Source organism: Zingiber officinale, chromosome 9B (assembly GCF_018446385.1).
Source record: "Zingiber officinale cultivar Zhangliang chromosome 9B, Zo_v1.1, whole genome shotgun sequence".
Lineage (NCBI taxonomy): Eukaryota > Viridiplantae > Streptophyta > Magnoliopsida > Zingiberales > Zingiberaceae > Zingiber > Zingiber officinale.
In genome coordinates, this window is record NC_056003.1 from 43,502,250 (window position 1) to 43,574,338 (window position 72,089).

The following is a 72,089-nucleotide window of genomic DNA, read 5'->3' on the forward strand; positions in this document are numbered from 1 at the left end:
AATGCTCTGCTAAAAAAGATCAACACATGCTCTGATAAGCAAGCACTTCGCATACTGTTAGCAAACCTGAAGAATATCACGGACAGAAAAGTTAATGCATATAACTTTCTGAATACAGACCAACAACGTTACAATCTGCGATCTTACTGAAAGCTCAATGACACTCTAGTTTTATATATATATATATATATATATATATATATATATATATATATATATATATATATCCCATGCAGAGGTGGGTACTGAATTAGAAATTAAAGCATCAGTCAATGGAGAAACAAATCATAGGAATCAGGGGAGGGGGAAAATTGATGCAGTATGAATCCGGCAAAATGGCTAGTTCGGAAAATAATCAAAAATAAACAAAATCTTATTCTAGAGGGATGGAAGAAATTTTACCTTTCTTTCTTCCGTTCCTCCTACTCTCGAATCTGCTCTGCGAGGAAGGAACTAAGATCGAAGGGTTCAGAGGAGTTGAGGAGCCGTGAGAAGATTAGGAAGGGTAAGCTGACTTTGATTGAGGAGATGGGGAAATGCGAGATTAGGGATCTCGACTTGGAGGAGTTGGGCCGGCGTGAGGAGTTTTGCGTGAGGAGTTTGGGTCGAGATTAGGGTTCAGAGGAGATCACGCGGCAAGGAGAAGAGAAGGCGCTCGTGGAGAGGAGAAGGCGCTCGTGGAGAGGAGTGGAGAGGAGAAGGCGCTCGTGGAGAGGAGAAGGCACTCGTGGAGAGGAGAAGGAGAGGAGAAGGCACTCGTGGAGAGGAGTGGAGAGGAGAACTCGTGGAGAGGAGTGGTGAGGAGAAGGCGCGCGCGCGTTGAGGGTTTAGAGTTTAGCAAAGCGAGGGCTGCGAATTTATTTTAAGTGAGTTTAGGGGAAACATACACAACACTTTAAAAAACGTTTTTTAAAAAAATGTTGTCTTTGACCATAAACAACAACACTAAAGACAACACTTCATTAAAAACCGTTGTCTTTAGTAAAAAGTAAATACCATAGACAACGCTTTTCACTAAAAGCGTTGTAAAACAAAGAACGACAACGTTTTTATTAAAAATCGTTGTCTATTGGGTGTTGTTGAATGTAAAAATTCTTGTAGTGAACGATTATAAAAGAGAGGGTAGGGGTGTCTTCATAGCTAACAACTCTATTCTATTTTCCTCCCTCTCTTCCTTGGTGGTGGCCGGCCCTTGCTTCTTGCTCTTCTCCTTTTCTCTTCCTCTTTTGTGGCCGGGGGCATCAACACAAGAGGAGTCTTTGGTGGCCGGTTCTAGCTAGGAGAAGAAGGAGAAAAAGGAGGCTTTGTTTCTAGCATCCCTTGGAGCTTGGTGGTGGTGGCCGAACCTCACATCTCTTGGAGTGTTTGTGGTGGCCGAAACTAACTTGGAGAAGAAGGAGCTTGGGTGGTTCTCATCTCGGTAGATCGTCGCCCACACGACGTCCGAGATAAGAAGAGGAATACGGTAGAAGATGAAGAGGTCGTTGCATACAAAGAAAGGTATAACTAGTAATTATTTTATGCATCATGCTAGTTTTTCTTTGTATGAATTCCAAACACAAGAGACATACGATTCTAGATTTTCGGATTAGATATTCGAAGTTGTGTTTTTTATTTTATTTTTTCAATCTTGTGATTTGATTGTTCTTTTTTGTTAAACCTAATATTATTTTAGGAAATTAAATATTGAATTTCGTTAAGAGGCTTTGTCGAGGTAGTGGTGGATGCTCCCATACCCAAGAAGATCATGTGCCTTGCCATGTTTGACCTAGGAGCTAATTTTTGAAATAAATATTTAATTGAATTTATAACATAGGTGGATTTGGATCAATAATGTTAAGTATTATTTGTGATCCAAATCTAAACCATTAAGAACAGATAAGTTAAATTTGGAATCAATAATGTTAAGTTCCGTTTGTAATTCCTAATTTAATTTCTAAAGAACACAATAGGTTGTTTAGGAAATGTTCGACACTTGTACAAAATTTTTGTACAGTGGAACCGGTATGATCTTCCTAGGACCAACTAACAGAGCGTACCTCTTAGGAGAGTTTAGGAATTACTTATCAGAGACTAGGATTCAATCTCAATTATCGACACCTGGTACACCCCAACAGAATGGTGTGGCGGAATGAATGAATAGGACTCTTATGGAAATGGTTATAAGATCAATAATGAGTTATTCAAAATTACCAAATTTATTTTGGGGGTATGCTCTGGAAACAGCGACGTACATTCTGAACTTAGTACCATCTAAGTCAGTACCCTCTACTCCCACAGAATTATGGAATGAGAGTAAGCCTAGTCTAAGATACATTCGGATTTGGGGTATTCTAGCACATGTGCTGAAGGGAGATGCTGATAAGTTGGAATCACGTAGAGAAGTTCGCTTGTTTGTGGGTTATCCTAAAGGAACGAAAGGTGGTTTATTTTATAGTCCCAAAGATCAGAAAGTCATTATTAGCACCAATGCTCGATTTTTAGAAGAGGATTATGTAATGAACCATAAGCTTATGAGTAAAATTATTCTTGAGGAAATAAGAGAGGACACGTCTAATTTAGTACCAACAGTACAAGATGAGATACCACAAGAAACTGCAACACGTGTCACAAATGATGCACAATTACAGGTAGTGCCTCGTCGTAGTGGGAGGGTTGTTTGGTAACCTGATAGATTCATGTTTTTGGGAGAGTCTTCGGACTTGATCCCTGGTGAACATGAACCTGATCTCTGGACATATGATGAAGCACTCCAAGATAAAGATGCAATATCTTGGCAAAGTGCAATGAACTCTGAAATAGAATCTATGTATTCTAATCAAGTCTAGGAGCTTGTAGAACCATCAAATGGTGTAAAAGCCATTGGATGTAAATGAGTCTACAAAAGGAAAAGAGGGGCAGACGCGAAGGTGGAAACCTTTAAAGAGAGGCTTGTTGCGAAGGGGTATACTCAGAAAGAGGGAATCGATTATGAGGAAACTTTTTCGCCGGTAGCCATGCTTAAGTCTATCCGAATTCTTTTATCTATTGCTGCTCATACGGATTATGAGATTTGACAAATGGATGTCAAGACAACTTTCCTTAATGGAAGTCTTGAAGAAAACATCTATATGAAGCAACAAGAAGGATTCATTGTGAAGGGTAAAGAGCATCTTATATGGAAGTTCAATCGGTCCGTTTATGGACTGAAGCAAGCTTCGAGATCTTGGAACATCTGGTTTGATGAAGTGATCTAGTCTTATGGATTCATTCAGTATTCGGATGAGTCTTGTGCATATAAGAAAAGTGACGAAAACGTGGTGGTATTTCTTGTACTATACGTAGATGACATTTTGCTCATTGGCAACAATGTCAAAGTGTTGTCAAACATAAGGGTATGGTTGTCCAAGGAGTTTGATATGAAGAACTTGGGAGAATGTGGACATATTCTTGGGATCAAAGTAATAAGGGATCGTAAGAAAAGGATGTTGTGCTTATCCCAAGCTTCATACATCAATACTATCCTAGCTCGTTTTAGCATGCAAAACTCCAAGAAAGATTTTCTACCTTTTCAGCATGAAGTACCTTTATCTAAAGAGATGTGTCCTAAAACATCAAAGGAGATAAAGGAGATGAAGGCAATTCCTTATGCTTCAGCTGTAGGAAGTCTAATGTATGCGATACTATGTACGAGACAAGAAATCTGTTTTGCCGTGGGCATGGTCAGCAGATATCAAAGTAACCCAGGACAGGGACATTGGACTGCCGTAAAGCATATATTAAAGTACTTGAAAAGGACTAGAAATTATATACTGGTTTACCAGGCAGATGATTTGCTCTCTGTAGGTTACACAGATTCTGACTTCCAAACAGATAGGGATAATAGTAAGTTAACCTCAGGGTATGTGTTTACTTTGGGAGGTGGAGTCATAACATGGAGGAGTGTTAAGCAGAAATGCGTTTTGGACTCCACCATGGAAGCTGAGTATGTGGCAGCCTCTGAGGTAACCAAAGAAGTTGTATGACTTAGAAACTTCTTGATGGACTTAGATGTGATTCCTGGTTTGCCCAAAATTATTACAATTTATTGTGATAATAGTGGTGCAGTAGCAAACTCGAAGGAACCACGAGCCCATAAGGCAAGTAAACACATTGAGCGTAATTACCACCTGATACGAGACATCGTAAAGCGAGGAGAAGTTGTTGTCGCCAAGATTGCATCAGCAGATAACCTAGCAGATCCTTTCACTAAGGCCCTTACGACGAGAGCTTTTGATGGGCATGTTGAGAGGATGGGAATCAGATGTATCGCAGCATATATGGCAACATAGTCTTTTAGTATAAGTAGAAGATTGTTGGGATGTATACTATAAGCCTAGCTTTTGTATGAACATCTATTTTTGAGATATTTGAAATGAGAATCACTTTGGTCAAATGTATGTATTTTATATTTATATATATGTCGATGCAGTTGTCCATTTAATTTATATTGTAGATAACATGGTGTGTGGTGCCACATAGAAGATTATGTTATCGGTTCCTTATAAATTATAAATAGTAGCTCACAACCAAGATGGATAGGGACAAACCATTGGAACGGTTGTAGTGTAATTTGGTATTAGTTTATCTTGACTATATAATTACATTAGTACACTATGTGTGTATTGAGTAGGACCATTTGAGGTTGTTCGATTTATATTGACTATATAAAAGAACAGAACCTCTATTATTATGGATGTGTGTACTCTTAATCCCGATATAATAACAAACACATATACTTAGTATTTATTTCTTTAACTTATCAATGAGTGAGATTTATTCGTTAAATCAATAGGCCTGATAAGTTGGGAGATAGTACCATTTATATGGTGTGTTGTTGATTATAAAGGGAAACTGTATCCTATTTATTTAGGTTGATGATGTCCCCTTGAGGAGCTCATAAGGATTATCATATAAACCCTGCAGGTGGACTTAGTCCGATATGATAATAAAGTTGAGTGGTACTACTCTTGGAGTCAGATGTTAATTAAATGAGTTGTCAGTAACTTATTTAATTAACGGACTTATGATATCTTAAACACAAGGAGATTAACACACTCATGATAAGTAGAAGCCCATATTGTAATATGGGATTGATGCAGTAGTTCAATAATGACCCTTTAGTGGTATGAGTTATTATTGATGAACTTGAGTTGAGTGTTCGGGTCGAACACAGGAAGCTCAAGTCCATCAGGAGGTCAAAATCAATTCCTCCTCTTAGTCTCTGTTGTAGCCTCTATATATATAAAGCCTCATATCCATCCAAACCTTGCTTCTTACCCAAGCAAGGGGTCGGCCAAGCCTTGCTTGTTGTCCAACCATAGGGTCGGCCAAGCCTTGCTTGGAGCCCAAGATAAGGGTTGGCCAAGCCTTGCTTGGTGCCCAAGCAAGGGGTCGACCACAATAGGAATAAAAGGGAGATTTTATTTAAAACAGAATTTTGTTAAAAATTTTCCTTTTATAGCTATTTACAATGGTTTAAAAGAGAGATTTTAATTTTGTTAAAATCTTTCCTTTTTTGTAACCATCCACAATAGAAATAAAAGGGAAATTTTATATAAAACAGAATTTTGTTAAAATCTTTCCTTTTTAGCCGCCAGCAAAGATTATAAAAGAAGAGAAGGTGGTGCCCAAAAACTAACCTAAGAATCCTCTTCTATTCTCTTGTGGTAGGCGCCCCTCCTCTCTTATTTTCCCCTTGCTTCTTTCCCTAGGGCCGGCGGCATCTTTCCCTTCCTCTTCATTAGGGTCGGCGCCCCTTTGGAGAAGAGTTTACTTTGTGGCCAGTTGCTTGGAGGAGAAGAAGAAGAGAAGGAGGCATCCTATTCTAGCATCTCTTGGTTGCCAAAAGATTGGAAACAAGAAGAAGAAGTCGGGTGGTTTTGTCTTGGTAGATCGTCGCCCACATGATGTCCAAGAGGAGGAGAGGAATACAACAGAAGATCAAGAGGTCTTAGCATACGAGGAAAGGTACAACTAATTCTTATTCCGCAACGCAATTAGTTTGTTTTTTTTCGTATGGATCCTGAACACCAACACAAGAGGTCAGCGATCTTGTGCTTCGATCAAGGTGCGCTTTGATCAATCAAGAACTTGCTTGATTGATCAAACACATGTTTGATCGAGCATGTGGGTTGCTAGGAAAGGCTCTATGCTCGTACAAATTTTTGTACAGGGGATTTACACAGAACGGAACTCCCAGTGCCAACATGGATGGCCCCTGGGAGGAGGAGGCTCCCCTAGAAATCTTGAGCTTCTTCAGCTCCTCCTCCACAAAGGACAGGCGGTTGTACATCACCACGCTCTCCACCCAGTACTGCCGCCGAGCTGAAAAACGTTAGTACCGAATGGAGGTAAAAACACGAAGTGATCATTGCATACATACTCTAGTGGACATTTGCAGGTGGCTGTTGGCAAGCAGCCCGGGCGGTATTGTTGCGGCATGTGCTCTAGCCTCCTCTAAAACCTTAGCGAGCGGCCCACGGATGAGTATATGATGTTCGGGAGTCTGTGGTTGATCGTCGGCCGCCAAGAACTCCTCCGTTGGGAGGTGGAGAATGGTCGTCACGGATCGGCGGCCGCTCAGGGCCGATTGAGCTGATGCTGCAGGGCCAGAAGACTGATCGACTGAAGCCGGAAGAATGCCGGATCGCAGAATCCTGCACCGAGCTGGAGGAAGAGATGTGATTAGCTGGGCTGCGATCGGATCCAAAGGCAGATCGGCCAGTGAGGGGGTCCAATCGGAAGAAATGACCTCAACTGTCTCGGGAACGACCGGAGAAGAGGTGCCACCCCGCTCGGGCGAACGCACTACCGAAGTAGCCGAAGGGGTCATGCGACGTCTCTTTCGCATAGATAGAGGAACCTCACTAGAGGACCCCGAGCCTTCGACTTGGGTGGCAGGCTGCGACTCAGGAGGGAGTGGGTCCACAGTCGGTTCAGTGTGGGGCGTCCGATCGGTAGTGCCTTCTACTTCAGTTGGCATCGCCTCGCTCTTGCCTTCATGAGAGCCGACCGGAGTCAGGCCGAGGCTCACCATCTCTTTTGCCGCAGCCGCCTCGATCTCAGCTTACTTGAGCTTCATCAGACCGATCGTCCGAGCGCGCATCATGGTGTCGGCTGCAAAAGAAGGAAAGAATCAGTTAAACTCAAGGGAAGAATGTCGAGAAATTTCATACCTAGGCTGCTCGGGAGCTTCGTTCGGATCGGGCTTAGCCTGAACATATACATGACACCCTCCGGCGGTAGCTTGTTGATGTCAAATTTTTCGCTGGACGGCATGTTCGCCATATGGAGGTATTCCGGTCGGGTCTTGTACTTCTTCAAATCTGGCTGAGATGGAAGCCTGACCTGCCAGGTTGTGCGAAATCTCGGCCGCTCGAGAAGTCTCAGGAAAAAGAAGTACTCCTTCCAGTATTTATTAGAAGTAGGCATTTTGTCAAAAAAGACCAGGTTGACCCGAGACTGGAAGATGTAGGTGCCCAGTTCAAACTGCTTGGGATAATAGAAATAATGAAACACTTGTGGAGTAAGCGGGATGTCGTGCAGCCGGAACAGCACGACGACACCACACAGAAGACGAAAGGAGTTAGGGACGAGCTGGGGGAGCGGGACACGAAAATAATTACAAACTTCTGTTATGAATGGGTGGATCGAAAATCAGAGACCGACCACGAATTGGTCTCTGAATAGGCAGATCGTGCCGAGCGGCAGGTCGTTCGGTCGATCGGACGGAGAAGCCAAGATAATTTCGTGGTCAGAGGGAATGTCGAAGGCATTTATGAAGCTCACAGTATCGCCCGCATCAAACCGGGTCTCCATGGTGGTGTACCACAAGCCGAGAACAGGGTCCGATGGCTGCGATGAACTAGCCATCGCCGGAGAACAAGATAATAGGGAGTTGGACAGAAAAGGGGACGGGAAAACACCAAAGCAGAAGCGGGAAAGTAGCGGAAGGAAAAGAACCAAGCGAGGGCAAGATCGAAGAGCTTACAGAAAGGGATCGCTGAGGGGAGAAGCCGAGGTTCGCCGAAGCACTGAACACGAGCAGTATCACCGGAGCACACGAAGAAGACGCCAGCGATAGAACAGAAGCCGACACTACGACTTTATAAAGATGGGGTTCGGCCGACCGGAGCCGTCCGAACTAGGGCATAGGATCCAAAGTACAGATCCAGCCGTTGAATTTGAACCGCCGAACGTCACATCACCCTTGTCGCTTCGATCGTGTGGTGACGGCGGTAGTGCCACGTGGCATTCACTTACAGGAAGGCATTTAATGAGCACCCTTACCGGGCACGACTGCGTGCTCGGCCTTAATGGGGATGATTTGCCTGAATTTCGAGATGATTCGGGCGACGTCAGCATTGATCGCCCGGCTCGCGGCCCGCCGAGAACACTGAGGGAAAAATCTCAAAGTACAAATGCTCAGAGCGCTGATTGACACAGGAAGATCAATTCTACACGGGCCGATCGGGATCCAACCAGTATACTAGCCAGTCAGACACCAAACTACTTGTCCAATCAGTCGGACTTGCAACCTCCTTCAACTAGACTTGAGGGGAAGACACGTAATCCGGTGGTAAAGTAGGGCCCGCCCGGGATAAGGTCATGGCCACGTGGAAGGTCAAGATCAAGGCAGTCAATGTTCCTGGATCATCGTCTGACCAGACGCCCTACTCGTCCGGTCAGATCAAGGAATTGTCGGACCAACATCACTACGACTCGGCCAGGTACCGAGCTTCTGACGCTCAGAGAAGTCCATCGCCGAAGCGTGTGCCGAGCGACCATCCCGCTTGGACTCTCACCAGGTAAACGCATAAACACGGCTCCCTCGTTCGGCAACAGGGGTCAGATCAGGCGAATAGCAGTCGAGCGGTGAAGCGGTCTTCCCGCTAGGCCCTAGAGGCGGGGTGGTTAGCCAAGTGGCTCTTCCACTCGGCCCCCATGAAGAGTAGTCATCTGACGGACACGGATCGGCTGAGCAGCTCTCCCGCTCGGCACTCTCCCGTTTGGACCAGTAACAGACAAAGGGAGTAGCTGAGAATATCTTCCTAAGAACAAGTGTCGCCGACAGGCGGCATGGCTGTCGACATGGTCAGACAGAGAATCGTACGGTGGAAGCTTCCACTGTCACGTTAGGAATATGCTCGGGCTGTTAAGGTATAGCGCCAGACATGTTTTTTTGACATGTCCTTTCAAGGCATGCCTTGGGAAGCGTGCACGCGTCTCCTGGGAGCCCTATATAAGGACCTCAGGGGTTTCGACGGAGGTATGTTCATTCTATTGTAGCTACGGTTACGCTGTCACTTTCATTTCTTTGCTTGCTTGTTGCTTTACCGAAGATCTGACTTGAGCGTCGGAGGGTCATCGTCGGGGAACCACTCCTTGGCTCGGCACTGATGCTTTTGTGCTTGCAGGCTAGTCTCGTCGGAGGTCCACGCACGATCAATAGGAGCGTCACATTCCCAATATCCGTTATCTTGACTTTCAGACATAATCAGTTTCATTGATTATTGTTGTTATTGATATGTAGATCTAAAATATTCAAAATTGAAAGAAAAAAAAAAGAGAGAAGACGTTGTATGAGTCAAGGATCCAAGAAAATGTAGAGGAGTATTTGATTTAGACTACTTTAAATCCATTGTAATTTTTATTTAAAACTACTGCATAAATCTAAATGAGTCTAAATCGAAAAAAAATATTATATGAATTTAGAGGGTCAAGAGAAATGAAAAGACTGTTTATTGATGGTGTATCTTCATATAACAATAGTCTCCTATCTGCCAAGTCTTTCGTGCAAAAATATATTTTCATCTAATATTTCACTACTAGGGAAGAAATGCTATGTTGTCATTCTGTGAAATATCAAAAATGGGCGGGTGATAAAATGTTTTCAAAATTACTTCTCAAAATTTCAGGGGTAGTTTTAGAAAATGTGAATTTGGAGGATGAAAATTTTTTTTTCTCTTCTTAAAAAAAATCGGACCGGGTTGGGCGAGTACACCCTGGACCCGGTTTAAATACGGAAATCCCAATCCTCCTGCGGGATTTCTTGTCCGCGAGCGCAATGGCATCCGGGTCGGGAACGTGGAGCGCGGAGGCGGAAGTGGACGAATCGCTGCTGGCGGCCACGACGGACGTGGATCTGCTCAAGCGGGCATGGCGGAACGAGAAGGCGGCTCCCGAGATCCTCCAGTTCGAGGCCTCCCTCGTCCTCCGCATCCGGGAGCAAATCAAGCTGATAGTGAGTGATTTATTTACCGGCGAAGTAATCAATGGCTAATCTTCTGTAATAGATCTGATGCGATGTTCTGGTTTCGTTTTAGTTAATGGATGGAGTGAAAGCTCAAAATACTGGAGAACGAGAATTTAATTTCTGAGTAGATGTTGGAAAACCCTTTTCCTTTACCAAATGCAGTATGATAGGGTTTAATTTTTCGTGCCAGATTTATCTCTGGAGCACTTAAGAACTTTACGTGTTTCTATAGAATCATGGTGGTCCTAGTCTAATGTATTTTAACTGAATTTTTTTATGAAGAAATCACTCTGGATTTCTCCTACAATAAATACAACATCTATCCAAAATTAGGCAAACACAGGACTCCCTTATTCAGTTTTCGCCTTTGTAGGAAATCATACTGTTTCATCAAGAATCTGAGTAACTAACTGGATAACACTTTTCCAGAGTGCAGGAAATATAATCTTATTATTTAGATTCACTTTCAGGTTAAATTGGAAGCATGTAATTACTCTTCTCTGAGAATTTGGTAAATCGTCTGAGCTGATAATATGATATTTGGAAGGATCAGTAAAAATTATGAATGATTATGGATGATTATTCTCTTGCATTTTATTATGAGCTGCTCAATTAATAATGGAAATGTGTTGAAATTGAATTTATAGTGCTTAGTCCTTCAGGTACAATCACGTTAATAAGCATGGCTAAAAGTATACTGTTAAGTAACGTATCTTAGTTTTTATTATACCACTTTTAATTTCAATATCATGGACTGTGTAACTTTATCCTAGGAAGAAACTGTGGAGGAATTTGTGGATAATGGTGTTGATGATCTCATTGTTTCTCTTTACCAAATGGATTTGGATCGCAGTTTATTTCTTCTGAGAGCATATTTTCGGATTCGTCTACAAAAGGTAATCACCACTTCAGATATTCATGAAAATTTACAGCAAAATGTTTTATTCAAAATGCTTTCTAAAGAAAAACAAATACAGATTGAGAAGTACGTGATCCACATATCAAAGACTGACCTCTGGAACAAACTGTCTGAGCAAGAGCAGAAGTTCACAAAAAGGTATGAGTAAAGCTTTTTTTTCAAAAGAAGAAATACCCTGTTTATGTTTTTGGTTTGGTGATTTTACATGGTGATGCATTTTGAAGGTGCATAGATATAATGGAGAAGCATCTTAACCAATCAGTGTTAGAAAGGTTGCCTTATGGATACCAGTCCATTCTGAAACAATCCATCTCAAGTGATGAAGATGACATGGGTATAATGTTGTATTTAGTTCTACTTCTTCAATTTTTTACTCTTGCAACCTACTTCTTTGTGCTCAGGTTGAGGATATGTTAGGAGTTAAGTATTCTTTTATTGATTTTCAAACAATAATTGGGATTGTTTGATCTTTTGTCTAATGGTTCACCATCACGACCAGTTCCTATGCTGGTGCCGAAATCATTTCATATTCCATATACTCCTAGAAACCACTGATTCTTTCCAAGGACTAGTACTAAGATGGTCATATGATTCATGCTGTGGTAACAGTATTTTCCTAAAGAAATTCATCATTCCATCATTCATGAAAAAGCTAGATTTCTATATTCATGCCTTGGGTCTTGACTTGTGAACTGCTGCTTCTATTGGCCAGTCAAGGACCCCATAATTCAGCCTGATTCTGACTTAAGGGGATTTCTATGGAGAAAAGAATATTATATTTGATTAATTAACACATAGCCTAATTGATTGTATGAAACTAAATAATTTATTCTTACACTTCCCTTCAAGTTGGTGCATGATAACAATCATGCTAGACTTGTTACACAAAACAAAAGAGTCCCATAAAATTATTTGTACGGATTGAAGTCAGCAAATTGATTTGTGTTTTTATTCCACACAGTTGTAGGTTGCTATAATGTATTTTACATTGTATGATTTGCGTATTTATTTTATCAGGAATTATTAGTTGGATAAATTGATTAGTATACTTTCTTATAGATATGTTAAGTATTTTTGTCAATATAAATAATTTTTTATTATGGAGCACATATGCCCTTGCAGACCACATACGCTTTATGCAATGGGTCAAATTTCATATCACTTACATACACTTTCTAAAACCTTACTAAGGTTATTATAGGAAAAGATTTTGCTCTTGTAAAGGTTTCAAACATGAATGAAATTTTAAATTAAGAAAGAGTAAAATTTTAGCATTTCTTGATGAGATAACTTAACTTGCAATAAATGAAAGGAAAATTGGTGATATCAGGGTTCCAACATCTACTCTTTGAAGTGATAAAAGGAACAAACTATCGAGAGAGTAATGTAAATACGGTTATCTAATCCTATCACAATAGGAGATGTATAAAGAGAGAGGAATGTTCTCATAACTACTTGAGTGAGGAGAAAGAGAAGATATTGGAAGTGAAAGAGAACAACTAATCTCCTTTCTTAATATAAATAAATTGAAAGATGTATGAAAATGGAATTTGTTGATGATATTAGGAGCACGGTGGTGCTTTCAACATGAGGCCAAGTGGGGAAAGGAAGGATAGTGAAACATGATTTGCAAGGTATTGACAATTACAAATTTAACATTTTTTAGGTGCTCTCCTAGTAGAAATAAAATTGGTCATTTTAAAAGTTGGTTATATTTTTTGAGATAAAATAGCCTTTAGATGACTTGATCTTATTTCAAGTCCAGAAATGAGGTTAAGATCCGATATTTTATATTATCTTCTAATTTAATAATATTTTTCCTCTTCAGAAAGCTAAGCTATTTGAATCTTTTTTATGTGATTTTCTCACGTCACATCAATTTATATTGGTGTTGGAATTCCATGGTTCCTTGGTGAGCCAACCCCCTCCAATGCCAGATTTGTGTTTTGTTCTACCAAGGCACCTTATGTTCCTCCCATGAACAGCAACTTGATCAGAATCTCACCCATAAGGTATCCTATTTGATTCCTTTCCTTTCGACATGTTTTGCTCCTGCTTGTGACTCAAGCCTAGCAGCCTTGAGCTTGTTTTTCGAGCATTACTTTGCCACACTGCTATCACCCCCCTAATTAAATTATATTGTCATCCATCATCTTTATTTTATTTTGTTAATATGTTTATGAGTGGTAATACTATTGTTATCATCGATTCATTCATTGAACATTTGCCTTAGTTTTAACACAACAACCTAACGCAACCCTCCTCTTTTATTCGGGCTTGGGGCCGGCCATGATGAGTTTGTCTTGGGCGGAGTTTGTTATCACCAATACATGAGAGATGCAAATTTTAGAAGTGAGAGTTATAGCAACTACACTCAAAGGGCGAGCTTAAATTTATGGAAATTAAAGTGGATCATATGAATAGTTTTAATGAATATTATTGTTTCTAGACATGGAACTCTATAGATAATAGGGACACTTATCGGCCATCACATTACCCTATGTTTTGAGAAGAATTGTCATTTTTTTTAAAAAAATGATAATATGTTTCAGATTGATTAATTGGAATCATGACATGACCTCTATTTAACGATTTGTATAAACTTATTGGAGCAGGTAAGAAATTTTAATAGTGTTCGAGCTAATTTAGATTGATATGGAAAATCACCTAATAAACATTTTCTTGAAATGAGAAGGCAGCATAGATTGGTCTTAATTTGAACATTTATGCAGGCGTTGTGATCTTAACAAAGAATTTAGCTTGATTCTTTGATTTATTAGATAGACTAGAAATTCAAAGGAAATGTGTCTTATTGTGATTTAGACGTGGGCTATTTTATTTAAAGCCAAATGGATTGAATACTGAACATAAGTAAGAAAATTTTAGAGAATGATTACTACTCTACATCTAGAACATCACAGACCAAAAATACAGTCTCAAGTTAAAAGGGAATAGGGAAGTAGATTATTGAAAAGGAACACCTATTTTGAAAATAACAACCAAAGCTCCTAACTTATCTAAAACTCATAAATGTGTAATTGAACTTTAATAGTTAACCTTAGAAAATTAATCCTCTATTGATCTAAGCTTAGAGATCCTTTTAATGATTTAACCTTAAAAGATCAATTGATGACTGACTATAGAATATTCCTTGATGGCTTAACCTTAAAAAAGAGTCTTCCGGTGACACCTCAAGTGAGTGCCTTGATGTTATAATCTTAGAATAACCTCTTGTTAATTTGTCTCTTTTAAAGAATGGTCAACATGCTACTAATCAGAATATAGTCTTATAAATTAGAACACCGTTATAAATCAATTAAGACTTTAGTTGGTACATATTCATGTCTATAAAATTTGTCAGCTTAAATAGTTAATTTTCTTCTTCTTTTATCCAATAGACTAAGATTTCACTGTGCGCATGAGAGAACTTTTGACAAAATGCTACTAATTAAATATAACCATACAAATTACAATGCTACCATACTATCCTAAAAGACCAAAAGAGGATAAAAGACCAAAAGAACAAATGGAACAAAATAAGAATAATCATACAAGGAAGTAAGACATCAGTTTTAAAATTTATAAAACAATTAACACTTTAGTCGGTTTATGTTTGGTTATAGTTATTCATGACCCTAAAGCTTGTTGGCCTAGAAAATTTCTTGTCTACTTTTATTCACCAGACACATATCAATACTGAAATTGTACTGAGTAATGATTAGTATAAAGTAGTCAATAATATGACAAATCGTTTCATAATTACTCCCTGAATTCAGGACGAAACCACATCGCAGGAAGGTAATGAACCTAATGAATGGCTACCATATGCAGGGCAAAGTAATGAGGCAGCTCATATGGGAACGGATGCTGTTATGGAGCAGCTCGAAAGCTTGGATTATCCAATCCTAAGAAGTATGGTTGAACAAGCAACGAATGAGAATGTCCTGGCAAGTAGCAGTGCTATATCAAGACAGGAACCATTAATGGGACAGATAAATTACCCGCCAGCACAAATTGAAAACAGAACAATACAAGTAGAAACTCCAGCTATAAATGGCAGATTCAAGCCTCGAGGGATTAACCACCAGCCATGGACACTTCCCTCAGCTCAGGCGAATGACGGAGCTATACTTATTCTCCCAGAAGACATAGGTCAGTATTCTGAAGTCATTTCTCGTTGGGAATCAATTACCAACAATTTAGTTAACCAAAAAACTTGGTTAGATAATGCTCAAAAAGTTCAATTTATTGAAAATTTATTGGGAGAAAATGAGAAAAAAATGTGGATACAATGGCGTATGGCCTACGCCGCAGAGTATGAGGCTCTGATCCAAATAGCTGGTGAAACACAAAATATCTTGTCTGCAATTAGGTCATTTCTGTTAGAAGACCCATATCAGGGTTCAACAGTAGAACAAGATCAGGCGTATATTGACATAGAACGCCTCACATGTCACAATATGAAAGATATTTTTAATTATCTTAATAACTATAAAATTTTGGCTGCAAAATCTGGAAGAATGTTTATAAGCCCTGAATTATCTGACAAGTTATTCAGGAAAATGCTACTGATAATTGGAAATGAAGTTGAAGCAGCATTCAAAGCAAAATATCCGGCAAATCAGGTTGGTGTTATTTCCCGAATACATTTTACATATCAATATTTTGCAGAAATATGTAAAAAGGCGGCCATACAAAAGAGCGTTAAAGATCTGGCCTTTTGTAGCAAAATACCTATTCCTGGGTATTATAACAAGCAAAAGAAATACGGCTCCGTAAAGCAAAGACCTACAAAGGTAAACCTCATGACTCACATGTCCGTGTGTTTAAGAAAAAGAAAGCGGACCAGCAGAAGAAGTGCAAATGTTTCATTTGTGGAGAACCAGGGCATTTTGCCCGGGACTGTAAAAAGCAAACGGGAAATATTGCCAGAGCATCTGTCCTTGATCAGTTGGACTAACCATCAGATTATGATGTCTTATCAGTAGACTTAAATGAAGCAGACTCAGATGCTATATGTTCTTTCTCAGAAGGAGAAACTGGAACAGGTTATATTAATCTTATTCTTGATGATACCCCTTGGATACAGGATACCATCTATATGTTGGGGTCAGAAAATTGTGGATGGCGAAGTCAAGTCTTCGTTGGCGATAAAATGAAAAATTGTCAACACCAATGGGAGGAAAATCAAGTTATTACTGGCAGCAAGTACCTTTGCTGTACACTCTGTAAGTTAATAACAACTGATACTATGAGAATTCATTGTCTAATTTGTAGGATGACTGTCTATCCTGCATGCAACCCCTTTTATCTAAACAAAACCCTTAAGCTCAAAAAGACTGAAGTCATTCCACCATACCATAAAGAAGAAAGGGTTATCCAAGAACTGCTTGACTATACATCATACTTGCGCAGTATTGCGAGCAAAGTACCACAACAGGAGGAATATCAAATTCTGAAGGTCAAATGTCTAACCAGTACAGCAAAAATACCTGTTAGACAAACAAAAGGAGCAGCTGGTTATGACTTATTCTTAGATGAAGAAGTACATATATTACCTCAACAGCAATACTTGGCTAAAACGGGTATTAGTTTGGAGTTTACAGAGGGATATTATGCACGTTTTGCACCAAGATCAGGCACAGCTCTTCGTCTTAATTATTTAATCAATGCTGGTGTCATTGATTCGGATTTCCGGGGAGAGGTATGTGTGGTTATTTATAATTTTTCTACAATAACCTTGTCTCTTGCCCATGGTAGTTCAGTAGCTCAGATAATTTTTGAAAAGATTATGACACCACCGGTAATTGAAGTCACTAATCTTGAAAACACTGAGCGAGGAGATGGAGCATTCGGTTCAACCAGTGCATTACAGATTGAACCAGAACCAAGCACACAGGAATTGGCATTCTCTGCCTCCAAAAAATCCTTAATTAATAGGCTTTATAATATAGAGGTTATTCTACAAATACCAGGTATCAGTAATACAAAGGTGTAGGCAATCCTTGATACTGGAGCAACAACATGTTGCATATGTAAAAATGCAATGCCAAAGGAAGCTTTTGAAGAAATCAATTACAAGGTCTTATTTTCTGGAATTAACTCTCAACAGGAGTCTTCAAAAAAATTAAAGAATGGGTATATGACCATCGGTATTCACAAGTTTAGAATTCCTTTCACATATCAATTGGAAATGAATTTGAAGGACGACATTCAGATGTTAATTGGGTGTAATTGTATCAAATCCATGGCGGGAGGACTCAGGATTGAAGGAACTGAAGTAACCTTTTATAAGGAGATTACAACTATTAAAACCTCTCCAGAAGTATTTATTTCTGCAAAAGCAATCCCTGAGCTCGAGCTTGATGAAGATGAGTATTTAAATATTTATGATATTTCTCCACAATACTCTCTATTTAATATTGATTTCAAAACTCGATATTCTCCTATATTTCAAAGATTGAAGGAGACTGGGTATATTGGCAATGACCCTCTCAAATACTGGGAAAAAAATAAGGTATTTTGTACCTTAGATATAATTAATCCTGATCTGACAATACAGGATAAACCGCTGAAGCATATAACTCCCTCTATGGAAGCAGCCTTCAAATTTCATATTGACTCACTTCTTAGTATAAAGGTGATTCGTCCTAGCAAGAGTCGACATCGAACGATGGCCTTCATAGTCCAGTCAGGCACAACTGTGGATCCAACCACGGGAAAAGAAATTAAAGGTAAAGAGAGAATGGTTTTCAATTATAAATCCTTAAATGACAATACATACAAGGATCAGTACTCTTTGCCTGGGATTAATTTAATTCTCAAGAAAATTGGTAATGGGAGAATTTTTTCTAAGTTTGACTTAAAGTCGGGATTTCATCAAGTAGCAATGGCGGAGGAATCAATTCCATGGACGACTTTTCTAGTACCACAAGGACTTTTTGAATGGTTAGTAATGTCATTTGGCTTGAAAAATGCACCAGCCATTTTTCAGAGAAAAATGGATTCATGCTTCAAAGATTGTGAAAAATTCTTAGTCGTTTACATTGATGATATCCTGATTTATTCTGAAAATGAAGAACAACATTGTCATCACTTAAATCAATTTCTTGATATTTGCCAAAAAGAAGGGTTGGTATTATCTCCGACGAAAATGAAGATTACTCAGCCTGAGATAGAATTTTTGGGAGTGATTATTGGCAATAGAAAAGTCAAATTTTAGGAGCATATTATCAAGAAGATTATAAATTTTTATGAAAAGGTTATCACAACTTTAAAAGGATTAAGGTCCTTTCTGGGCATTCTTAACTATGCAAGATCACATATTCCGAACCTAAGTAAGATTCTTGGTCCATTATATTCTAAAACTTCACCCCATGGTGATAGACGTTTCAAGACAGCAGACTGGAAGATTATAAAAGAAATCAAAAGTTTGGTTCAGACACTACCAGATCTGGAATTACCTCCTCAGGAAGCATATATGATAATTGAAACGGATGGGAGCATGGAAGGGTGGGGAGGAGTATGTAAGTGGAAATTGGCAAAATATGATAGTAGAAAGACTGAAAAAGTATGCGCATATGCTAGTGGAAAGTTCTCTGTGATTAAATCTACAATAGATGCCGAAATACACGCTTGTATGGAGGCGTTATCTGCATTCAAAATTCATTATTTGGATAAAAAGGAAATCACATTGAGGACCGACTGCCATGCAATCATAAAGTTTTTCAACAAATCAGCAAGCAACAAGCCATCCCGTGTCAGATGGATTGCATTTACCGATTATATCACTGGGACAGGTATTAATATTGAATTTGAGCACGTTGAAGGTACTAACAACCAGCTGGCAGATGCGTTATCACGAATAGTACGTCATGTCACTAATAAAGTCACTTTACCTGAGTGTCAGCTTCAATTATTAAAGCAGGTTTGTGACTCGGTGGAGGAAACGCAAGGCGCAAGCGACAACATAAAGAAGATTCTTGGCGACACAATCAAAACTCTGTTTACTAAAGCTTTACTTAGTGGTGAAGGAAAAAACTGAGCCCCGGGGAGCCGTTCTTTCCTTATGCTACTATTGAATGGCAGACAAACTTTAATAATGTAACTTTAGATAAGATTCGATGAATTCAATCTTATCAGATGCTTTTCTTAACTTATAAATAAGTGTTCCTAGTAAGCTTAGAAACACAAGCGAGAGATACTCGAAGTGTTACTAAGTCAGTTATCCGAGTGCTTGAGTGTCTTTGTAAAATTTGCTTGTAAGTGTGTGCCAATAAAAAATTTCCTGGGTTCAAGTATCCATACGGATCTAGACTCAGGTTTTCCTCTTGTTTAAACCACGTTTCCTGATACCACCTCTTGTTTAAACCACGTTTCCTTTGGTATTGGTATCAGGAAACGTGGTTTAAACAAGAGGAAAACCTGAGTCTAGATCCGTATGGATACTTGAACCCAGGAAATTTTTTATTGGCACACACTTACAAGCAAATTTTACAAAAACACTCAAGCACTCGGATAACTAAATAATGAATTTTGAATGCGATAACGCCTCCATACAAGCGTGTATTTCGGCATCTATTGTAGATTTAATCACAGAGAACTTTCCACTAGCATATGCGCATACTTTTTCAGTCTTTCTACTATCATATTTTGCCAATTTCCACTTACATACTCCTCCCCACCCTTCCATGCTCCCATCCGTTTCAATTATCATATATGCTTCCTGAGGAGGTAATTCCAGATCTGGTAGTGTCTGAACCAAACTTTTGATTTCTTTTATAATCTTCCAGTCTGCTGTCTTGAAACGTCTATCACCATGGGGTGAAGTTTTAGAATATAATGGACCAAGAATCTTACTTAGGTTCGGAATATGTGATCTTGCATAGTTAAGAATGCCCAGAAAGGACCTTAATCCTTTTAAAGTTGTGATAACCTTTTCATCAAAATTTATAATCTTCTTGATAATATGCTCCTGAAGTTTGACTTTTCTATTGCCAATAATCACTCCCAAAAATTCTATCTCAGGCTGAGCAATCTTCATTTTCGTCGGAGATAATACCAACCCTTCTTTTTGGCAAATATCAAGAAATTGATTTAAGTGATGACAATGCTGTTCTTCATTTTCAGAATAAATCAGGATATCATCAATGTAAACGACTAAGAATTTTTCACAATCTTTGAAGCATGAATCCATTTTTCTCTGAAAAATGGCTGGTGCATTTTTCAAGCTAAATGGCATTACTAACCATTCAAAAAGTCCTTGTGGTACTAGAAAAGCCGTCCATGGAATTGATTCCTCCGCCATTGCTACTTGATGAAATCCCGACTTTAAGTCAAACTTAGAAAAAATTCTCCCATTACCAATTTTCTTGAGAATTAAATTAATCTCAGGCAAAGAGTACTGATCCTTGTATGTATTGTCATTTAAGGATTTATAATTGAAAATCATTCTCTCTTTACCTTTAATTTCTTTTCCCGTGGTTGGATCCACAGTTGTGCCTGACTGGACTATGAAGGCCATCGTTCGATGTCGACTCCTGCTAGGACGAGTCACCTTTATACTAAGAAGTGAGTCAATATGAAATTTGAAGGCTGCTTCCATAGAGGGAGTTATATGCTTCAGTGGTTTATCCTGTATTGTCAGATCAGGATTAATTATATCTAAGGTACAAAATACCTTATTTTTTTCCCAGTATTTGAGAGGGTCATTGCCAATATACCCAGTCTCCTTCAATCTTTGAAATATAGGAGAATATCGAGTTTTGAAATCAATATTAAATAGAGAGTATTGTGGAGAAATATCATAAATATTTAAATACTCATCTTCATCAAGCTCGAGCTCAGGGATTGCTTTTGCAGAAATAAATACTTCTGGAGAGGTTTTAATAGTTGTAATCTCCTTATAAAAGGTTACTTCAGTTCCTTCAATCCTGAGTCCTCCCGCCATGGATTTGATAAAATTACACCCAATTAACATCTGAATGTCGTCCTTCAAATTCATTTCCAATTGATATGTGAAAGGAATTCTAAACTTGTGAATACCGATGGTCATATACCCATTCTTTAATTTTTTTGAAGACTCCTGTTGAGAGTTAATTCCAGAAAATAAGACCTTGTAATTGATTTCTTCAAAAGCTTCCTTTGGCATTGCATTTTTACATATGCAACATGTTGTTGCTCCAGTATCAAGGATTGCCTGCACCTTTGTATTACTGATACCTGGTATTTGTAGAATAACCTCTATATTATAAAGCCTATTAATTAAGGATTTTTTGGAGGCAGAGAATGTCAATTCCTGTGTGCTTGGTTCTGGTTCAATCTGTAATGCATTGGTTGAACCGAATGCTCCATCTCCTCGCTCAGTGTTTTCAAGATTAGTGACTTCAATTACCGGTGGTGTCATAATCTTTTCAAAAATTATCTGAGCTACTGAACTACCATGGGCAAGAGACAAGGTTATTGTAGAAAAATTATAAATAACCACACATACCTCTCCCCGGAAATCCGAATCAATGACACCAGCATTGATTAAATAATTAAGACGAAGAGCTGTGCCTGATCTTGGTGCAAAACGTGCATAATATCCCTCTGTAAACTCCAAACTAATACCCGTTTTAGCCAAGTATTGCTGTTGAGGTAATATATGTACTTCTTCATCTAAGAATAAGTCATAACCAGCTGCTCCTTTTGTTTGTCTAACAGGTATTTTTGCTGTACTAGTTAGACATTTGACCTTCAGAATTTGATATTCCTCCTGTTGTGGTATTTTGCTCGCAATACTGTGCAAGTATGATGTATAGTCAAGCAGTTCCTGGATAACCCTTTCTTCTTTATGGTACGGTGGAATGACTTCAGTCTTTTTGAGCTTAAGGGTTTTGTTTAGATAAAAGGGGCCGCATGCAGGACAGACAGTCATCCTGCAAATTAGACAATGAATTCTCATAGTATCAGTTGTTATTAACTTACAGAGTGTACAGCAAAGGTACTTGCTGTCAGTAATAACTTGATTTTCCTCCCATTGGTGTTGACAATTTTTCATTTTATCGCCAACGAAGACTTGACTTCGCCATCCACAATTTTCTGACCCCAACATATAGATGGTATCCTGTATCCAAGGGGTATCATCAAGAATGAGATTAATATAACCTGTTCTAGTTTCTCCTTCTGAGAAAGAACATATAGCATCTGAGTCTGCTTCATTTAAGTCTATTGATAAGACATCATAATCTGATGGTAAGTCCAACTGATCAAGGACAGATGCTCTGGCAATATTTCCCGTTTGCTTTTTACAGTCCCGGGCAAAATGCCCTGGTTCTCCACAAATGAAACATTTGCACTTCTTCTGCTGGTCCGCTTTCTTTTTCTTAAACACACGGACATGTGAGTCATGAGGTTTACCTTTGTAGGTCTTTGCTTTACAGAGCCCGTATTTCTTTTGCTTGTTATAATACCCAGGAATAGGTATTTTGCTACAAAAGGCCAGATCTTTAACGCTCTTTTGTATGGCCGCCTTTTTACATATTTCTGCCAAATATTGATATGTAAAATGTATTCGGGGAATAACACCAACCTGATTTGTCGGATATTTTGCTTTGAATGCTGCTTCAACTTCATTTCCAATTATCGGTGGCATTTTCCTGAATAACTTGTCAGATAATTCAGGGCTTATAAACATTCTTCCAGATTTTGCAGCTAAAATTTTATAGTCATTAAGATAATTAAAAATATCTTTCATATTGTGACATGTGAGGCGTTCTATGTCAATATACGCCTGATCTTGTTCTACTGTTGAACCCTGATATGAGTCTTCTAATAGAAATGACCTTCTAATTGCAGACAAGATATTTTGTGTTTCACCAGCTATTTGGATCAGAGCCTCATACTCTGCGGCGTAGGCCATACGCCATTGTATCCACATTTTTTTCTCATTTTCTCCCAATAAATTTTCAATAAATTGAACTTTTTGAGCATTATCTAACCAAGTTTTTTGGTTAACTAAATTGTTGGTAATTGATTCCCAACGAGAAATGACTTCAGAATACTGACCTATGTCTTCTGGGAGAATAAGTATTAGCTCCGTCATTCGCCTGAGCTGAGGGAAGTGCCCATGGCTGGTGGTTAATCCCTCGAGGCTTGAATCTGCCATTTATAGCTGGAGTTTCTACTTGTATTGTTCTGTTTTCAATTTGTGCTGGCGGGTAATTTATCTGTCCCTGTGGGGGGTTGTATCTTGATATAGCACTGCTACTTGCCAGGACATTCTCATTCGTTGCTTGTTCAACCATACTTCTTAGGATTGGATAATCCAAGCTTTCGAGCTGCTCCATAACAGAAACCGTTCCCATATGAGCTGCCTCATTACTTTGCCCTGCATATGGTAGCCATTCATTAGGTTCATTACCTTCCTGCGATGTGGTTTCGTCCTGAATAGAAAATCTTCTGATTTCATTAGTCATAGCTTGTTCTGCTTCATATTGTTCTTCAATTCTTTCAACTTGCTCAACTGTATTTTGCCAGTACTCATTAGATGCTTCATTTTCATCATCCCATCGTGGTTGTTGTAAAACTGTTGTAGGAGATAAACTTGGATATTCATTTTCTAGGTTTTCTAGGCCCAGAAAATAAGCTTCTCTATCTTCCTCTTCTTCATTTTCTTGGAAATATTCTTCTCTAGGAGGTGTTGGTAAGTCTTCCAGTTCAAATTCTGGATCATCCTCCCAGGGTGTGTCTTCCCAGATATTAGGGAACACTGCTTCTGTTATTGCCTCATCATCTTCCCATCCCGTGGGTGGTGGTATTTCTGTTTCAAGAAAACTGTTTGGGATATCATATCTAACCATATAATCATACTTACCACTTGGTTCACCAAGGGTATCCCATCGTCCTTCCTTGAATTTATTCTTGTTCTTCTTTCTTCTGACTCGTTGTCTTTCTTCTTCTTCATCATCAGTATCCCAGTTTGGATACTCAGATAAAGGAGTTTCTGATGGTAAAGATATTTGACCTACGAGTACTCCAGCAAATTCTTCTTCTCCTTCTTCTGTAATTCCTTCAGTATCAAAACTGCTGATTCGTCTAGGCTCCTGCCTTTTCGTTGCTTTATATCCCTGGAATGTTAGTGCAACAGATCCATCTAATAAAGTTGAAGTTCTTACTTCTTGAGGATTTCTTATTTGCGATCCTGTGGGAGGTTGTAATATCCATCTCATGCCTTGTAATTCAGTTATCGATCTTGGGGATGCCGCTACTGCATGTATTCCCGTGCTAGCTAGATAATCTGCTACATTTTGAACATTGTATCTGAAGCCAGCATAACTCGTATTTGTCAATCTTCCTATTAATCCTCTGGTTATCAGTAAATTAGATTCTGCAGAGTTCCATTCCTCATAGCCATGTGTTTGAATTGCCAGTTTGATATGATTATAAAAATCCTCAATACTTAACAGCATATTTGGAGCAATATATACTAGCTGCGTACCTCCTGTTAAATCTATCTCCATAGTACCAATAATGGATCTGTCATCTCTCCACGAGTATCCCGAAGAACTACCAAAGCATTTACTCCGGCATTCCTGTGGTGTAAAGCATGTATTCTGATCATTACTAACCCAAGATGAATGAGCTGCATACCTTCCTGCCTCAATCTGGAGAAACTTTCTTGATTGATTAAGGGTAGGTTTTGTTGTCCCCCTATAACCAATATTCTTGTCTCAGAGTAATGCTGATAAACCCTGTGTCGGAGTTCCGACCAGTTTGTTGAGTATAGAGTTTCTGCTGGGACTAGTGAAGCCCGCTGTCTTTGAGATAACTCCAACTCTGCTTCAGGGTTTAGCTGGCTTTCAAGAGTTCTTCCTCTTGAATTATTTAGCCTTCTTTGAGCTTCATAACGCAATCTTGCCATCCTTCTATAACTTCTTATTTGATCCTCCTGTGTTGAGGTGACTGGCTCTACTTCTCCAGTGATTGATGGTCTGCTTATTGTTTCGGAGATCACCGGTCTATTCCTTGTCGCCATTTTGTTTCAATTTATCCTTTTCCCTTTTGAAAATCTTTAAAGGGTCTTGATAGACGTAAAAAGGATCTCTTTTAGCAGGTCTTTCCTTGCTTAAGTGTAGTCCTTCCAACTGTTTAATAAGGCTTGATACCTGCTCAGTATTATTGGAAATAGACTTCTGCAATAGCTGATCAAGCTTTATGTTTATTTTGATAAGCAAGTCTATAATAGTATTGTTTTGTCTATTGATGCATTCATTATATGAGAAATATTAATGCCAATACTTAGTAAATTCATCAATTTATGTAAACATTAACTCAATATCAAATTATATTGTATGCTAAACAGCTGGGAGACATTTGAGTCTGTATTTTTGTATGTTGATATTGTTGTAGGAGAGCCATGTGTGTTGATTTTGTTTCAAGAGAGCCACAGAGAAGGTATTTAGTTCTAGAGCAGTCGTACAATTTTCTTACTCATTGGAATGAGGCAATTGAATAGAAAGAAAACTAAAATTAGGTTCCATCATAATGAGATAAGATGCAACCATTCTTAATTAGTTAGAGAAGATGTTTGAAGAAAAAGGTGATAATAAAAATTGTCTTTTCAAGAAATGAAGTAAAGATAAAGACCCACCAATTTCACTCATTGGATGGCCACCTATGACAAAATATTGAAGAAATCACGTTTAGTAAATTTAATTATTACAATTTATTTTTGGAAATGACAATTGGAGTCAATCTTTCCTTGGTCGGGGAGAATGATACATCTATTGACGGGAGAATCTCGTATCCTTGGTGGGGGACAATGACGTAGTTCAAAAATTAAGGATAAATTTAAACATTTCCTTTAAAATTTTAGAGTTTAAAAATTCTTTTTTAATTTCTAAGAGATGTTAAAAGTTTATTATCTTTTTATAGATAAGAGTTTTTAGATGATTTGATTTGTGTCCATAAAGGATTAAGATCTCATGTATTAATTCAACTTCTAATTTAATAATGTATTTTCTGTTTGGTGAATTGAGTTGTTTGATTTTTTTTTTTTGTTTGCAATGTGCTTTTTTGTGTTGCATCACTGCCCTCACTACCTCCTCTCCCTCCTTGTTCATCATCTTGTGTTTTTCACCCTATTCCTGATATTTGATTTTGGACCATAGAAGGAATAACTGACACTAGCCATTTCCAGTTAGAATAAGAACTCATTGTGTTTTTCTTTTTATTTATTATAATTGTTATATATATACATATAAGCACATGAGTTTAAAATCCATATTGATCAATTTTGTCTTCCTAACCATTTCTAAATCTATTTTTCATCTGAACTATTTAGTTCCCCAGCCCCAGCTAGATACCTTCGTCTTTTGCAAGACCAAGGATGCAGTTGGAGCTTTTCAGCTGGATGACGTGTAATTATCTAAGACAGCCTTCATTCTTTGTTTTTCTCATATGCTTATCTTGTGCTCATTTTTACTTTATTTACTGTAGCGGGGATGAGATTATTGACTTGGTTGCTGATGACTTAAATGTCGTCCGTTATAAATCAATAAAAGGTCTAGTGGAGGCTGGCCAAATTGATCTTGTGTGACTCAAGTCTCATGGAAAATAATGGGGAAGAATTACCTTCTTTGCATGGGAGTTGCTCAAGGATCTGGTAAGAGGCTTACTTTTGTATGTTGTTTGCTGCCTTTAGATTTTTAAGATAATCTAACATTTGTCTTTTGTCGTTGATGAACCTCACAATCTGTGCATTGGTGTCTTGATTGGGAAAAATCATGAGTATTAGACTTGTTTAATTTGTGTTGATATAACATCCTGTAGACTTTGGTTTGATTAGAGTCGTGATTAAAGTTTAGCGATATTCCAAGGTGTTAGACTGCACAATGATATTAATGTGTATATATAATATTATACTCGTAGAACTATTTGGAAGATTTATCTACGTACATCAATCTAACTCTCCGGAATTCTAGGGATTAGGTAATTTTTTATGGTGAAAATTAAAAAGGTATTTTAAATTATTAGAATCAATGAAATGATATTTTTTTCGAAGATATTTTTATTTTAATATTATTTAGTAGTAACGGCATAGTTGTTATAATATATAAAAATGAATTAATTTAATTTGATTTAAAAATTTTATATAGAGTATATTTAAATCAAAATTTTTATTTTCATTAAAATCATTTGAACATAATTTAAATTAATTTTTTATGTGTTAGGGCATCTGCAACGAATGTTCCTGTGGGGTTTTTTCTGTTTGAAACTTGTGCCAACATCATTATGGGCAGGTTTTTTATTTTAAAAACTTTTAGCTGGGTTTGATTTATAGAATCTAGGTTTTTAAGGGTCAGTGGGTACAAAAGATTAATAATTTTTTTATATGATTTAATTGTTTTTTTACCTTTTTTTGGTAAATTCTTTTCTATTGTTTTTTTCTTCGAACGTTTGTTTTACCTTTTTTCTGACAGTTGTTTCTGTAGTTTTTTTAAACTGTTTTTTTTAAACTTTTTTTTAAACGTTTTTTCTATCCGTTTTTCTAATCAATTTTTTTCCCAACGAATGGGTTAATTTTGGATTATATATATATATTAATTCTATCTTTTAAATTTTCTCATTCATCCTAGATTCAAAAGTCATTTCATTCTTATTTTTTTTTAATCCATTTCATCATTGTTCTTTCAAAAGTTCTTTCGAAATTGATCCAAATTATAATTAAGGTTTTAGATTTTTTTTTAATTCTAAAAATTAACTTCATAAAACTCACACAATCGTCTTGAATATTCTCAGTTTTTCACTTCGAAACATTATTCTTAAAATTTTCTAAATGTTTCATATATTTCATAATTTCTTCTAAATTTTCAAAGTTTTCAAAATTTACTGGCTCCTTTGAGTAATGTTTCTCAATCTCTATTTTATATGTATCCTTCTGAATATTGATAGTCTATAACAAACAAATTTATAATGTTTTCTTATGGAATTTCTTATCTACAATCTTCATTCATGCTCTTAGACGAATCAAGAAGGGCTAGCATAGACGTATCCGGGATCGACAAAGAATCAGTAACATCATTTGAGGTTTCAGAGTTGAGCAATGAAGGGGGGTTGGGTGTGCGTAACATCAAACGAGTCAAGTGGTCAATGGACGAAGAGATACACCTTGCAAAGGAATGGATTAATATTAGCACCGATCCAATCATCGGTAATGATCAAAAGGAACAAACATTCTGAAATCGAATCGCAGATTACTACAAATATCAATATGCTTAACTAATCACTTTTATTCAACAAAGTTCTACAACGAAATGCAATAGAGATTAATTTTACAATAAATGACACACAATATACAAAAGGTTATTATTTAACTAATGGAATTTACCTTGAATGGTTACTTTTGTTAAGAGCTTTCTATGCCCCTAAAATTTCAAGAGAAAAATGTTCAAACAAAGACAAGAAGTTGCAAGAAATGACATCGATCGAGCATTTGGAGTGTTCAAATCTCGTTGGACAATGATCAGAGGTCCAGAGTAATTTTGGTATAAGAATAACTTGAAGGATATCATGTGTATGTGTATTATTTTGCATATCATAATTATTAAGGATGAGGAGATACGGTAAGTAATTGGTCGAATGATGAAGAAGATCCTTTGGCATAGATATTTCAGGATTCTATCCAAGGGTTTAAAGTATATCTTCGAAGAAATTACTAGTTACGTGATAATAAAGTATATCATCAACTTCAAGTCGACTTGGTTAAGTATATTTGGATATGTTACGAGTGCAATCAGTAAAAGATTATTTTTTATAAATTATTTATAATAATTTATTATTTAATGTTGTATTTCTTATTTTTAAATTTATAAATTTTTAATATTATTTGTTTTTCACAAATTAAGTGATATAAGAGTGATACATTAAGAAATAATTGAGGGGTTTTTTAAACATATGTGAATTGTTGAGTACGAGGCCATAAAAAAATTATAGGGAAGTTTTTTTATTTTTGATTTTTTATTTAGTGGAGAGGAGTGAGGTTTTTTAATGTGGCACATCCAAAATGGAGATTTTCCTACTAGATGTGCCCTTATAATAGTTATATAGTTGTTATAATAACGTTGAAAAAGAATATTTATATTATTATATTTAATTTTTATTACAATAAACTTTTTTAGAAAAATAAGAGGATTAATATAAAGGTTAAGAAAGTTTATTCCGAAGGTCCAAATTGTAATTAATTTATATTTTAAGAGTTTTAATTGACATCAAATTACTGACTAATTGAGGTATACTTGAGAGTTGATAAATAAAAAAAGTGCTTCTCTACTTTGAAAATTGATCAATAAAAAAGATCTAAGCTGTCTCATTAAACAATTTTTAATATATATATATATATATATATATATATATATATATATAAAGAAATCTAATAGGTTGAAAATCATTCATTTTAACGATGAAAGTTGATTAACAAATCAGTTTGCCTCCTAAGATTCACTATTATTAAGGTAGAGAAAACGATTCAGCAAGAACTTTCCATTGATACCAGTGTTATTAATTAGTTTGACGGCGCTCAAACATTGCTAATTTTCCACATCCTCCAATCACATCGCTCCGCGCCAAACCACGTACTCAGCTTGCGAAGACACTGCAATTTTTCCACACCGCATACTCAGCCTCGCAATATTTTCCTCCCGAGGCCACAAAGCATAGATTTTTCCAACAGAGGATCGGACTGCAGCTACCATTTACCTTAACAAAAAAAAAATAAATAAAAAATAAATAAATAAATAAATAAATAGATCCGCTACCTTAGCGGCCCCTCTAGTACCGGTCCCACGGATATGAATGAAGGTTCATGCAGGTACACAGGCCATAGGCGCATGACGGGGTAAACCCCAAGTCGTCAGTTCCTGAGAATCGATCCCTGACCATTACGCCAGAGATACCATGCGCCCACCGTCTGCGCTACGCCCTGAGAGCACCCATTTACTTTAACGATACTATTCGAAAGGTTGTCAAAAATAATAAAAATAAAATAAATCGAACAACAGAAGTAGTGTAATTCGAAAACAAATCAAGGCAAGTTGGAAAAGGCATTATGGAGTATAATCTACAACATCTCCAGAATAACATCACTGACCAAAAACATAGAACGCTACTATGGCTCATGGATCCACAGATTGTATCAAACTGCAACACATAGCTGACTATTTACAAATTATCATCTGCTAAAACCAACTATACTTTATTCTGCAGGCAGTGGGATTCAAAAGCCAAGTTTTAGATGTCGTGGTTTGGACACTGTTTCGGTAGTGTTTATTCAAGTTGCTGCTCCAGCTTCTCGAGCAAAGCCTTCCTTTCTTCTTCAGGAAGAGCATTGAACATGAACACAGATTTATCACCGATATCGTCCTTCAAGAGAGGAAAAAACAGAGTGGATCAATTTTCAAGCAGAGAACATTAAACTTTGAGGTATTAGTTAACTTTAAGAGGAGAACCTACCTTAATTGGTTGTTGAAACTTCCTTGCTGCAAAAACCACAAAGAGTGCCATCCATACACCCAACAAGCCTAATTTTGCTCCGTCATCAAGTAGACCTGTCTGCGTATTGGCAGTTGCTTTAGAAGAGCATCGATCCAAAGAAGCATTACAGACTAAGTGATATAGTAGACAACGAGAATGTGACAGTGGAACAATAAACCATCATAAATGGAAAATCTGAAAATGCATGTTTCCTCCATATTATGTTCATTTAGATGGACTTGGTAGATGAACTACAATTTTCAGCGATCAACCACAAGAAACAACCCTTGTTCACTTTGGCCGCATTACCTTGTGACGATTTCAACATCATATCAGTTCATGCAATCCTAGTAAATTACTGCTCCTATTTTCTAAAAGTTACTCTTTTTTTTTTCTTTTTTGGAAAAAAATCCCAGTGTCCGAGCTTTGCCCGACTAATCTTGGAAATAGACGACCTTTCCCCTAGTTCGTCTACCGGATAAATTTGGAGCACAAGTTATGTACACTCAGAACCTAACCTTCAACATATTCGTCCCATTTAGAATTTGAATCATGTTTCTCTTATTGCTCCAACTTATTACTTTTATTGATTTACTTGAGAATTTATATTTCTAGCAATTAGTTAGTTTTTCTCATAGAAGTTCTATTTGTAACCCTATATCCTTTAAAATACAAAAAGAATCATATGTGCATTAACTATTTGCCCTACTTTAATCATCGTCCATCATTTAAGTAGTCTATAAAGAGCTCCCTGATGTACGACGCTCCCACCAATACGGAGATCCGGAGAAAGGTCTATTGTACGCAGTCTTATCTAGCTTTGCAAGAGGCTGTTTTTGAAAGTTGAACCCGTGACCTCTAAGTTAAACGACATCAACTTTAGCATTGAGCCAAGGCTATCCTTCATTTAAGTAGTATCCAGTCATATTTAATTTAACTATCATTCATTATTTGAAACAAATTATCATATTTATCTAGTATCATGGTTAAAATCGTGTTTCAGTGGAAGGAAATTATCATTTAAGATCTTCACTCCCAAGCATAGCTGCTGAGCACACCCGTGCAAGGTCGTGCTGTCAGATGCCCACCTGCGCAATGCCACGAAGGCCTTGCGAAAGGCCGCGAAGGCCTTGTGCAAGGCCTCGCGGACGCCTCACAAGAATCCCTACAGTCGCATGAACGACTCTCGCAAGTGGTCGTACGTGGGCTCATGCAAGCCCTGCAACCACACAAAGGCCTTGTGCGAGTATGCAACAGCCACGTGAGACTGAGGATTTCTTTTCAATTTATTTATTTTTTATGTTCTTTAACTTTTTCCCCTCTTAATTCTTTCCCATTTTCTAATTTCTTTCCCACGCGGAGTTCTTTGCGCTGTCAAAGATTTACACAATGTGTTAAAATCTAGAAGAACAAGCATACCAGATGTCCAAGGAGGAGTCCTGGGATGATGAAAGTCAGGATGCCAGCTTCCAACTTCCCATAGCAGAGACCTGCCGAGTGTGAATTAGAAACAAGTTTCAACTTGTGAAAAGCAGCAGAAAAGGTGGAAATAAGATCTATCATACCACATGCCTACTTGCATAGTGCAGACATGACCTGACAAAAATGCAATGAGAGAATGGCATGCATTAAACCAGTTTCAGGTTGGATATACAACTTAAAAATTGAAAAATGAATTGGAACAAATGCATAGATATGGAGATCCCAGTATGCGTGCAGTAAAGCACATGGACAAGCTGTAACACACTAGTAGTGTCTTGGAATCCTAAATTTGAGCTAAGCCGTTCAAGCCTACTGAACAGAAGCGAATGACTAAAAGATTCTGAGTGTTTTGCCGGATTTTTACAAGGATGTAAAGTGGATTACATACAGAGGTTGAGCTACTAATAAAGAATATTTTAAATAAAATGAAAGATCCAGGACATTAAAATTAAACAAAAATATTGCAGTTTAATTATAAACTGAACAATAAATATACATACACAAGAAAAACAATCAATCATCTTTCTTGGCTATGACAACCAATACAAACATAAAAAATCATTTTTTAAAAAAACATGCAGCAAATGAATCATTATTCAACTAAGGCTTCTAATAAGGAGATATACAACAACAACCAAGCCTTTTCCCACTAAGTGGGGTCGGCTGTATGAATCCTTTTACGCCATTGAGCTCTATCTCCTATTATATCATCATCTATATTTAAATAAATTTTATCTTGTTTTATTGTTGCTAACCAAGTCTTTTTTGGTCTTCCTCTTCCTCGTTTTATATGCATGTTTATCATAGTTTCACATCGCCTAACTGGAGCATTTATTGGTCGTCTAAGTACATGTCCGTACCATCTTAAACGTGTCTCTCTGAGTTTTTCCTCAATAGATGCAACTCCTACTTTCTCTCTAATGCTCTCATTTCTTATTTTGTCCATCCTCGTATGTCCACACATCCACCTTAACATCCTCATCTCTGCAACTCTCATCTTCTGCTCATGTGCTCGAGTCATAGCCCAACACTCGACTCCATATAACATAGCAGGTCTAACTGCTTTTATAGAACTTACCTTTAAGTTTAAGAGGTACTTACGGTCACATAAAATACTCGACGCTCCCCTCCATTTCACTCATCCTGCTTGTATTCTATGTAAGACATCTCTCTCAATCTCTCCATCATTTTGTAAAAATGATCCTAAATATTTAAATCTCTTGTACAATTGTCTCATTACTTCTAATATTGCTAAACTTAAATTTCATATATTCTGTCTTTAATCTACTAAGCCTAAAACCTTTCCCTTCTAGTGTTTCCCACCATGATTTTGGTTTAACATTTACTCTTTCATGTGTTTCATCTATCAAAATAATATCGTCTATAAATAACATGAACCACGATACTGTGTCTTGAATGTGTGCAGTGAGTTCATCCATAATTAATGTAAAAAGATAGGGACTTAGAGCTGATCCTTGATGTAACCCTATCTTTATTGGAAATGCTTCAGTTACTCCACCTGAAGTCTTTACTCTGGTCGTTACATCCTCATACATATTCTTAATTAGTTCAATATATATTACGCTAACACCTCTCTTTTCTAAAATTCTCCATATAATTTCTCTTGGGACTCTATCATATGCCTTTTCTAAGTCAATGAATACCATGTGTAGATCTTGTTTTTGCTCCCGATATTTTTCAATTAATTGTCTAAGAAGATGTATAGCTTCTATTGTCGACCTTCCAGGCATGAACCCAAATTGATTTTCTGTCACTATGGTCTCCTTCCTTAATCTTTTTTCTATTACTTTTTCCCAAAGTTTCATAGTATGACTCATTAGTTTAATACCCCTATAGTTATTCTTATATAAGGGAACTAGAGTACTTATCCTCCATTGATCAGACATTTTTTTCGTTTTCAATATCATGTTAAATAATTTTGTAAGCCATTTAATACCTTGTTTCCCTAAGCACTTCCATACCTCTATCGGAATATCATCTGGTCCAATGGCTTTTCCATTGTGCATCTCATTTAAAGCTTGTTTTACTTCTGAAGTTTGAATTCTACGATAAAAATTAAAATTTCGATGCTCATTTGACCTAATTAAATTACCTAAGTTAAGTTGGTCTCCTAAACCTTCATTAAAAAGTTAATGAAAATACCTTTTCCACCGCTCTTTTATTTCTCCATCGCTTACTAATACCCTATTACATTCATCTTTAATACATTTTATTTGGCTAAGATCTCTTGTTTTTCTTTCTCTCGCTTTAGCTATTCTATAAATATCTTTTCCCCTTCTTTTGTATCCAATTTTGATATAACCGTTCAAAAGTTTCATTTTTTTCACTCACTACTTTCTTAGCTTCTTTCTTGCTATTGTTTATTTTTTAAATTCTTGCAAATATATAATTCCTTATAAGCTATTCGTTTTCCTCACTTTCTCTTGTACTTTCTCATTCCACCACCAAGATTCTTTACTTAGTGCATTTGACTCACCGAGGACACTCTTAGCTACTATTTTCAACTTTGATACCATCTTATCCCATGTCAGTATTAGAGTCATCGTATATTTCACCTAATGCTATTTCTACCTTCTCTTTAAATATATGTTGCTTCCATCCTTTAACTTCCACCACTTAATTTTAGGAATTGTATATATTTTCTTTCTATTGATACTATGTTTGAGGCGTATATCCAACACCCCCTATGTTGGGTAGTTAAGCTTTCTCCGATGACTTTGCAATCTTTACAAATCTTTCTATCCTTCTTCCTAACCATAAGAAAGTCAATTTGCGATTTATTATTCCCACTTTTGAATGTGACTAAGTGTTCTTCTCTTTTCTTAAAAATCGTATTAGCTAATATAAGGTCATATGCTATCGCAAAATCTAATATAGTTTTCCTTCCTCATTTCTCGTTCAAACCCATAACTCCCATGTACTCTCTCATATTCGACATGTTTAGATCACCTCCTATTAAAATCCTTTCATTTGGTGGAATATTTTGTAATATTTCATCTAAGTCCTCCCAAAACCTTAATTTGGTAGCTTCATCTAATCCTACTTGTGGTGCATATACGTTATGTTCATAGTTTCTTTCGCCACTATTATCTTAAGAGTTATAATTCTATCCCCTTTTCTAACTACTCCTACAACTTCATCCTTTAACAAACTATCTACAATAATACCCACTCCATTTCTTGTTTTACTTTTTCCAGTGTACCATAACTTAAAACCCGAGTTCTCTATCATCTTTGCCTTCTCACCTGTCCATTTTGTCTCTTGTACACATAAAATATTAATTTTTCTCCTAATCATCATATCTACTACCTCCATTGATTTACCAGTGAGAGTTCCTATATTCCATGTTCCAAATCTTAGATTATTAGTTTTCCTATCATATTTGTTCTTATCTAACCTATGGTGTGAGAACTCTTGCCTATTTAACACTACACCCAAGTTCTCATGGAGATGTAGCGGTCCTTGCGAGACCCTGTAACGCGAACTCTTGCATATTTATCACTACACCCGAGTTCTGGAGATGTAGCGGTCCTTGCCGAGACGTTACAGTCGGACCCTGCAACGCGTTCCTTCCGGGGAACAACCTAGCATTAGCACAATAGTTTAATGGATTCATTCATGAAATTTTGCCATAGTTTGACGCTGGCTGGCAACCTAACGCAACCCTCCTCCTTTATCCGGGCTTGGGACCGGCCATGACTGGTCATCATGGGCGGAGTTAAGGGTTTAGGGAGATATAAGGAGATATAATTGCAAAATTTCATCCCATTCGGGTTCCTGCACACCCCATTTGGTTGTATGCTCTAGCAGTAAGTCAAATGGAGATTTTTCACATAAGTGAATTTATAATGTTAATTTGGTTTGTTGCTTGTATTTCCATCCTACATGTCAGTGCTGCATGAAGTTAGCAAAACATATGCCCAGAATCCAGATGGAATTTAGATTTAGGAAAAATGTAAAGAATTGATATCATTGCCGATAATAGCAGAGCAACTTCAATAATTGAATGTGAAGCACTTATACCTTCTTTAAAAACCAGACCAGTCAATGCTGCAAAGAGAGGCCCAACAAACCATACAGCAGTTGGGTTGTTTATGACATAATCTATCAAACTTTCATTAAGAGGCTTAGCGGCAGTTAAATAAGCTCCGAGTGAACCACACACACCAAGCATCCAGAGTAACTGTAGAAATCTCTTGATAGGAGTGACATAAATGTGAATTAGTAGAAGTGATAGACCAAGTCCTCCAGCTCCAATGGTATACAAGAAATCTCTATCTTGTCTGATGATATCCCCCACTACGTTGCCTTCAGGTATAAAAGCAGAAGAAGCAGCAAGAACGAATGATATGGCAGCAGTGACCAATCCTGACCTATATAATATAACCTGTAAGCATTTAATTGAACAATAAGGCATACACTCAAGAATAATGCACATCACAAAATCTTGACGCACAAAAGAATCTCATTTGTGGTATTCCAATCTGAAAGTGAAACACAGATGATAATCTCAATCCTATGGTGCGTCAATTATAACCAACTCTGTAGGAAGGAACAAAAAACCTAAGAGAATAAAAACTCTTGAATCCCTTGAAACTATGAGACTAAACTCCCTGTTTACTTGGAGGTGTGGATTGAAGAAGGAAAGGAATCTAAGGAAGAAAAGAATCCCTAGGGAAAAGGAAAGGAATCCTTTCTGTGGTCTGCTTAACGTTTACTTGCATGTGTGTAAAATTTTCTACCTTGTTGAATATATTTCCTAGTTTGGGTTGGTGGTCAACTCTTCATTTACTTGTTTGGAAGATGAAATAATTAGCAGGAGTTGGATGGAGAACCAAGAGGACTTAAAAGGAATTAGAACTATGAATCACCATGGATAACAAAATGAATGTGACTTCGATATCAACTATCTATTGGAAGTTTATGTAGATTCCAATTCTACCTGTAGAAATTGTTTAGCAACTTGCAGTGAAGCATCAAGTAATAAATAACAAACATTCCTGACTGAAATGATCCTCGTGATGTGAAAAATATTTAAATAATATCCAAATGAAAGACACAAATTATTATAGTTTTCTTTTCCCCCATAAAGAAGTCCCTTGTAGCTAAATTTCAACAAAGAGTTCCTTGATCAGAATCGTAAAAGATTTTCCATACAAGAAATCTATTGCATTATTGGATGCACACACTCATTGCTTATAGAACATCACTTTGCTTATGATCAACAAAAATGGTCAAAGTGAATTTACAAGTATATTTCTTACTCAACTTGATTTCTAAGTCTTGTTTATATTTCCTTTGTTCATTTTGTATATTTGTGTTTGCTTAGCATTCAATGCCTGAGGTAAGCTTCAACAATTTATATTGAAGACTCTCCAATTTACTATTGAATAGCCAGACATGTCTTGGTTGACATAAAAGAACTAGCATATTGTTGTATTTAGAAAGTTGTTGTATTTAGGAAGTTTAGTTGCTAACTATCATTTTGGCAAACCAATAGATAGTTTCTTAAAATACTAATACAAGAACTAGCATACTGTTGTATTTAGAAAGTTTAGTTGCTAACTATCATTTCGGCAAACCAATAGATAATTTCTTAAAATGCTAATTAATACAAGAACATGTGTGACTCTATACCAGAAGTCATTATCTTGCCACAAAAAAAATGAAATGGAGTGGAACAGTGGTGAAGGAGATTATCCGAATGTTAATAATTGATATGAGAAGAATGATGGTAGTTCGGATGAGAGTTTAGATGATGAAGTTTTCATAAATAGAAATTGTGTACTTATTCTTTGGATGATGTTGAAGGTTATGAAAAAGTATGCAGATAGAGGTCTAATGGAGGGTAATATGCAAAAAGATAATACACAATATGTTCTATTGCAAAATCTTATGACATCTAATGAGGCATGCCATGGAATTCTTAGGATAAGTGTGGATGGCTTTGTTCGCTTGTGTGTGAACTATTAAAACACAACACAAATGTAAAAGCCAATAGGAATTCAAGTGTTGAAGAGAAGGTTGCTAAGTTTTTATATTTTCTTGGTCATGATGTCAAGCATTGAGTTTTTTCTTTCATTCAAGTACAAGAACTACTAATAATCATTTTCATGAAGTCATGGAAGTCATTATTGGACTTCATGCTGAACTTATAAAACCAAATGGATTCAAAATTCCTTGGCTTATACATAGCAACAGTAGAATCTACCCTTACTTCAAAGTAACACTTATTTTGATCATTTTGAATTTTAAAATGTTTGTAAGGTACTTTGTATCCGAATATGCTTATTCTCTCCTAATTATAGGATTGTGTCGGTGCATTAGATGGAACTCATATATGTGTTAAGGTATTCGATGTAGACACACCTCGATATAGAAGAAGAAAGGATTAGCCAACAACCAATGTGTTGGTTCCATGTTCCTTCAACCTTAAGTTCATATATATGGGTGGGAAGGAACTATATCTGATTCTCGAATTATCAAAAATGCTCAAATGTGTGCTAAAACATGTTTCATCATCGACCTAACTATGTCCAACAATGTTCAATTTCACCTTTTAGATACACCATTATGTTATGGCATATAAGGTGGAATCCATTGAGACAATATTATATTGTCCCTTAAATAATTTTGAAACTCTTGACTTAAGTATTCACTTACCTCGTTCGGATCGAGTATCTTAATATTTTTGTCAAGTTGTTTCTCTACTTCATTTATGAATTCTTTGAGCCTTTCAAAGGCCTCTGACTTGTATTTCAATAAATATATATACCAAAATCACGAGTGATCATTGATAAAGATAATGAAGTAACTATAATCTCTTCGTTCTTGAATTGACATTGGTCCACATACATCAATATGTATCAGGTCGAGCAACTCTCCCACTAGTTCACCTTTTTCAGAAAAAGGAAACTTAGTTATCTTGTCTTTTAAGCATGATTCACATGTATCAAATGAATCTAATTCAAATGATTTTAAACTGCCAACTTTTTGTAGTTCGGGCATACGTCTCTTGCTTATATGGCCAAGGCGATAATACCACGAGTAGGAGGTTAACTGATCATCCATTAGAGCACGCTTATTGCTTGTTTCGATATTGAATACCTCATTGGATATATCTAGGGATGACAATGGAGCAAGTTGAAACCCGGACCCGTAACAAACCCGTCCCAGCGGGGCGGGTTTAAATCCGCCTAAACGGGTCTCAGGCGGGTTCTAGGCGGGTCCCGGGTTTAACTGTACCCGCCCCGGACCCGCCTCGTATAATATTTTTTTTATTAATTATTAATTAAATAAAAATTGATAATTAATTTTTAATTGAATCAAAATTGATAGATTTTAATTTGTGATAATATTTTTTGGTTACAAAATATTATTAATATAAATGTTGAAAATAAATTTAATGTTTAATTAATTTTTTAAATTTTTTATTTTATATTTCGAAAAAAATAAAAAATATATGGCAGGTCTAGCGGGTCTAACTCGAACCCGCCCCACCGAGTTCGCTGGGCGGGGCGGGTCTAAAGGGAAGCGGGGCGAGTTCCGAGTTTGGCCAAACCCGCCCCAACCCGGACTCGTTGCCATCCCTAGATATATCTAACATGTATATACCATTGCATAATGTTCCAATTCTATAAAGAACGTCATTCATAGTTATGTAACAACAATTGTTACTAAAAGTCAAATTAAAACCCTTTCTATTTAAGCAAGATATAGAAACAATATTCTTTATCAATGCAGGAACAAAATAACAGTTATCCAATTCCCAAACTAGTCTATTAAGAAGATTTAACAAATAAGATCCGATGGCTATAGTTGCAACCTTTGATCGGTTGTCAACTCGCAAATTTGATTCTTCCTTAACTAGTCTTCTACTAGTCCTTAGCCCTTGTATATCATTATATGATCCACACACAATATCCAATATCCAGGTGTTAGAGGAAATAGTATGACATTTAATAACAAAGATACCTGAAGCAGATGGGCATCAGTTGCCAACTTCTTCTTCAAGGACTCAAGATAGAGCTTGCAGTTTCTTCGTCAGTGAGCCATCTTGCCACAATGGTGACATGGGTCCTTTGAAGCCGGTTCTACTATCTTGGCCTTATTCCCTTGGGCTTGATATTTTGACTTCCTCTTAGAACCTTTCTTTAAAGAGTCAACTAACATCACCGTCTTCTGTTCTTTCTTAGCAAATGGCTCCACAGTCTTGAGCATGTTGATCAGCTCTAGAATCATGGATTCAATGCGGTTTATCACAAAATGTGAATAACACAGTGTAAAATTAAGTCAATACTTAATTCATGATTCATCGAAAAATCAAGTGATCTTAACCACTCAATGCACCCGTTCATACATGATGTACTACAGATGAACCCTCCTGCATTCGTGAGCAAAAGAGGAGCTTGGAGATGTCGAGCCGTTGAAATCTCGCTTGCTCATCAAACAACTCACAAAGGTGATAAACAATCGTATAAACATCCATATGCTCATTTTGTTTCTGTAGTTTGGGTGACATTGAGGCTAGCATGATGTAGCTGACCAATTCCGAGTCAACCAAGTGCTTCTGATGGACCAACTATTGGTCATTAGTAGCACCGTCTGCAAGAAGTTAGGGAAGAAGATCTTCGAGGACATAGGCAAACTTTTCATACTTGAGAACAATTGTCAAATTCCGATAACAGTCCATGAAGTTTAGCCCGGTTAGCTTGTTTGTGTCCAAAATTGAGCTCAAGTTTAAAGAAATCATGAGTAATCTATTAACCTAGAAATACCCAATCGAGCAAGTATGAGAGATATGATTTTACAATGTAAATGTAAACAATTTATATGCATTTAAGAATCTCATTCATTCATCGAATTCAAGAGCCCTTATTTTGAATTTGGGAGATCATAGGTTTTCTCCAAATGGATTGATATCCACCATAGATAAGAACAACTATAGAATGAGTCCAACAAGTCATTCTTAGCTATAGTAGTAGGTATCAAATATATCAATTATATATCACTTATACATAACTATCACATTACGTTATCAATTAATTGATATTCGCATAAACATCGGACTGTTAACACATTAACATGTATACATTATATGTATATCATCCAACTTTATCTCTATCCACATTGACCTTGAAGTGAGTCCAATAAATCAATGCTTCAAGTTAAAATCAGCCCGTTAATCATGAGATCATATCTCAATAGTTCAAACATATCTAATTTTAGGTTGAGCTTGGAGTGAATCCAACAACCCAAACAATAAATCAAACTTTGGTTCTTACCATATTAATGGAAGGTGTAGACTTTAATTATTTAGTGAGGGTTTTCCGGTCTCATCCTCTTTTCATGTAAATAATTAAATTATCTACATGGCATGACATAAACATGGCATGGCATAATTTATGCAATCAATAATGGCAAATGGCAAATGACATGACATGGCATAATTAATGCAACTAATCATGACTTAATCAATGTATCATAAATTTTATTTGAAAATAAAATATGATTAAGAATCTAGTTTTCATAAATCAAGATTCCTTAATTAAATTAGGAAATAATTTTCAAATCTAATTACATATTTTATTTAGAAAATTATTCTTAATCAAGAAAATCTAATTAATTAGGAAACAATTTCCCTAATTTGAAATCTCCTAACCAATTAGGAAATTTTTATAATTAGAATTTCTTAATTAAATAGGAATATTTCCAAAATTATATTTATGACCCACTACGACTTGTAAAACTATTTTACGATTATGTCGAAACACGATCAGACTCTGATACCATTGTTAAGGAGCCCGACACGGATGCAACACGGATGCATTCTAAAACATATTTCATAAACATAAGCAACAGAAGACAAATAATAATTACACTAATTATTACAACACACACATCACATGCATACAGGATACAACACAAGCAAGATATAACCGTATAATAAAATTTTATGAAGTTACTTTTATTCTAGTTATACTTGATGGATGGCATGGAGTAGGAATGGCATCAACCAAGCGATGCTATCAAGCCTCACCTCTATCTGTATCAACGCCAAGCTAGTTATCGTCAAGACGACTTCCAAAGCCTCAAGTCGTGTCTCTGTCTTCGGTGCTAACCAACAATTAGAAACAAGGCGATCCGAGAGAGGATCTAACCAACGTTTCGGTATCCAACGACATTAGCAATTAGACGATTCCAAACGCGGAGAATCTCCCACTTGCTTCGATGCCTAGTGGCATTCGCAACCCGACGACATGAAGCATGGTGAACGGCAGCCGGAATATTCTTTGATGGGAAGCTTGCAGCCGGTGGTGTGCAGCAAGTCGAGCAACTGGGAATTTCGGCAACAACCTTTGCTGGCCGGAACAACAGCTGGGACGATAAAAAACAGGCTACGCAGCAGCTTTCCCTTTTGTCGGAGCTGCAGCTAACAACTGTGGACGGTGGAAGGATGACCAGAGCAACCCTTGCTCAGGACTGCACCTTCCGTCGTATGAAAGGATGGCCGGTCTCCTTGGGCGGCGACGGGCACTGCAGTGCAAGGAGGAATTCTCCTTGCTATCCGACGATGGGCAGAAGGTTGGGTGCTGCCGGCGTTCTGCTAGTTGGAGGGAGGTGCTGGACGGAGATAGTTGCTGACCGGTAGGAGCTCCTTGGGTGGTCAGCAGTTCTTCCTTGGGTGGTGGCGCAAGAGAGAAGGGGAGGCGAATAATGAGGAAATGATTAAAACCCTAACACTTAGGTCTAATCAAAGCCCCCCATTTTCTCTCCAAGTTATATCATATATAGATCCCCTTATTGGGTTTGGATCCAATCTAAAACCATATCCACTAACCCAAGACCCAACCCCATTTGCCTCAAGTTTGGTTCATGACCAAACCAAGTTGAATCAAAGCCAAATCATTTGGTTCAACAACCAAACATCTTTTAATTAAAACCAAACCAATTTGGTTTATAAATAAATCAAAGAGGATCCATTTCATCTTCAAAAGACATGGCCCATCCGCACTTCTATTCCGACAAAATATCTTCCATATTTACCTTTCGTATGGTCCAACCATACAATCTCCCTCAATCTGAGAATTTAATTCTCAAACTCGTTTCGAATAAATTTATAGTGTGTGTGACCTAATAGGTTCTTGATTATGTTGGTCATTCGTAATTTACCATTAATTACGAATAGATCATGAATGACACTTAGTACATCATCATCTCCAATTGACCAGAAATTAACAATTGATCTTTCTGAACCGTTCAACAGCCATAATGAGTCATGTCTCATTCCTTTCACCATCGTATACCACTTGGTTTAAGACATGGTCTATATGTCAATCCCCACTATGTGTCAATCCTCACTAGGCTGACTACGTCACACCTAGCCCAAGTCTTACTTCCTTATCCTGTGGATTCAAATTACTCAGACATGTGTCCAAGAGTACTATACTCTTGACATATAATGCTTCGGCCAAAGACTTCAAATACAAGCGGTTGTAGGGTATCTCCTTCTGCAAGGAGCGGTGAATCATCTGTGAGATATCCAAACACCTTTGGACACTTTGACTTATACCCCATCATCCCTGGTCCACTCTTATAAAGATATGCTTGTTTAAGATGTTAAAGTATAAATCTCCATAATCAAGATGACTTGAATACGTAAGTCAAAGGAAACTCGCATTTAAGCTACAATGAGATCTTCATTGACATATTGATATATGCATAGAATCATATAAAGTCTCATGGCAAGCCACTAGTTATCCTTAACTAGCATCTACATTTAACTCTCGACATCCAAATGTCTCTAACCAGTGAGCAATAGCTGCTTGGGTAAACCAAAGAGTAACACGTGCTAGTCTCATAGAATCGATAATGTCTGAACTCATCAATTCATCAACTAGAGATTATTTCAATACATTCATAATTACACATGTAAAGATGCTCACTAGTTGTGATCAAATCACAAGTTCTCTCATGCTATGAATCGTATTGTGGGCATTCAGTAAATGAGTTTAAGATCCAATAATATACATAAAGAATGTACACTCAAATAATGAATCTCTATTTATCCAATAAATAGTACATACCATAAGGCAATTACCTTAAGACGCCTCTCAAGTATAATACTTTAGTTTAATATTCATTAGTATACAATGTTTGGAAATAAATATGATTAACTATAACCTATGGTTTGTTGGTAAATAAAATACTATTTAGGTGACTCCGAGTTTATGTTGAAGAGGGGTTTGATTATCCTTTATTAAGGTATTCGGTATCACTCGAAGGAATACTCGAGGTGTGGCTCTACAAATGCAAAAGAGTTATTCAATCTTCAACATGCATCGCTTCGCAATGCAATTGAGAGAACTTTTGGATCTAAAGAAGGGTTTCCAATTATTGCTAGCGGAAGAGAACCTCACTATGAAATTAGCATTAGCACTCGCACTCGTACATAAATTATCTTAACATGTTGTATTCTTCATAATTTCTTAATGGGAGTGGACCTATATGAAAGGTTTATTAGTGAAGTGGATCGTGAATTGAGGTCAAATTCTAATATCAAGTGATTTGCAATGAGAGGTAGGATGATGACGGGAGGCAAAGGAATATGATTATGGATAACATAGTTAATGTTATGTGGTCAGATTGCAATATCAACTAAAGAAGGATTATTTGGCTTTATTAGAAAAATTTCGAGAATGTTATGTAGCACATTGAGTATATGTGACTATATTGTACTTCTCATATGCTAGTAATGCTTGATTCAAACAGTGTGATGTATTGAGCATACCATTGATAAATCTTAATGTTAAATGTTCTTCAATTGGATACTGTTTTTTTTTTAATGCATTGATTATGTTTGTTAGTCCAATATTCTATAAATGAATGTTATGAGTTTACTTTTATGCTTGCTAGATATGATTTTATTATTTTTCATGTTCATGTGTGAATTTGATGCAGGTATTGAGTAGAAATGAATTTCTCGGCTAAACAAGCCAAGAAAGATATAATTAAGTAGACCAATGGCATGAATAACATCTTTATAGATATTATGTTAGAACAACAAGTTAATGGTAACCGAGCAGGTAGCACTTTCACATCTAGTGTTTACAAAGAAATAGTTACCATTTGCAGTGAAAAGACTAAAATTCCATTGACAAAGGACCATTTGAAGAATAAAATTAAAACATTAAAGAATAACCTATTATAATTTGTTTAAGACTGCAAATGGAGTTCAATGGCATGTTGACAGCAAGAGATTTGAGGCTGAGGAAGAAGTTTGAAAGCAACTTATTGATATAAGTATTAATAACAGATATTAGTTTGTATTTTGTCAGTTTATATAACTATTATGTTTATCATTAAGTTTATTTTTGTCTAGGCTAATCCATCAATTAAAAAGTGGAGATATACGTTTGTTTTGACGATTCAAGAATAAGATGCAATTCTTGCCCACCAAGATAAGATATATGTGAACTTCATGTCTAAGAAACATGCAGCTAACACATTGATAGTTGATAAATCCTTTCTCTCTCTATATCGAGGTGCATCTACATCGAATACCATAACACACATATGAATTCCATCTAATGCACTGATACAATCATGCAATTAGGAGACAATAAGCATATTCGGCTATAAAGTATCTTACAAACATTTAAAATTCAAAGTGATCAAAACGAGTGTTACCTTGAAGTAATAGCAAAATCTACTATATATAAACAGAGGAATTTCATATCCAACTTGTTGCTTTATAAATTCAACATGAAGGCCAATAATGTCTTTCAAGACTTCATGAAAATGATTGTTAGTAGTCCTTGTACTTTGACGAAAGAAAAAATTCAATTCTCGATGCATGACATCATGACTAAGCAAATATAAAAACTTAACAACCTTCTCTTCAACACTTAAATTCCTATTGGCTTTTACCCTTGTGTTGTGCTTTAATAGTTCGCACAAGTGAACAAAGTCATCCACACTTATCCTAAGAATACTATGGCATGCCTCATTTAGATGTTATAAGATTGTGCAATAGAACACGTCGTGCATTATCTTTCTGCTCTTTACCCTCCATTAGACCTCTATCTACATGCTTTTTCATAACCTTCAACGTCATCCAAAAAATAAGTAGGCAATTTCTATTTATGAAAACATCATCATCTGATTTATTACTTTTCTTATCCCTTATAAAATTTTGATAAATCAACAAAGAGATGCAATGATTTGGCCCATTTGCAAAAGAATTTTATGCTCAGATTGGTGGGAAGAGTATAGGGCATATGTACCTCGCGGACGTCGGAGGGCTCTACGGACCAGGGCCCGTAACTCCCCTGATAAACTGCAGTCGAATCGTCGAGCGTAGGCTGTGATCCGCCGCCGACGGCGCCGCGCCTGGAGGAGGATCGTGCCCGGGAGATGGCTGAGGAGGAGGTGGAAGCTGAGGTGGAGGAGACCCTTCTAGAAGAAGAAGAAGAAGAAGCCACGGAGGAGGAGACAAGAGGAAGGATTGGGGAAGAAGCAGGCAACGGAAGCGCTCTTTTGAGAAGAGGAAGAGGGCCGAGAGAAAGAGAGGGAGACGAGAGGAGATAAGCAGTCGCCATTGCCGCCGTGGTGACTTCTGGACGATTGATTTTTGTCTCTTCTTTATTTCGAGGTCAGGGAGAAACACGGGTCGAAACCACGTGTCGGCTTCTGCCTCGTTGATGATAATTTGAAGGCTAGAGTAGGAACTCAAGTGATTACGCTCTTCTCTCACCGCATGAATCAAAGTGATTCATTGCCACAGATTAATCAAAGTGATTATTTTCATAAATAATAATAATAATAATAATAATAACAATGCTCACCTCCTCACCACATCAACCATAGTAAACATAGCCTTTAAGGGGACGTTTGGTTCTTTATTAGGAATAGGAATATGAATAGGAATCAAAATAGGAATCATTGTATTGTGGAATGGAATGGGTATAAGCATGGATATCACTCTTAAAAATAATGTTTGATTAGTTGCATATTTTCTATCGGAATAAATTAAAATTTTCTTTTTTACCCTTAAAGGAAAATAAAAGAAAAAATTAGATGTGAGAGAAAGATGAATGTAAGAGGAAAATATGATAAAAGAGAATGATGAGAGAGAAAGTATAATGAGCGAGAAAATGTGATGAGAAAAAATAAAGAGAAAGAAAGTGTGATGAAAGAAAATGAGAAAAGAGAGTGTGATAGGAGAGAGCATGATGAGAGAAGATGACAGAGAAAATATGATGTGAGAGAAAATATGATGTGAGAGAAAATATAATGAGAAAAAATGAGGAGAGTGAGTGTGATGAGAGAGATTGAGAAGAGAGAAAGTATGGTGAGAGAGAGTATGGTAAGAGAGAGTGTGTGATGAGAAAAAAAGATAACAGTGAGTGTGATGGGAAATATTGATGAGAGAGAAAGTGTGTTAATGAAAAAAAAGAGGGAGTGCTACAAGAGAGATTGAGGAGAGAGAAAGTGTGATGAGAGTAGAAGTGTGATGAGAAAAGAGAGTGTGATGGGTGAGATTGAGGAGAGAGAAAGTATGATGAGAGAGAAAATATGATGAGAAAAAAAGAAGGAAGAGAGTGCGATGGAAAAAGTTAATGAGAGAGAAAGTATGATGAGAGAGAAAATATGATGAGAAAAAAAGAAGGAAGAGAGTGCGATGGAAAAAGTTAATGAGAGAGAAAGTGTAATGAGAAAAAAAAAGATGAAAGAGAGTGTGATAGAAGAGATTAAGGAGAGAGAAAGTGTGTGATAAAATGATGAGAGAGAAAATATGATGAGAGAGAACAAGGAGAGAGAAGTGATATGAAGGAAAAAATAAATAAATATATTTTGATATTTGCTATTAAGGGAGGAAATTTTAATTTTAGGTCAAGGGTATTTTTTGAATAAGGGAATATTTTGATTGATGAAAATAGGGTAATGACTCATTGAAGAGGAGGTACATGGGAATGAGTTATTATCCAATTTTAAAGATTCATTCCCTTATTTGTATTTCTATTCCTATAATCCAAACATTAACAATGACAATCAATGATTCTCATTCTCATTCCCCACTCTTATTCCCCTAAACCAAATGCCCCCTAAATTTAGTGCACGACCTGCCATAGGTTCGATTGACCCGTATAATGCTGATTAAATAATTTTTTTCAAAAAAAAAAAAAATATATATATATAATATTAAAATAATATATTTAATTTTTATAAATATTTTTATATTTATTTATTTATTTATTTTAATTTTAAACTTTATTTTTTATATTTTTTAATATTCAAACCTAGTTTAATGATAGGTCTATGTCATATTTGGCATAACCTAATCAAGTCATATTTTGCATGTGGATTAGGTTGTGCCAAATATGACACGCATCCTTGGAAGGGTTTGAATTACTTTGACAATCCCTCAAGTCTAGTTATTATAAGTTCAAGATTAGAGTTCATTTTTTTTAATTATTCCTTCTCACCCTAAGGTCTGTGCTAACGTCTATTAAGACATATTAACACATTATGAACGCTAAAAATCAAAACACATCATGCATCATGCGATAAAAGAGAAAAAAATTTATCTACAAATATCAATTCAATGTGGAATTACTCACTAATCCTAAAATTAAGGAAATTACTTCATAGAGAGAAAGATACAAGCCAAAGACATAGAGTTAAGCATTCTACAACACACTAGAAAAGAAATGCAAACATAACATAGTTGTAGATGTCAATGCTCTTTTCAGAAGATCTCCATATCTAATCTTCATGTCTCTTTAATAAAGAATGGAATCCTTGCAACCTTTAGAAGATGGCTTTTTCCTAGAGTTCTTTATCATGATAAACCCTCTCTCCCCAAACATGTGTTTCCCTTAGTCTTTTATAGCCTCAAAAGATACCAAACATTAATTGACTTTCTTAAAAAATTAGGGGTGCTGACACACCATGACCGTGGCAAATGTCATGGCCAGACCGTGGTGCATGATGGAACGTGCTCGTCTATGCAGCCAAATGGGGCATGACCGTAGTGGCTCTATGTCTGTGCTTCTTGCAAGACTCCCTAGTTGCTACTTCGATCTTGATTATGCCTCTGGGGTGATGCACGGTCATGGTAACTGCCACGATTAGACCATGCATCATGCTGGAACACATGCTTCTAAGGGTTTTTTTTTTTTTTTCTCCAATGAGCTCCAACTTCATGTCTTGTAAATAAAACACACAAGGAATATCTTTTCGAGGATGTCCGGCGTCCTCGTCTTGATCGTCCGACTGAGTGACCTCTGCCCAATCAACCCCAAGTGGCCAGCGCCATATAACTGCGGTTCTTCATCTGCCGACTGAGGAATGACGCGAGTCGGCTAGCGCTGAATCCCGAGCCCCCAAGCACCAAATAATTATCCAGGGGCCGCTAGCACAGATATGGGCTGACGCCCGAGCCCGTGCAGCGATGATGCCTCTGGGAGCGCTTGCGGACAACCACACTCAGATGTCCACTGGGATAAGTGTTGAGTTTTATTGTATTTTCTCAATTTATCCCCGGTCGACGCTTATACTTTCCTAGTTATTCGCAGTATTGGATAGAGAGTCTGACCATGTGCCAGAAGCTCACTTTTCTGGACAAGGAGGTCAAGAAAATGAAGGTGTCGAGCGGCTAATCATCTTCCTCTCAAGAGCAGACAAATGCTGAGGTGGATAAGCTGAGGGTCGATCTGGCGAAGAGCATCGAGCTGCTCGAGGCCGAGCGAGGAAAGAGAGCAGAGCATGCCTCTCTACTGGCTCGGCTTAACAAGTAAGTCAACACCTTTGACGCCAAGATCAAATCGGCTAATGCGAGGAAACTCCGGGCCATCGAAGACCTGGACCTGAAGAATAAAGAGGCCCAGACCCTTGCTAAGAAACTCAAAGAAGCTGAAGATTTTTTGGTCGCCGAACGGAAAAGTCGGCCGGCCGAAGAAATTGCCCTTCGAGGCCAACTCTCCGCAAAAAATGATGAATTGGCCACCGCGAAGAACGAGTTGGAGGCCTTCCGAGCGGCCTTGAAAACTTATCAAGATGCCGAACCTAGTCGGTTTGAGGCTATGAAGAAGAACTACATCCGCTCGGACGCTTTCAACGACAAGGTCGCCGACCAAGCACTTCGCTTGTTCGACCTGGCGATCGAAGGGACGTTTGGCCAACTCTAGGGAGGCGACTACATCTATGTTGCTTTATCAAATAAGGTCATCAGTTGGGATAAGTTGATCGAATCGCTACCTGATGATGCCTTAGATTACCTTGAGTGAGGTTGAGAGTTCCGCCTTTGTAAAACTTTGAAGTTTCAATGAATGTTTGTCCGTTCGGCTAAGCTTTATCTTCTTCTAATATTTATTTTTTCAACTCGTCTTTCAAACATTGTAAAAACTCGTGGCCTCGGGGCTCCTCTGATCAGCGACGGCTAGTCTATCTAGCCGATTGATCTGTTTTATTTTCAGAGTTGTTCATTATGATTATGTGACCTTCTGATTGGTAATGGGAGTATTTTGAAGAATAGTCCCGAACGGTCACTATATTTTGAAGACTTGGAGCTTTTGAGTAGCTCGTGTCCGTGGTCGGTCGTTCATCATTCTTGAGTTAAAAGATCATCGCTTGACTACTCATCAAGCCAAGGGTTTAAGGTCATCACTCGACCGTTGGCGAAGACTAAGGTTTAAGGTCACCGCTTAATCATTGGTAAAGACGAGGGTTTAAGGTCGCCGCTCGACCGTTGGTGAACACTAGGGTTTAAGGTCGTTGCTCGACCATTGGTGAAGATGAGGGTTTAAGGTCACCGCTCGACCATTGATTAAGACTAAGGTTTAAGGTCGCCGCTCAACTATCGGGGAAGACGAGGGTTTAAGGTCGCCACTCGGCCGTTGGGGAAGACTAGGGTTTAAGGTCGCCGCTCGACTGTTGGTGAAGACGAGGGTTTAAAGTCGCGGCTCGATCGTTGGTGAAGACGAGGGTTTAAGGTCGCCGCTCGACCGTTGATGAAGACTAGGGTTTAAGGTTGCGGCTCGACCGTTGATGAAGACTAGGGTTTAAGGTCGCCGCTCGACCATTGGTGAAGACGAGGGTTTAAGGTCGCCGCTCGACCGTTGATGAAGACTAGGATTTAAGGTCGCCGCTCAACCATTGGGAAAGATGAGGGTTTAAGGTCACCGTTCGACTATTGGGGAAGACTAGAATTTAAGGTCGTCGCTCGACCGTTGGCGAAGACTAGGATTTAAGGTCGCCGCTTGACCTTGGCGAAGACTAGGATTTAAGGTCGTTGCTCGACCGTTGATGTAGACCAGGGTTTAAGGTCGCGGTTCAACCATTGATGAAGACTAGGGTTTAAAGTCGCCGCTCGACCATTGGTAAAGATGAGGGTCTAAGGTCGCTACTCGACCATTGGTGAAGACTAGAGTTTAAGGTCACCGCTCGACCGTTGGTGAAGACTAAGGTTTAAGGTCGCCGCTCGATCGTTGGTGAAGATGAGGGTTTAAGGTCACCGCTCGACCGTTGATTAAGACTAGGGTTTTGTTGGTTGGTTCTAGGAAAATCGTACCGATTTCACTGTACAAAAATTTTGTACAAGTGTCAAACCTTTCCTAAATAACCTATTGTGTTCTTTAAAAGTTAAATTAGGAATCACAAACAGAACTTAACATTATTGATTCCAAATTTTAACTTATCTGTTCTTAATGGTTTAAATTTGGATCGCAAGCGAAACTTAACACTATTGATCCAAATCAACCTATGTTATAAATTCAATTAAATATTAATTTCCAAAATTGGCTTCTAGGACTGCATGGCAAGGCACGTGGCCTTCTTGGGTATGGGAGCATCCACCACCACCTAGACAAAGTCTTTTAAGGAAAGCTAATATTTAATTTCCTTATATAACTCTAGGTTTAACCAAAAGGAACAATCGAAACACAAATTCGAAAAATAAAAAAAATACAAACTCGAATAACAAATTTGAAAAACTAGAATTTAGCCTCTTGTGTTTGGAATTCATACAAAGAAAAATAATTAGCATGATGCAGAAAACAATAACTAGTTATACCTTTTCTTTGTATGCTAATAACCTCGAGATCTTCTGTCGTATTCCTCGCCTCACCTTGGACGTCATGTGGGCGACGATCCTCCAAGATGAACATCACCCAAAGCCTTCTTCCTCCTTCTCTAAAATCCGGCCACCACCACCACCAAGGAACTAAAGAGAGCAAGGGGAAAGGGAAGGGAGAGAGGGTCGGCCACAATAGAGAGCTCCAACAAGAGAATAAAAATTGATTGATCATGAGGCCTCTCCTCCCCTTCTTTTATATTACTTGCCCAAGGCAAATAAGGAAAGATTTTTTACAAAAATTAAAATCTTCCTCTTGTTTTTCCTTTTCCCCTTTTATTTTTCCTTTTCCTTTCTCTTGATTGATTCAATCATTGATTAGATCAATTATTGATTGGTCGGCCCCTTGCTTGGGCACCAAGCAAGGGTGGCCGGCCCCTTAAAAGGAAGAAAATAATTCTTGTAAAAATTTTATAAGCAAAGAAGGAAATCTCTTATAAAAATTTTACAAGCTCTCTTTTAATTTCCTAAAGTGGATGTTAAAAAAATGAAAGTTTTAAAAATTAAAACCAAGTTTTAAAATTTAAAACTTCTCTTCTAAAATTTCCTTTTTTAACATGGTTACAAAAAAGGTTTTAAATTTAAAACTCTCTTTTAAAAAACCATGAGGATGGTTAAATAAGGAAAGTTTTAAAACTTCTAAAACTCTCTTTTAAACCATGTGGCCTAATTCAAATAAGAAAAGTTTTAAATTTTAAAATCTTTCTTTTAAAACTTGTAGATATCTACAAAGAGAAGATTTTAAAAATTCAAAGCACCCCTCCTATTATGAATTATTGTGGCCGACCCCTCTTTACTTGGACACCAAGCAAAGGGTCGGCCCCTTTGAGAAGGAATTGGCCGACCCCTATGGCTTGGTCACCAAGCCATGGGTCGACCCCCTCTTGGTCACCAAGAAGGGCTTTTCATGAGTGGACTTGAGGCATTAATGAGGCTACGACAGGGACCTAGAGGAGAAATTGATTTTGGCCTCCCGACGAGCTTGAGTATCCTGTGTTCGCCCCGAACACATAACTCAAGTTCATTAACAATAACTCATTCTACTAGAGAGTTATTATTGCACTACCGCACCAATCCCAAATTACATTATAGGCTCCTTCTCATCATGAGTGTGTTAGTCTCCCTGTGTTTAAAATATTGAATGCCCACTAATTAATTGAGTTACTGACAACTCATTAATTAATGTCTTAGTCCAAGAGTAGTACCACTCAACCTCATTGTCATGTCGGACTAAGTCTACCTGTAGGGTTTAACATGACAATCCTTCTGAGCTCTTCTTGGGGGCATTCTCAACCTAGATAACTAGAACACAGTTTCCTTCTATAATCAACAACACACATTATAAGTAATATCATTTCCCAACTTATCGGGCCTATTGATTTATCGAGCTAAATCTCACCCTTTGAAAAGTCAAAGAAATAAATACTAAATATATGTGCTTGTTATTATATTAGGATTAAGAGCACACACTTCCATAATAACTAAGGTTTAGTTCTTTTATTAAGTCAGTATAAAAAGAACTTACCTTAAATGATCCTACTCAATACACTTAGAGTGTATTAGTGTAATTTATTAGTCAAGATAACTAATCCCTAATTACACTACGACTATTCCAACGGTTTGTTCCTTTCCATCTTAGTCGTGAGCAACTGTTTATAATTTATAAAGAACTGATAACACGATTTTCTGTGTGTGACACCACACACCATGTTATCTACAATATAAATTAATTGAACAACTACACTTAACAAATAAATGTAGACATTTGACCAATGTGATTTTTTTATTTCAAAAATAAATGTTTACAAAAGCTAGGCTTTTAGTATACACTCTAACATGTTTAAGGTTGTTGCTCGACCATTGGGGAAGACGAGGATTTAAGGTTGTCACTCGACCGTTGGGGAAGACTAGGGTTTAAGGTCGTCGCTCGACCGTTAGTGAAGACTAGAGTTTAAGGTCGTTGCTTAACCGTTGATATAGACCAGGGTTTAAGGATGTCGCTCGACCGTTGATGAAGACTAGGATTTAAGGTCACCGCTCGACCGTTAGTGAAGATGAGGGTTTAAGGTCGCCGCTTGACCATTGATGAAGACTAGGGTTTAAGGTCGCTACTCGTCCGTTGGGGAAGACACATCTCAAGAGTGACATTCTTCGCTTTTATTCATATATGCACTACGTTCAGGAAACACACAAAAATACATGTATTCACTCACGTACCTCTTATGCGGCCCTGTAGGGTTGGAGATGATTTGCGCTCCACGGTCGCTTGAGCTGCCTTCCCCCCTCATCCTCCAAGTAGTAGGCACCTGAGTGGAGCTTTTGTACGACCTTGAAAGGTCCCGCCCATGGGGCTTCGATCTTGGTGATGTCGCCGACTGACTTCACCTTCTTCCATATGAGGTCACTGACCTAGAAGGACTTCGAGATCACCCTCCGATTGTAGTTCTGCTTCATTCGTTGTCGGTACACTGCTAGCCAAACAGCTGCTTTAGCCCGTATTTCGTCCATCAAGTCGAGTTCCATGAGTCTCCATTTGGCATTTCCTTCATTGTAGTACTGCACCGGATCAGATTCTACCCCGACCTCCACGGGGATGACTGTTTCGCCCCCGTATACCAAGTGGAAGGGGGTTATGCCGGTTCCCTCCTTCGGGGTCATACGAAGGGCCCACAACACACTGGGGAGCTTATTGACCCAGCTGCCTCCGGCGTGGTCAAGCTGAGCGCATAGAACTCTGGGGATTTCCCGATTGGAGACTTCGGCTTGTCCGTTGCCCTAGGGGTAGGCCACAGAGGTGAAGGCCTATTGGATGTCATAGCTCTCGCACCAATCTCTGAGCCCTTGACCGGCAAATTGTCTCCCATTATCTGATACGAGCAGGCATGGGATGCTGAACCGACATATGATGTTCTACCAAATGAACTTAATGACCATATGCTCGGTTATTCTTGCAAGCCGCTCGGCTTCCACCCACTTCGAAAAGTAGTCCACCACGACGAGCAGAAATCTCCGCTGACCTGTCGCCATGGGGAATGACCCAACGATACCCAGGCCCCATTGGTCGAACGGGCAAGATACTGTTGACGCTTTCATTTCCTCGGTCGGTATGTGCGGAAGGTTATGATACTTTTAGCAGGACAAGCAGGTGGTTACCGTCCAAGCAATGTCTTCTTGGAGGGTCGACCAAAAATATCTGGTCATGAGTATCTTTTGAGCTAACGCATGACCGCTCGGATGACCGCTCGGATGACCTCCACAGGAACCTTGGTGCACCTCCCACAAAATGTATTTGACATCTTTCGATCCGACGCATTTGAGTAGGGACCTGGAGAAGGTTCTCTTATAAAGCTGGTCCATGACCAAAGTGAACCATCCGACCCTCTTCTTCAGCAAGCGAGCTTCTTCCTGATCAGAGGGGGTAACTACCGATCGCAGAAACTTTGTCAAAGCCATCCTCCAATCATTTGGGAAGGTCATTCCTTCCATTTGGTCAATATGTGCCACGAGCGAGATCTATTCGATCGGTTGCCCTATGACGATTGTGTTGGAGTGTATACTGAAAGCCTAAGCTTTGTAAACATTCATTATGAATAAAGAATCACATTTGGTCAAATTGTCTACATTTTGTAGTTGTTCATTTAATTTATATTGTAGATAACATAGTATGTGGTGTCACATGCAGAAGATGATGTTATCAGTACCTTATAAATTATAAACAGTAGCTCACGACCAAAATGGAAAGGAACAAACCATTAGAAGGTCGTAGTGTAATTAGGTATTAGTTTATCTTGACTATATAATTACACTGGTACACTCAGAGTGTATTGAGTAGGACCATTTGAGGTCGTTTCTTTTATACTGACTTTATAAAGGAACAAAGACCTCGGTTATTATGGAAGTGTGTACTCTTAATCCTAATATAATAACAAGCATATATATTTGATATTTATTTCTTTAATTTATCAATGGGTGAGATTTAGTTCGATGAATCAATAAGCCCGATAAGTTGGGAAATGATATCACTTATAGTGTGTGTTGTTGATTATAGAAGGAAACTGTGTCCTAGAGATACTAGGTTGATAATGTCCCCAAGAGGAGCTCATAAGGATTGTCATGTTAAACCCGGCAGGACTTAGTCCGACATGGCGATAAGGTTGAGTGGTACTACTCTTGGACTTAGATATTAATTAAATGAGTTGTCAGTAACTCACTTAATTAGTGGACATTCGATATCTTAAACACAGGGAGACTAACACTCATAATAAGAAGGAGCCCAAAATGTAATTTGGGATTGGTGCGGTAGTTCAATAATAGTTCTCTAGTGGAATGAATTATTATTGATAAAATTAAGTTGTGTGTTCGGGGCGAACACGGGATGCTTAATTTTATCGGGAGACCAAAACCAATTCCTCCTCTCGGTCCCTATCGTATCCTCTTATTTATAGAGTTCTATACCCACCTATACCCACCTTCTATACCCACCAATAAGGGGTCGGCCAAGCTAGCTTGGGAAACAAGCAAGGGCCGGCCTAGGTATGAATTTGGGTGGCCGGCCCTAGCTTGAACCCAAGCTAGTGGGGGCCGGCCAAATTAAATTAAAAAGGAATTTTAATTTTAATTTTTATTATGTGGAAGAAATAATTTATTAAAGAGAATTAAAATTAAAATATCTATCTTATAAAAGATCTACAAAAGATTAAAGAAAGATATTAAATCTCTTTCCTTATTTGTAGATTGGTGAGATATTTTATTTTTCTCTTTAAAAATTATTCACATGTTATAAAATTAAAATTATAGAAATTTCCTTTTATCAACCATGAAGAGATTTTTTAAAGAGAAATTTTATTTTAAAATTTTCGGAAACAAATTAGGAAGTTTTAATTTGTTGATTGAAACTCTCCTAATTTGCTCTTTTGATTGTGGCAGGCCATCACAAGGTTGATTGGGAAATTTTATTTTATTTTTCTCAATTAATTCATGTCAAGGAAAATTGAGGAAATTTTATTGTAATTAAATTTCCTAATTTGCCTAGGCCAAGGAATATAAAAGAAGGGGTATGGGTGCCTTCATGAGATACAACCTCTATTATTTTCTCTCCCTCTTTTCCTTGGTGTTGTGGCCGGCCATCATCTCTTCTCTTCTTCCTCTTTGTGGTGGCCGAAACTCTCTATTGCTTGGAGCTCTTGTGGAGGCCGGATACTACTTGGAGAAGAAGAAGAAGAAGGAGAGGAAGCTTGCATCTCTTAGAGCTTGGTTGGTGTTTTTCTTCTTCCTTGGTGAAGCTTTCTTGTTTTGGCCGAACCTAGCTAGGAGGAGAAGAAGGTGCTTGGTGGTTTCTCATCTCGGAAGATCGTTGCCCACACAACGTCCGAGGTTAGAAGAGGAATACGGTAGAAGATCAAGAGGTTTTTCTACAAGGTATAACTAGTAATTTTTCTTTCCGCATCATGCTAGTTATTTATGGAAATAATACCAAATACAATAGACTTACGTTCTAGAATTTCGAATATGTTTTTCGATATTGTGTTCTTTTGTTTTTTCTTTTCCTTGTGATTTGATTGTTCTCTTTGGTTAACCTAAAGTTATTTTAGGAAATTAAATATTAGCTTTCTATAAAATGTTTTGTCTAGTCGGTGGTGGTTGCTCCCATATCCAAGAAGGCCATGTGCCTCGCCACGTCGAACCAATTATGGAAATTAATATTTAATGATTTGGGTCGAACGTGTTAAGTTCCGCGGAGATCCAAGTCAAAACCTAAAAGAACAAATAGATTAAGTTTTGGATCAAACGTGTTAAGTTCGCAGCGATCCAAAATTTAATTTAAAAGAACACATGGTAGCTAGGAAAAGGTTCAGACCTTTGTACAAAATTTTTGTACAGTGGAACCTCTAGGCTTTCCGAGTAGCAACCAACAATTGGTATCAGAGCTAGGGTTTTGCCTCTGTGTATTTGGTATTAGTTTAATTATGCACATGTCATACATAATTTAGGCAGGATAATAGTAGGATGTGCTAACTTTGTGGATGCAGGATCTAACTATTATGGCTTATAGTTATTATGTGTGTGATTGGACCCTTGGACATGTCAAGGGCATTTTATTGTGTGTGCATGATTGTATTATAAAATACAGCAGGAGCTGTATTTAGTTTTATTAGGATTTTATTTTTGATCTAGATACATGTACATTCCTTTTATGGAATATAGGATCAAAATGTAAAATTCTTTTTATGTCGCGGATTGATTCTTGCAAAGCGTGGAACCTTCTAAGGACCAGAGGCGCAGCGGAACTAGGAGCAAGATTGATGCGACAGCTAGACCAAATATGACAGCAGCTTGGGATGACAACACACGGAGGACAACTAGAGATAAAAGTCATAATAGTTGAAAATTAGTTTCTCTATTTATTGCTTTTATATTGTGCTGTGTGTGCATGTTAGTTTACAAGTTTAGTAGGCTAGCATAGTTAAAATTCCTCATTTATAAATAACTAAGTGGGAGAGGGATTTTTTAAGTAAATCCCATGGTCTCCATTACTGGTTTGTAAGTGATGCAAACAAGCTTGCGCGTTGGCTCTGAGTGCCTTCCTCCATGACGGATGAGCTTGTTTGTGGATCACTAGAACAGACTTCCATTTTTGGATGACTATAGGAAGTTAATTAAGAGCGTGTGATCTTCCCCAACGGAAGGGGCATAATCTTATTAATGGACTTAGTGTCAAGTAATGGTATACACTTAGACACATCTAAATAGTATCCTTCCCATCGGAGTCACTGCTATTATTTGTGTGACCAAATAATACCAACTATTAATTTTATTTGTCAAAAGTTAGGTTGACAAGATAATAAAATTAATGGGTTTAAACCCTCCTTTTACAAATGTTGAATTTGTATACGTCCACACTAACGTGGCATACAAAATTCACGGTGTTATGAGGTGTTGGTTAATTTAAAATAGTATTGTTTGAGGAATCAATATTATTCTAAATTTAGAGTTCTGACCAAAAGTTATTTGTGATTCTTAGGATGACTTTCAACCCACTATCCATCATACTTCAACAAAATAGACTTACTGAACCTAATTACATAGATTGGAAAAGGAACCTGGACATTGTTCTGACTGCTGAAAGCTATAAATTTGTACTGACTGAACCTTGTCCTGATGCACCCACTGGTGAATCTACCCAAGAGGAGATTGAATATCATAAGAGATGGGTAAAGGTAGATGAGATGGCGCGGTGTTACATTTTGGCTTCAATGTCAAATGTATTGCAACATCAACATCAATTTACCAACGACTTATGATATTATGAACAATCTCAAGGAACTCTTTGGTCATCGGATAGGGCTTCTAGACAAGAAGCTATGAGAAAGATAATGACACCACCATGCAAGAGGTCCCGTAAGGGATCATATCCTAAAATGATGGCTTATCCGAACGAGATGATCCTTGGAGGAGAAATTGATGGAAACCCAGATCGATATGATCCTCCAAACGCTACCTAGAAGTTTTTGAACTATAATATGAATAAGAGGATTTATTCATTAGGGAAACTACTGACAGAAGGATTATTTCGTCATAATTCTCAAATTCACTTTCTTTGAAAATGGTTCTACTTCTAAACCGAGAAGAAGAAGAAGAAACAAGTCGGTTGAAAAGAAAGTGAATAAATCTAGTACAGGATTTAAATTCGGAAGGAAGAAGAAGGACAAGTGCTTCCCATGTAATATGGGAAGGCGGACTGTCCTCGTAGGAACCAAAACAAAGGTATATCTCATGCTCTAGTTGTTGAAACATGTTTAGCGGTGTTATCTACCGGCACGTGTGTAGATATGGGAGCCATCGATCATGTCTGCAATTCCTTGCGGGGTTCCAGAACGACTACATGAAGAGGAGATTATCGTCTACATGGGCAATGCTACTAAGGTGGCAACTGTTGGAGACGTCTACTTATCTTTAGTAGAAATAAAAATTTGGTTTTAAGAAATTGTCTTTATGTACCCAGTTTTAAATGGTTTCTAAACTGTTTTTATATGGATATTCAGTTTCTTTCAAGAACGATGTAGTTATTAAAAGAAATAAAGTGATTATCTGTTCTGGTGCATTAGTTGACAATTTGTATACTTTAAATCTAATTTCTTCCACAAAGCAAAACATGGAAATTTATAACTCATCTTCTAATTCTAATAAGAGAAAAGAACCTTCGGAAATGAACCAAGCATATCTTTGGCATCTAAGGCTTGGTCATATTAACTTAAGTAGGATTCAGAGGCTTATAGCCGATGGACTTTTGAGTTCATTAGAGTTGGAAAATTTTCCAACTTGTGAATCCTGCTTAGAAGGTAAAATGACCAAAAGGCCGTTCAAGGCCAAGGGGTATAGAGCCAAAGAAGTGTTAGAATTGGTTCACTCGATTTGTGTGGTCTTATCCAAGCGAGAGGAGGTTTTGAATATTTTGTCTCTTTCATAAACGATTATTCAAGATATGAATACATTTACCAAATGCGCAAGTCCGAGTGCTTTGATAAGTTCAAAGAATACAAGGTCGATGTGGAGAAACGATTAGGTAAAAGTATCAAGACACTCGATCTGATCGTGGTGGCGAATACCTCTTAGGAGAGTTTAGGAATTACTTATCGAGGTGGGATTCAATCCCAATTGTGCTGCACACCAACAGAATGGTGTGGTAGAGCGAAGGAATAGGACTCTTATGGAGATGGTTAGATTGATGATGAGTTATTCGAAATTACCAAATTCGTTTTGGATATGCTCTGGAAACAGCAGTGTACGTTACGAACTTAGTACCTTCTAAATCGGTTTCTTCTACTCCCATAGAATTGTGGAATGGGCGAAACCAGTCTAAGACATATTGGATTTGGGGTAGTCCAGCACATGTGCTAAAACCAGATCTTGATAAGTTAGAATCTCGTACATAAGTTCGCGTGTTTGTAGGATATCCCAAAGGAACGAAAGGAGGTTTATTTTATAGTCCTAAATACGGAAGGTCATTGTTAGCACCAATGCCCGCTTTTTAGAAGAAGACTATATAATGGATCACAAGCCCGAGTAAAGTTGTTTTAGAAGAACTTAGAGGACATGTCTACTTCAGTACCAATAAGATGAAGTACCACAAGAGACCGCAACACGTGTCACACATGATACACAACCACGATGCCTCGTCGTAGTGGGAGGGTTGTAAGGCGACTAGAAGATTCATGTTTTGGGAGAGTCTTGGGACTTGATCCCAGGTGACTGATCCACGAACATATGCACTCCAAGATATAGATGCAGGATCTTGGCAAAAGGCAATGAATTACGAAATAGAGTCTATGTACTCTAATAAGATCTGGGAGCTTGTAGAACCACCGATGGTATAAAAGCCATTGGATGCAAGTGGATCTACAAAAGGAAAAAGACAGATGGAAGGTAGAAACCTTCAAAGCTAGGCTTGTTGCGAAGGGTACACTCGGAAAGAGGAATCGATTATGAGAAACCTTTTCACGTAGCCATGCTTAAGTCTATCCGGATACTCTTATCCATTCTGCTCATATGGATTATGAGATTTGGCAAATGGATGTCAAGACGACTTTCCTTAATGGAAGTCTTGAAGAGAACATCCATATGAAGCAACCGGAAGGGTTCATTGAAAAAGGCAAAGAGCATCTAGTGTGCAAGCTCAATCGGTCCATTTATGGACTAAAGCAAGCTTCAAGATCTTGGAACATCGGTTTAATGAAGTAATCCAGTCATGGATTTATTAAAAGTCCGGATGAGTCTTGTGTATATAAGAAGTAGAAGCGTGGTGGTATTTCTTGTACTATCGTAGATAATATTTTGTTAATTGGCAACAATGTCAAGGTATTATCGACGTAAGGGTATGGTTGTCCAAACAATTTGATATGAAGGACTTAGGAGATTGTGAACACATTCTTGGGATCAAAGTTATAAGGGATCGTAAGAAAGAATGTTGTGTCTGTCCCAAGCTTCATATATAGATACAATCCTTGCTCGCTTTAGCATGCAGGATTCGAAAGGTTTCTTACCTTTTAGACATGGAGTAGCTATATCTAAAGAGATGTCTCCAAAGGCGTAAGAGATAGAGGACATGAAAGCAATTCCTTATGCTTTGTAGGAAGCCTAATGTATGCAATGCTATGTACGAGACCGATATCTGTTTGGCATGGTTAGCAGATATCGAGTAACCCTGGACAAGGACATTGGACTGCGGTAAAGCATATATTAAAGTACACGAGAAGGACTAGAGATTATATGCTAGTTTACCAAGCGGACGATTTGCTCCCTGTGGGTTACAGGATTGATTTCCAATCGGATAGGGATAACGATAAGTCTACATCAGGCTATGTGTTTACTTTAGGAGGTGGAGCCATTTCATGGAGGAGTGCAGTCAAGCAGAAATGCGTTTCTGGCAGCCTCTGAGGCAGCTAAAGAAGCGGTATGGCTCGGGAACTTTCTAATGGACTTAGATGTGATTCTGGTTTGCCCAAAATCATCACAATTTATTGTGATAATAGCGGTTGCAAACTTGAAGGAACCATGAGCTCATAAGGCAAGTAAACATATAGAGCGCAAGTACCACGGATACGAGATATCGTGGAGCGAGGAGAAGTTGTCATCGCCAAGATTGCATCAGCAGATAACCCGGCATATCCTTTCACTAAGGCCCTTCAAGCTTCGGCATGTGGAGGGAATGGGAATCGGATGTATGGTAGAAGAGATGACTTAGTCATTAGTATAAGTGGAGATTGTTGGAGTGTATACTGAAAGCCTAAGCTTTGTAAACATTCATTATGAATAAAGAATCACATTTGGTCAAATTGTCTACATTTTGTAGTTGTTCATTTAATTTATATTGTAGATAACATAGTATGTGGTGTCACATGCAGAAGATGATGTTATCAGTACCTTATAAATTATAAACAGTAGCTCACGACCAAAATGGAAAGGAACAAACCATTAGAAGGTCGTAGTGTAATTAGGTATTAGTTTATCTTGACTATATAATTACACTGGTACACTCAGAGTGTATTGAGTAGGACCATTTGAGGTCGTTTCTTTTATACTGACTTTATAAAGGAATAAAGACCTCGGTTATTATGGAAGTGTGTACTCTTAATCCTAATATAATAACAAGCATATATATTTGATATTTATTTCTTTAATTTATCAATGGGTGAGATTTAGTTAGATGAATCAATAAGCCCGATAAGTTGGGAAATGATATCACTTATAGTGTGTGTTGTTGATTATAGAAGGAAACTGTGTCCTAGAGATACTAGGTTGATAATGTCCCCAAGAGGAGCTCATAAGGATTGTCATGTTAAACCCTGCAGGTGGACTTAGTCCGACATGACGATAAGGTTGAGTGGTACTACTCTTGGACTTAGATATTAATTAAATGAGTTGTCAGTAACTCACTTAATTAGTGGACATTCGATATCTTAAACACAGGGAGACTAACACACTCATAATAAGAAGGAGCCCAAAAAATGTAATTTGGGATTGGTGCGGTAGTTCAATAATAGTTCTCTAGTGGAATGAATTATTATTGATAAAATTAAGTTGTGTGTTCGGGGCGAACACGGGATGCTTAATTTTATCGGGAGACCAAAACCAATTCCTCCTCTCGGTCCCTATCGTATCCTCTTATTTATAGAGTTCTATACCCACCTATACCCACCTTCTATACCCACCAATAAGGGCCGGCCAAGCTAGCTTGGGAAACAAGCAAGGGCCGGCCTAGGTATAAGATTGGGTGGCCGGCCCTAGCTTGAACCCAAGCTAGTGGGGGCCGACCAAATTAAATTAAAAATGAATTTTAATTTTAATTTTTATTATGTGGAAGAAATAATTTATTAAAGAGAATTAAAATTAAAATATCTATCTTATAAAAGATCTACAAAAGATTAAAGAAAGATATTAAATCTCTTTCCTTATTTGTAGATTGGTGAGATATTTTATTTTTCTCTTTAAAAATTATTCACATGTTATAAAATTAAAATTATAGAAATTTCCTTTTATCAACCATGAAGAGATTTTTTAAAGAGAAATTTTATTTTAAAATTTTCGGAAACAAATTAGGAAGTTTTAATTTGTTGATTGAAACTCTCCTAATTTGCTCTTTTGATTGTGGCCGGCCATCACAAAGTTGATTGGGAAATTTTATTTTATTTTTCTCAATTAATTCATGTCAAGGAAAATTGAGGAAATTTTATTGTAATTAAATTTCCTAATTTGCCTAGGCCAAGGAATATAAAAGAAGGGGTATGGGTGCCTTCATGAGATACAACCTCTATTATTTTCTCTCCCTCTTTTCCTTGGTGTTGTGGCCGGCCATCATCTCTTCTCTTCTTCCTCTTTGTGGTGGCCGAAACTCTCTATTGCTTGGAGCTCTTGTGGAGGCCGGATACTACTTGGAGAAGAAGAAGAAGAAGGAGAGGAAGCTTGCATCTCTTAGAGCTTGGTTGGTGTTTTTCTTCTTCCTTGGTGAAGCTTTCTTGTTTTGGCCGAACCTAGCTAGGAGGAGAAGAAGGTGCTTGGTGGTTTCTCATCTCGGAAGATCGTTGCCCACACAACGTCCGAGGTTAGAAGAGGAATACGGTAGAAGATCAAGAGGTTTTTCTACAAGGTATAACTAGTAATTTTTCTTTCCGCATCATGCTAGTTATTTATGGAAATAATACCAAATACAATAGACTTACGTTCTAGAATTTCGAATATGTTTTTCGATGTTGTGTTTTTTGTTTTTTCTTTTCCTTGTGATTTGATTGTTCTCTTTGGTTAACCTAAAGTTATTTTAGGAAATTAAATATTGGCTTTCTATAAAAGGTTTTGTCTAGTCGGTGGTGGTTGCTCTCATATCCAAGAAGGCCATGTGCCTCGCCACGTCAGTACTGGGAACCAATTATGGAAATTAATATTTAATGGAATTAATAACTTAAGGAGACTTGGGTCGAACGTGTTAAGTTCCGCAGGAGATCCAAGTCAAAACCTAAAAGAACAAATAGATTAAGTTTTGGATCAAACGTGTTAAGTTCCACAGGCGATCCAAAATTTAATTTAAAAGAACACATGGTAGCTAGGAAAAGGTTCAGACCTTTGTACAAAATTTTTGTACAGTGGAACCTATAGGTTTTCCGAGTAGCAACCAACAGATTGGTGATAATGAACTGACTAATTTTGCTAACTCATCTACCACCTGGTTTTCCGATCGAGGGATCTTTTGTATAATGACCTCCTAAGTTAGTCTTCAGCTTCTCGAAAGCTTCCGCATAGAGCTTGAGTCAGACATTGCTTATCTCGAACATCCTGGATAGCTGCTGAGCGACCAACTAAGAGTCCGAGTAGATGAGGACTTTAACAGCTCCCACATGTCAGACCACCTATAAGCCGACTATCAATGCTTCATACTCATCTTCATTATTGGTGGCGTGATAGTTAAGCTGAACGGAAAGCTAAATCCGGTCTTCCTGTGGTGAGATGAGCAATATGCCGATTTCGCTACCTTGCGGAGTGGACGAGCCATTAACATATATCTTCCACGTTGCTTCCGGGTCGACATTTTGGACCTCTATGATGAAATCCGCCAAGGCCTGAGCCTTGATTGCCGCTCGGGATTGATAGTATATGTCAAATTCGCTTAGCTCGGTCGTCCATTTGATCAGTCTTCCTGATGCCTCGGGGTTGAGAAGAACCCGTCCCAAGGAGCAATTAGTCAGCACGATGATTGAGTGTGTGAGGAAATATGGACGAAGCATTTGAGCAATGAGAATAAAAACATAAGCTATTTTTTCCAGACTGGTGTAGCGAGATTCTGCATCCTTCAATATATGGCTTAAAAAGTATACAGGCTGCTGTTCTTGGTCGTTCTGCCTAACTAGAGCTGATCCAATGGCATGTTCATTGGATGATAGATAAATTCAGAGTGGCTTACCAACAATCGGCTTGGCCAATATAGGCAAGGAGTTTAGATATTCTTTAAGCTCTTCCAATGCCTGATCACACTCGGCGTCCCACTAAAATTTTGTAGCTCGGCGAAGCACTTTGAAGAATGGCAGGCTCTGGTCGGATGACTTCGATATGAATCTAAATAGTGTCGTGATCCGACCGGTCAGCCGTTGAGCTTCCTTCAAGTTTCGAGACGGCGACATGTCTTGTAAAGCTTTGACTTTGCTTGGATTGGCTTCAATGCCCCCCTCGATAATGATATAACCCAGGAAGCGACCACTCTTCGCATTGAACAGATACTTACTCGGATTTAACTTTATTCCATAAGCCCTCAGTGTTCGTGTCACGCCCCGGAGGAGTCCCTGTCCGAAGAAATTTTGGCAGCATCTCCCCTGTACGACGGACAATCTGAAACTTTACTACATTACCATATACCTCAGCCACATGTGGCTGGAATAATAACAATAATAAACAAACAATAACACAGACATCCACGCAGTTTATATCAATTTCAGCCTCTGGCTGACACAACCACGCAGTTTAATAGTAAACAAATTGAACAGTGATAAGCAGACTCAAAACCAACCCTACTCCACTACACTCATAAAACTCAAATCCGACAATAAAATCAACTCACCTCTTCTGCCATCCAGGCAGGCATATAGTAAAACAAATCTGAATGAAAAATCATCGACAGTAACCATATAGTAAACTAATACAAGTCTAGATAGTGCAATATACATAACACAAAAACCATAATCCAAGTGTATCAAACAGAACTAGTCTGATAAAGAAAACCAAAAGATAAACCACATGTCCTCGCGGACTGTAGGGGACTAGCGACTGGAACGCTCTCCGGACAGCATCAACCTGAAAATAGCAACGGAGGAGGGTGTGAGTCCAACACTCAGCGGGTAACAACTGATATACATAGTAAGGAAATAACATCAAGCACTAATCATGCGTACAGTCTCCTGACGTAATAAAGGTAAATGCAAACTGAAATAAACAGGAGAATACTGTACTAACCAGGACCTGGTACAAGGATAAACAGTCTGAGAGGTATAGAAATCCTGTATGCATGTCAAGCATGGGCATCCAACCAATATGCAGCAAATAAATGCAGGAAACACAATCACAAGAAATAAATGCATCAATGCGTATGATGTCAATGCAGTCATGGTCACCCCTGGCGCTAGTCAGTCATCTCACACACAATGGTGGGACCGAGTGGGTAGGGCTGTGATAACCGTGCACTCTGCATCACTACTCCTGATGAGTGACCGAGAGGACGGGATGCTGTCGAAGGACGCACATCCTCCTACCCCAAATCATTAATGGGGGAGCGCAATGCTCTCATCTCCAGGTACATGATGACGAGGAGGGATCCCGACGTGCTACCACGCTGCAATCACACTACCCATGAGCGGACCAACGGAGCACCGAACGAGCAAACTGACGTGCTACCACGCTGCGTCACGCTACCCATGAGCGTCACAACGGAGCATCGAACAGTGATGAAACTGGCGATGTGCTCGACAATAATGGAGCAATCTATCACACAGCATGCAATCATGCGAATAGTGCACGACACTAAGCAGGGTAATATACTAAACCAATCTATATACATATATGATGTGCATCATAGTCAATAAATCATATCAAGGGTACACAGATCAGATAAGGTATCACACCTAGGTCCTGAACATGGTGAAGCATGGTTATATCACTACCCCTATAAGCATGTATAATTAGGTAAGTAATAACATGAGATGCAAAATAAGCAATCAACCAAGCATGTAACAGGTATCGGGTAGTGACTAACCGAAGCAAATAAGAAACATAATTATTACTATTTGTTAAATTCACTACTATGCATATCAAAGACATAAAGTCAAAAGTACCCGCCTCCAATAGAAAGGTCCAAATCCGACATCGAGATGCTCGTCTCGCGTCAAAGTCCTGTGGTATCAAACATAATGTCTAGTTTAGCTAATTCTATCATACAACAATTAGTCAAACTAAATTCTAACCCAATTAATCAATTAGGGTTAACTTCATTAACCCTAATCGTTTCACCTTCTAATTAGGACTTATTATAACATAATCCATCATAGATTCAACACAAAAACTCACCTAAATCTGTACTTACCCACTGCTAGAGAAGGTTATAGCCGGATCCAGTGGCTGCAGCAAGGTGAAACTGCTGATCAACAACACAATTATCCTATTTCATCAACAACATGAATCACTTACCCTAACCCTTACCTAAATCACAGATCTCTGCTATTGATCCGCAGTTAAAGAGGTGCTTCCAGAACCAAGACAACCAACAGCACAAACCTACCCTGCCGGAACAGTGTTGTGGTGGTGAACTAGGGCAGAGGGAAAATTGCCCGACGTTTGGCTGAGGAGGAGCGACACCCAGCGATCTCTTGCTCTGAATCGATGTCTTCTCTGTGGAGGAGACCAAGCACAAGAGAGATAAGCAAAAAGGGTAGAAGAGCAAGGATAGGGTTCAAGCAACCTACCTCAGTCGCCTACCCACGCTCTCCGCTCCGATGATCTAGGGCACAGCCAAGTGGAGGCTCGGATGAGGCGTCAGCGCTAGGGTAGCGGCAAGGGATCGGCGGTGTCGCAAGCCCAAAGAGGAGGAGGAGTCGGCCGGAGAACTAGGGCTGAGGTGCGACACCCGGCGGTGCTAGGGCACAGGCGACGGCGGCCGATGCTAGGGTTCTTGTGGCCGGTGATCGGCACGCCGATTAGAAGAGAGGAAGAGACGACTCTCACCGTCAGCGGCCTGGCTTCAGGCAGAGAAAACAACGAGATTGGAAGAAGGGCTCGGTGACGAAAAGGGAAAGAAGGTTTAGCGTCGCGGTAGAATAAGGGGAGAAGGAGGAGAAACTGTCTCGAGCAGTTAGGGCTCGGGTTCGGCGGTGAGGGAAAGAAAACGGCGATTGGGGGAGAAAGAAAAGAAATGGAAAAGAATAAAAATAATTAAACTTTTCCTTGCTTAGATGGGGTAGCCTAAACAGGCTTTCCCGGACCCCGTTTTTATCCCCGTTAACTCGTCTATACGAGCTCCAAAAAATTCTCAAAAAATTTCCAAAAATTCCAGAAAATTCCCTTATTATTATTCTCTATTTTCCAGTATTTTACAGTTCGACAGGTTTCCTCGATATATGTGCATAGGTCAGCAGCTCGGAGGGATTTTATTAATATGTTATCGACGTATACCTCCATGTTATGGTCGATCTGCCGTCAGAACACCTTGTTCATCAGCCTCTGGTAAGTGGTTCTGACATTCTTGAGTTCAAACGGTATGACGTTGTAGCAGAACGTTCCGTCGACCGTAATGAAGCTGACCTTCTCCTGGTCTTCTCAGACGAGTGACACTTGGTGATACCCTTGGTATGCGTCGAGCATGCAAATTAACTCGCAACCCGCCATTGAGTCCACCATCTAGTCTATCCTGGGTAACGGATAGAAGTCTTTTGAGCATGCCTTGTTCAAATCACGAAATTCGATGCTGGCTAAGGAATTAAACTTTCCTAATATAGATGGCCTCCAGTAACTTCTCTATCTCGGCTCGGATGATCAAATTTTGCTCCGCACTGAAGTCCGTCTTTCTTTGCTTCATCGGCCAAACTTTCGGTCGGACATGAAGCTCATGCTGAGCCACACTCAGGGAGATACTGGGAAGCTCGTGTGTCGACAATGCGAACACATCATGATTTTGTCTAAAGCAGGCGACCAACTCTACCTTCTTCTCCACCTCCAGGTCGATGGCGATAAAGGTGGTTGCTTCCGTTCGACTGGGGTGGATCTGAACCTCCTCCTTTTCTTCATACACCAATGTAGGAGGTTTTTCAGTGATTGCGTTCACCTCCAAGCGCGGATTCTTCTGAATGCTTCTCGCTTCGAATTTGACCATCTCGACGTAGCATCGCCGAGCAGCCAGCTGATCACCTTTGACTTCGCCCACCCGTTCATCCACCGGGAACTTGATCTTTTAGCAGTATGTATACACCATCACCCATAATTCGTTGAGGGCCGGTCGGCCCAAGATGATGTTTAGGCCGACGGGGCGTCCACCACGATGAAGTTTGTGATCTTGGTTCTCCTCAATGGCTCTTCCCCGAGCGAGATGGCCAATCAGGCATGTCCGAGCGGCAGTACTTCATTGCCCGTGAAACCGTAAAGAGGGGTTGTCATAGGCTGCAACTTATTTCGATCGATTTGTAATTGATCAAGATGATGTTCAACAAACTCCCTATATCAACAAATGTTTGGTGAATAGTATAATTAGCAATTACCGCTCGGATGATTAGCGCGTCGTCATGAGGGATCTCCACTCCCTCCAAATCGTTGGGGTCGAAGCTGATCTCGAGCCCTTCTGCCTTCTCCCTGCTGCATCCCACAGTGTGGATCTCCAGTCGTCGAGCGTATGACTTCCTGACTCTATTGGAGTCGTTGTCGGTTGGCCCACCGGCGATTATGCCTATTTCTCCTCGGGCGGCGTTGCTTCTGTTTTCTTCTTCCCGAGCAGAGGGTTTATTTCGCTTAGCCGAGACTCGGGAGGGATCAGCGTTATCCCTCTGCTGATGATGATGGTGCCGCTCGGGCACCCTTCTTTTGTCCTCTCGTCTCCCGGTAGATCGTTGTCTATGTCACCAATCGGGTGTTGGAGATCGGTGGCGATATCCTCTTGACGTCGGTTAGCTTGCCTCTTGTCGTCTTCTATCGACTGGAGGACACATGCTGCACGACATGTCCTAGCTTCCTGGTGTGGCCACGCTCCTTCTGCTCTTAGCCCTTTGTGCGGTTGGTGGATGCTCTATGGTCACCGCTCGAGCGCTGGCGCGGGCTCGACCGGTGTTTCCTTCTTCCTCGCTGCCTAAGCTTCTTCCACATTTATGTATTCATTGGCCTTCCTGAGCAGGTGGTCGAAGTCCATGGGGGGCTTCCTGATGAGCAACTAGAAGAATTCTCCTTCGACGAGCCCTTGAGTGAAGGTGTTCATCATTGTCTCGGATGAGGCCAAGGGGATATCCATGGCTACTTGGTTAAAGCACCTGATGAATACTCAGAGCGCTTCCTTGGGCCCCTGCTTTAGGGCAAAGAGGTTGACGCACGTCTTCTGATAGCGTCGATTGTTGTCAAAATGGTGCTGGAATGCAGCTTGGAAGTCCTTGAAGCTGTGTATGGATCCGTCCGGTAGTCTTTGGAACCAATGTTGCGCTGAGCCAGAGAGAATAGTGAGAAAGACTCGACACTTAACCCCATCCATATACTGGTGCAGTGTGGTCGTGTTATCAAACTTATCCAGATGATCATCTGGATCAGTCGTTCCATTATATTCCCCGATCGCCAGTGGGGTATAGTGCCTGGGTAGAGGGTCACACAAGATCGCTTGAGAGAACTACAGATTGATCTGCTTAGGCAAAGCGTGACTTCTAGGCACCTTTTCTTTTCTCGCATCCCAAACGGGAGCGTCATCCAAAGATGACCCCCTTTCCTGGTTTGCCTGAGCTATTTCTAAGGGGGTTTAGAACAAGGCGCAATGAAATAGGATGAGCGCGAGTGGCGCTTCCTGCGTGTCAGTCGGACCTCTATTCTGCCCTCATATGGAAACTAGTTCTGGTCGGTCTTCCAATCTCGCTCGCCCTCCTGCTGTCGATGTTGTCGGCTGTTGTACTAGCCAATGGCTAGTGTTTGATGTTGTTGCTGATCGAACATCTTTGCCACTCGGGCTTGCATGAGCATGTCGAGCTCCTCTTTGG

General features: G+C 38.4%; 3 protein-coding genes across 4 annotated transcripts; 1 reads left to right on the forward strand and 2 right to left on the reverse strand.

The window, feature by feature from the left end:
• Nucleotides 1-10,039: 10,039 nt before the first annotated feature.
• LOC122024113 (DNA replication complex GINS protein SLD5-like) lies at nucleotides 10,040-27,054 on the forward strand. Its single transcript, XM_042582660.1, has 6 exons — nucleotides 10,040-10,264; nucleotides 11,050-11,172; nucleotides 11,254-11,333; nucleotides 11,420-11,529; nucleotides 26,521-26,596; nucleotides 26,676-27,054. The coding sequence occupies exons 1-6, from the start codon at nucleotides 10,088-10,090 to the stop codon at nucleotides 26,773-26,775; spliced, it is 666 nt and encodes a 221-aa protein (XP_042438594.1). The 5' UTR covers nucleotides 10,040-10,087; the 3' UTR covers nucleotides 26,776-27,054.
• A 3,202-nt stretch (nucleotides 27,055-30,256) lies between these two features.
• On the reverse strand, nucleotides 30,257-46,864 carry LOC122024214. 2 transcript variants are annotated; one of them, XR_006123371.1, is made up of 6 exons: nucleotides 46,496-46,864; nucleotides 36,234-36,597; nucleotides 32,273-32,303; nucleotides 32,127-32,197; nucleotides 30,687-30,785; nucleotides 30,257-30,596 (listed from the first exon to the last, which is right to left on the reverse strand). XR_006123371.1 is itself a non-coding variant. In XM_042582777.1 (5 exons), the coding sequence occupies exons 1-5, from the start codon at nucleotides 46,808-46,810 to the stop codon at nucleotides 30,501-30,503; spliced, it is 945 nt and encodes a 314-aa protein (XP_042438711.1). In that variant the 5' UTR covers nucleotides 46,811-46,856; the 3' UTR covers nucleotides 30,257-30,500. The 2 variants fall into 2 exon arrangements, 1 of the variants encoding a protein (XP_042438711.1); XM_042582777.1 differs by lacking the exon at nucleotides 32,273-32,303 and having other exon boundaries at nucleotides 46,496-46,856.
• Nucleotides 46,865-54,753: 7,889 nt separating this feature from the next.
• Nucleotides 54,754-55,371, reverse strand: LOC122022971. The gene is made up of 2 exons (XM_042581073.1): nucleotides 55,276-55,371; nucleotides 54,754-55,062 (listed from the first exon to the last, which is right to left on the reverse strand). Exons 1-2 carry the CDS (start codon nucleotides 55,369-55,371, stop codon nucleotides 54,754-54,756), a joined length of 405 nt encoding a protein of 134 aa, XP_042437007.1.
• Between the last annotated feature and the right edge of the window lie 16,718 nt (nucleotides 55,372-72,089).

Excerpts from the sequence above, each read along its gene's own strand:
- LOC122024113 (XM_042582660.1), top strand. The coding sequence starts at position 10,088 with ATGGCATCCGGGTCGGGAACGTGGAGCGCGGAGGCGGAAGTGGACGAA. Across the intron at positions 10,265-11,049 it reads GGGAGCAAATCAAGCTGATA|GAAGAAACTGTGGAGGAATT; the intron begins GTGAGTGATTTA and ends ACTTTATCCTAG. Across the intron at positions 11,334-11,419 it reads GAGCAGAAGTTCACAAAAAG|GTGCATAGATATAATGGAGA; the intron begins GTATGAGTAAAG and ends TGCATTTTGAAG.
- LOC122024214 (XM_042582777.1), bottom strand. The coding sequence starts at position 46,810 with ATGGCGACTGCTTATCTCCTCTCGTCTCCCTCTCTTTCTCTCGGCCCT. Across the intron at positions 32,198-36,233 it reads TGGTCTGGTTTTTAAAGAAG|GTCTCTGCTATGGGAAGTTG; the intron begins GTATAAGTGCTT and ends CACACTCGGCAG. Across the intron at positions 30,597-30,686 it reads AGTTTCAACAACCAATTAAG|GACGATATCGGTGATAAATC; the intron begins GTAGGTTCTCCT and ends CCTCTCTTGAAG.
- LOC122022971 (XM_042581073.1), bottom strand. The coding sequence starts at position 55,371 with ATGGCGACAGGTCAGCGGAGATTTCTGCTCGTCGTGGTGGACTACTTT. Across the intron at positions 55,063-55,275 it reads CAAGAATAACCGAGCATATG|CTTGACCACGCCGGAGGCAG; the intron begins GTCATTAAGTTC and ends CTATGCGCTCAG.